The sequence below is a fragment of the Dysidea avara genome, chromosome 5 (genome assembly GCF_963678975.1).
Source record: "Dysidea avara chromosome 5, odDysAvar1.4, whole genome shotgun sequence".
NCBI lineage: Eukaryota > Metazoa > Porifera > Demospongiae > Dictyoceratida > Dysideidae > Dysidea > Dysidea avara.
The window spans coordinates 33,741,180-33,813,268 of NC_089276.1; the positions used below are offsets into that span (position 1 = coordinate 33,741,180).

The 72,089-nt window shown below is 38.5% G+C and overlaps 3 protein-coding genes and 2 long non-coding RNA genes across 7 annotated transcripts in view; 3 read left to right on the forward strand and 2 right to left on the reverse strand.

Moving 5' to 3' along the window:
• The first annotated feature begins 15,500 nt into the window (after nt 1-15,500).
• Nucleotides 15,501-17,315, forward strand: LOC136255828 (uncharacterized). Its single transcript, XM_066048723.1, has 2 exons — nt 15,501-16,644; nt 16,700-17,315. The coding sequence occupies exons 1-2, from the start codon at nt 15,742-15,744 to the stop codon at nt 16,982-16,984; spliced, it is 1,188 nt and encodes a 395-aa protein (XP_065904795.1). The 5' UTR covers nt 15,501-15,741; the 3' UTR covers nt 16,985-17,315.
• On the reverse strand, nt 15,545-20,620 carry LOC136255819 (uncharacterized). Its single transcript, XM_066048713.1, has 7 exons — nt 19,348-20,620; nt 19,219-19,266; nt 18,460-19,166; nt 17,966-18,196; nt 17,690-17,918; nt 17,473-17,526; nt 15,545-17,426 (listed from the first exon to the last, which is right to left on the reverse strand). The coding sequence occupies exons 1-7, from the start codon at nt 20,483-20,485 to the stop codon at nt 17,125-17,127; spliced, it is 2,709 nt and encodes a 902-aa protein (XP_065904785.1). The 5' UTR covers nt 20,486-20,620; the 3' UTR covers nt 15,545-17,124.
• Nucleotides 20,621-26,011: 5,391 nt separating this feature from the next.
• On the reverse strand, nt 26,012-45,313 carry LOC136255834 (uncharacterized). Of its 3 annotated transcripts, XR_010701124.1 has the most exons (12): nt 45,019-45,313; nt 30,731-30,936; nt 30,573-30,662; nt 29,139-29,218; nt 28,934-29,070; nt 28,739-28,875; nt 28,499-28,678; nt 27,659-28,448; nt 26,952-27,062; nt 26,646-26,789; nt 26,394-26,446; nt 26,012-26,347 (listed from the first exon to the last, which is right to left on the reverse strand). It is a non-coding gene; the product is annotated as an uncharacterized lncRNA (long non-coding RNA). The 3 variants fall into 3 exon arrangements; XR_010701121.1 differs by having other exon boundaries at nt 30,573-30,936; XR_010701122.1 differs by having other exon boundaries at nt 28,739-28,879; nt 30,573-30,936.
• Nucleotides 45,314-54,688: 9,375 nt separating this feature from the next.
• Nucleotides 54,689-55,146, forward strand: LOC136255835 (uncharacterized). Its single transcript, XR_010701125.1, has 2 exons — nt 54,689-54,970; nt 55,027-55,146. It is a non-coding gene; the product is annotated as an uncharacterized lncRNA (long non-coding RNA).
• Nucleotides 55,147-70,796: 15,650 nt separating this feature from the next.
• Nucleotides 70,797-72,089, forward strand: part of LOC136255827 (E3 SUMO-protein ligase ZBED1-like) — a 1,483-nt gene continuing 190 nt past the window's right edge. The window contains exon 1 of the mRNA XM_066048722.1: nt 70,797-72,089. This exon is cut by the window's right edge and continues 190 nt beyond it. Within this exon, the coding sequence (XP_065904794.1) occupies nt 70,803-72,089 (1,287 nt within the window). The 5' untranslated portion in view covers nt 70,797-70,802.

Here is a 72,089-nt window from a genome sequence, read left to right on the forward strand (position 1 = left end):
ACTGTGCGGATCACGTGAACCCCACACCACTACTGCGTTCATGGCTGGCTACTCTCATTTACATATCCTTGTATGCCTCTTTTAGACTTGATAAATCAACTCATCACCAAATTCAATAGTCAGTACTCAGAAGTGAGCAGCTCCTGTACATTCACGCACTACAATGAGACTGCCCTCTTAGATCTGCTGCTATTCTTCCATTCGAGCGTAACCTTTCCCATCATAATACCACCGATGTGGCATTCTTTCCACTATTTAAGTTTCTCGCTGCACAGGCTCCAGGAAAATATTTGAACAACAGATGTCACGTGCAAGGACTAATCATAAATAAAATTATAGGCGCTTTTGGGTGTAACAGTGAATGGCTTGACAGTTGTGGAGGACTCGAGGGTGGGACTGGTGATGCCAGTACTGGTACGTGGTGTTGTATGGCTTCTCGTATGGATGTATGTATTTCTGTGTATATAGCTTTGGTTGATTGTTTCAACCTGAGCTAGTTGGCCCCAAAAGTGGGGGGGCCAAAACATGCTTATGAAAATAGTGTGGGGCCATGGCCCCCCCGGTTCCGACTCCCTTGTATTAAGAAGACCTCTTAAAAGCAAATCAAGATAAGTTTTTCTTTTTACAATGAAACATTAGCTCTTGCCCAACTACAGTAAAAGAAGCCTGTTAATGGTGAGGCCAGTGATATAGTATGCTACTATATACTGTGTGATATCCATACATAAAAAAACAAACATCAACTTGATTGAAGCAGTACAGCGAAGAGCTGCAAGATTTGTGACTGGGAACTTTGGACTAACATCTTGTGTTACAGAAATGTCACAGGGTCACTTCCTTGGAGCAATGCCGTGAGATCTTGCATCTCACCATGTTATGATATTTTAGTCAGTATACCTACGTATAACCATCACTTTCCTACAATGACTAACTGGAGTACAGGAGGTCATTCATAAAGATTCCAACAACTGCAAGCTCACCTTGATGTTTATTTGCACTCCGTTATTCCTTCAACTCTTAAAATGTGGAACAGTTAGGTCACTTCAACTAAGTTTCTTGTTTCTCGGACCCGACTGACCCATAAATTTGTAAATGAAATGTTTTTGTTAAATTTTGAAGATCACGTGTTCGATCGCGTGAGTTTGTGGCATCAATGTATTGTTGGTCATCCATATCTGCTATGGCAAGTTATAATAACCGGAACTGGAACAGAACGGAATGACTAAACCAGGTGAAGAAGAAGAAACCAAAGCTGAACCTGACCCTAACCCTAAGGCCATACCTATTTGATCTTATGTTGCGCGGGCAAACTTATTTTAAATTTGGGTAGGTAGGTCAGTTTGAAAATGAAAATGATAAAAATTTTAAACACAAGCATACAAAATGTAAATAATGAATGTAGCTATAATAGTACATGCACAGTTAAAATCTAGGTTTCATACTCTTCTAGTAGCACCAGATATCTCCAAAAGAGCTTTCCCATCGTATTCTACAATTTTAGAGCATTGGACTATCTTCAATGGTCCCTTTTGGACTATATCACGAGGGTGCTGATGATGTGTTGTCTTTAATTAAGTACAAGTGATCCGTACACGTGATTTTCAAAATTATTTCATTTGAAGAAAAATGTAGTCGGTCGGGCCCGCGCAACATAAGATCAAATAGGTATGGCCTAACGCTAATGTGAAGTTTGCCTGTTAAGCATAATGATGTCTTTCACTGTCTGTATGAATTAAGGTAAGTTTTTGGTGAGTTCAAGGCGAGCTAGGGTTGGTACGACTTAACCGGGACGCTCGCTTCGCTTGCTCCAACCCTAGCTCACCTCGAACTCACCAAAAACTTACCTTCATACAACCAGTGTGCTTGATAGTGGAGTTATCAGAGTGTCCCCCGACCATTCTGTTCCATTCCTGGTTCCGGTTATCGTTATAACTTGCCATCTGCTTAGTCTGGCGGCGCCCGCCCCTTCGCATAGAGTAAGGGTCTGGTATGCTTAGTATAGTTGAGTTGTACCGGATTACCAAAAATTGGTGCAACCAATCAGAACGCTCCACATTTAATCAGCGCATTTTTGTGTATGTTACGTCAAAAGAATGAATCAAATGCCCTAACAGTACTGAAGAAACAAAAGGAGTTAGCTAATAAGAACAAAGAGAAGAAAGTGTTATATCAGGAAGGGCTTTTCGCCTTGTTTTTTTTTTTTTAAAAAAGAAAGAAGAACCAGCCCTAGTTGGCACTCCCATCCACCACACTCTACTCTATGCTAAGATGTTCTATAAAATGGGTTTAGCCTATTCCTACACCTACAGAGCTACTGAAACAGAACCTACAGGACACAGAATAGAAAAAAAGGAAATGGAGCTTAAACGGCCCCAAGACGCGGTGCTTTTCGCCTTGTTTGATATGCGAAAAACCCATGTTATGCTCTGATTTCCTAGGTAGGGAGACATGTGTATTTCAAGTTATAAAAGTAGACCAATCCACTTTCGCCTGTGTAAAGGCGAAGAAAGTTCAATATCTCTGCCACAGTTTTGGGTGAGGCACTTCCGTTAAGGCCATTTTCGTTATGTCATTACATTCAAATTAAATTCCTCCAGAACAACTCGGTGATACTAAGCATACCAGACCCTTACTCTGTGCGAAGGGGCGGGCGCCGCCAGACTACCATCTGCTAGTGTGGGGCGAGCTTGGTTAATACAAGAAGAGTTGTAAAAGAAGACTTTGGATGGACGTTTGATAATTTATATATATATATATATATAACCATAACTGATAGTTTGTCATCGAACCGAGGGGCCACTCACATTCAAAATCGCATACGAAATTTGAAATTTCTCAGATTTTTGTAAAAATTTCAAGGTTTGAGCTTGAAATTTCAAAATTTGAAATTAATTTGTGATATTTCAAAATTAATTTCTGAAATTTCAAATAAACTTAATACTACCTTTTGTGTTGCAATTATGTAAATCCAGGCAGTAAAAGATAACAGTGCATGCAGGTAAGTGACAAACAGCATTATAGTATGGGATCCCTGTGTTGGATATTCCAGTTGGTGTCGGAGCCCTTACTAGCTATATGTAGCGCTTTTTTTGTTTAGGCTGCACTTTTGTAAAATAATGTTATGTCTAGTGAACCAGAGTATACTGCATCAAAAACAGAACATTATTATTAAATAACTGAACTTGAAGTGACTATTTCACTTTGTTTTCGCCTTTGTTTCACCCTCTATATGCAAACAATATGAGAAAAGCCTCAGTAATCAATTCTCTCCCTACAGACAGGGCCACCCTGAGAGAAATTAAGGGACCCAGGACAAAGAGTTAAAGTGGGGCCCCAGAGGCAAGGAGGTTTCCATTCTGAATCACAACTTCACCCAAGCTGTACTGGAGTTGAAGACCAAAAAAAAAAAAAAAAAAAAAAAAGGTCACAGCAACAATGGCTGCCCTTTACCAAATGTATTTACTATAAAGTATACAAAGATCCTTATTCATAGAGCTTCACAGTTAAGCTACACTGCCTCATGAACACTGTGACTGCTCTATTAGAGTATCTCGATCTTGTATGCAATTTTTTATTGAAAGGCTGTGCCCTCCCCTGGATCCGCCACTGTATCTCTTTGCTGTAAAGCACAAAAACAAATTGTTGGTAGCTGAAGAACCGCCTGATAGAGTCTAGCGAAATGTGATATAAACGTTTGGCGCTACAGTACCTAGGGATAGTATATCTATGGTTCAACCCAACTGGACTTGACAGAGATGTAGCCGCAGTGAGTAACCAGGACAAGAAGTGTTCTGTAAGTTTATCATTAATATTTGTAATAACATGTTGTGATGAGGGACCAGTTGCATAATTGATTATAAACTCGGCGACCTCAAGGGGTAGAGAGAGTGGCAGTGCTTGATACCAGGATCAAAAGCTACAGTATCAATCGATCCAAGCCATCTATTTTAAGCGATCAAGCACTGAAACGGGCGATTAAACAGTTTGTAAGCCTTTAAGAACATTCATAAGGCTTTTTGGTTGATCTGATGAGTCACTGAACTAATAAAATTAATACAGTTTGTCAGTTCTCTACCACAGTTATAAAAGGGGGGGGGGGGGGGCTAACTGAAGGTACTAACCTCTTGGGTGGAGGTGTTTTCACACACCTCCCAGCATGTGAAGCATGCTCACTACCTATCTCTATTCCCGCACATTACCAACGTACCCAATTTCACACAAGGCAACACCACCTGAATCACTTTATCCTGCCACAAGCCACCCTTAACACTTATAAGTACAGTTTCTATCCTAGAACAATTAAAGATTGGAACAATTTACCAATTAATGTGATTGAATCAAGAGACATAGACAAATTTACTTACTTACTTAATCTTAATTATTGTAATTATTAGTTTAATAGGATGTATGCATGTGATTGTACCTTTTGGGGATTTTCACCCCCTGGGCCAACCAGTTGAGCTGACTGCCCAGTATTTAATCTTAAATCTAAATCATGCTGGAACTAGGGTGGTCTGGGGGCACACTCCCCCCCCCAGGAAAATTTTGAAAAATAGACGCTAAAATACTGACATTTCCACATAAAATGTATATTTCTGCCTGTAGATATTTTATATACCGTCTTCAGATTATAGGTATGGCTCTCTGCAGCATTTATTAATGGAAAGGTTCGTGTAGCTAGGTTCAGCACATGATGCACAGCAATTGCACAACAATAGGTGCATGTTAGAATAATAATGTTGAAACTGGAAAATTTTGAAATTTGAATGATACGAGATTGAATCTGAGAGCATTTTCAATGGAAATTGTGTAGCTGAATTAAGTATTGCCATTCATAACAACTACACAAGTAGATGAATCAAGCCTTTTAAACAGACCAAACACTTCATTGTATGTATAGGTACAGGTAGATTTGGAAAAATTCCATAACAGAGCCATCCACTGAATGTTCTATTAGAGTAGTTAGGTGACTGCTCTATTAGAGTATCTCAATCTTGTACAACTTCCATGCTGATCCTGGTCCTTGTTGCATAACCTTTAATATAAATCCACTGATAATACCTTGGAAAAATGTTTATAAGGAGTATTTAGGAGTATTTGTACTATTATAGTGATCATATAATTATACTAAGACACTAATACTCAGCATATTGATCAAGTAAAGCCTAAAAGTGAAGGGGGGGCATTAAGCCCCCCTCCCCTGGATCCGCCCCTGGACACTACTTCTCAGTTTCTGCCTCCTACTCAGTATTTATGCTTCAAAGATGTTGGTATTTGGTGTCTATCAGTATAACTGTTTTAGAAAATGGTCAGCCGAGTGTAGCCATGCCTTGTGCCACAGCTTTGCCAAGTCAATGAAGAGTTTACAAAATGTTGTACAGGAAACTCCACTCGAAAATGTATCTGCACAGTTCTGAATACTGAGCCTGGTAGACTGGTGATACAAGGTGCTTGACTTTAGTTGCATCGACAATAGTTTCAGCATAGATGCTATGTGACTAATAATAGTATCTATGGTTTGTGTGAGGACAAAATACATGTAAAAGTAGCTAAGTCCAGACAAGTAGTTTGCAACTACCATAAAGCAACACTCGATCAGTTAATGGATCACTTCACCCTGCTGATGTAGAAGACGTGAAAGTGGGTGTGTTATAAAGCTATGTAGCAAAAATAAAGTGCTGCTTGTTACAGAAACACAGCCCATGTTCTAGGAAAGTATTGCACCAATACCTGCCTCAGTTGGCATTGCAGTTAATTCACTGGTATAGCTAGCTACTAGGTTGGTGAAGCTATTGTTTTATTGACAATATTTCGGTGGTTTGTTCTTGTGTGTGTAGTGATAACTAATTAACTGGTGTGATTAACCTTAGTACTAAGAGACTTCTATTGGTGTCTCTTTGTGATAATTATAGAAACTTCTATTTTAATTGAACTTCAAAGCATTGCTAACGTACCATTCTAATGATGGTCACTACCCATGAATCTGTAATATTATTGAATTTTATTAGCTAATAGCACACAAAGAAGTTTGTTATCAACTGGGATAGCTACAAGAGGAGTGTCCATTGAACAGTGTCATGACCCAAACCAGGGACATAGGAAGATGTTTAACTTATGGGTTCCCTATTACTAATGATTTTCATCTCCAAAGAATTTCTAGTCACATTATAAATGGTTAATGGTGAATAGTTTCAGAATTATAACGCTCGACAGTAAAGAAATCAATAAGTAACACTTTCACACTTCAGATCAGAACCACTTTGGCTACATTTTGTATGTAGCCCAGCTAGCCAGGCTGCATATGAAATGTAGTCTGTGCTACATCTTGGCAGTAGTAATCACAGCTTAAATCACTCTAAATATGGAGAAAACGGAGCACTGTCTTAGCAAGCTGCAAATGGGAAATAACGTTAGATAACAGAAGGGATGGCTCTAGGTCGGTTTCTGATACTGGCAAAGTAAGTAAGAAAACATATCCCCGAAACAGAGCAGCCCTTATAATAGTGTAGTCACTACACAACTCCATACTCAAGCATACTCAAGTTAAAGTCCGAGCACCAAAAATTACCCTGGGAGTTTCTCCAGACACTGCACTCATATCGGCACAAGGCTATACCATAGCTACATCCCTACGATTATTGCCTATGTATTCAGTGACTTGATCTACTGCCTGTCACATAGGCGGTAGAGACGGGGCCATGGCCCCCCCCCACTTTTATGGGACACTGTGTGGCCCAAGAAGCCGGCGCGCCACACCGTGAGTGTATTAACAGGAAGAAAGGAAACGCAATTTTCACACCTATGTAGCTCTGTGATCCCTAATCTGATTGGAACCAAATTTGCTAGAGAAGTGCCAGCCAGTTAGGGGAGTCTACATACCAAATTTGAAGAAAATCGCTCCAGCCATTTCCGAGATACAAGCGAACAAAATTTTGTTTTAATTTCTTCGTTTTTTTCATCTTCATTATTATTATTGTTATTGTATAATGTACAAACCTCAATCACGAGTATAATGTACATGATTAGTTAACAAACTAAACGTTAATAAACTTAATTAGGCCACTCCAAATAAATTCTCTGTTTCCCGTCCTGGACTCAAGCATATTTGCATGCAGGAGGGCGGTCCATTTCCATTATTTCATTATAGTTTTTCAAGCCATTATTTGCCTGGCACAGCCAAAAGACCACATAAAAGCTTGTTCCTTCCTTTGTAAGTTGCAAAAATAATAAACGTGAAGTTTGTGTTGACTTGTTAGCACTGCTGACACGTAACTAAGCTGACACTGTTTCAAGATAGCTTTACTGAGCCTATCAGTATGTAAGAATAACCGGAAAATAATGGAAGAATACGGAATAATGGAATATTTAGAGCTGGTAGTAACCAGATGCAGGCGGTGGACGGGAAACAGAGAATTTATTTGGAGTGGCCTTACATGTAACTATAATAGTAAAGATTTAAAAGTATCGACATTATCAGTTTCCACGAGGTGATCAGGTAGGTGATTCCATAGTCTAATTGCTCTAGGGAAGAATGATTGCATGTAGGAATCAATTCTTGAGGGTAAATGTAGGTATTTCCTGCTACTACTACGGGTGGTGCTTGGAACTTTATGAAGGATATGATCATAAGGGATATCTACATACTGATTAATGATTTTGTGAAACATAACTAAGATTGAGTCATCTCTTCGCTTTTCTAATGATTTCCAATCAAGTTCATTTAACATTGTTGTAACACTAGAATGTCGAGAATAATCATTGAACATAAACCTAGCAGCCTTCCTTTGAATCATCTCTAATTGGTGAATGTTAGTCTGTAAGTGGGGTGACCAGATGACCGCGGCATATTCACAGATGGGGCGGATATATGTTTGATAGCATTTAGTTTTGATGGTTTGTGTACACTGACCAAAGTTCCTTCGAAAAAATGACAGGGCAGAATCAGCTCGGCCAATGATTCCTGATATATGTGTGGGCCAAGATAGGTTACCTGAGATTGTTAGACCAAGGTACTTTGCTGATTGTACTCTCTGTTTTTTATTGTCATTCAACTTATAGTGATACATGAGATGGGAAGACTTATTACACACACTTCGCAAAATCCGCCATAAAACACGAATGCGTGCTCGGATCAGGCTGAAATCTGGCACACGTAAAGGGCTCATTAAGGCGGATCTCAGTACCAACTTTGGTAGGAATCCGATGAATATTCATGGAGTTATGACCGATTATTTGCGTAAAACAAGGTCGAAGGTCTGTCACGCCTACAGGGTAAACCCCTTAGAAGAATCAGTTGAAAATTGATATGTAGATGGAGCAACCCTCGTAGGAGTGCCTTTTTGTGGTTTGAAAGGAATCGGGATAAAGACCATGGAGATATGACAAAATCCAACCTGTGTCAAAATTACGCGATCGATTTTTATGAATAAAAAAAGCTTAGTTTTCGTGTGTACCAGGAAAACCGCTTAGAGCAACGAGCTGAAAATCAGTATGTAGCTAGAATAATCATCATAGAAAGTCGCTGCAGTAGTACAGAAGAATTGGACTACAAACCACTGAGTTATGATTCGAAAGGCAACTACTTGTAGTAAATGTGAGATCGAGATACTCTAATAGAACAGTCACCCTAATAGAGCATTCAGTTGCGTTTATAATTTACTCAATTATATTACACTAGAATTGGTACCTGCCCTACGTGCAGGACTAAACATTTTAATGCCACAAACAGACACCAAGCATTAAACACCATGTAGCTATGTAGCATGCATTTTTTTTTTACTTTTAAAATATGAGGTTTATTTTGTCTGGTTTCGACAGGAATGTAGCTCAATTATTTAGTGAGATGTCCCTACCAGTGCCTTTAACATGTTGTAAAGAACAAACAAAAGCATTGGTACCTGCTTTACATGCAGGACAATTAATAATACATTGGGAACTGGGCCAAGCATAAAATGTTATAGTGTGTGTATAGCATGCATGTTAGTGCATGATCCTTATGCCTTCTTTTAACTATGTACAGTGAAATAATGAACATGCAGTGTTAATTAAATTACATGCAAGCTAAGGCAATACCTACATGACAGGAGGTGTACACATAGCACATTTTCAGTATGCTATGCACTAATGTTGTAGTGACACATGTTGCCATACAAACCCCACACAGGTGTTTAAACATTATCATTAATTGTCCTATCATTAAGGTAATGTATGATCCTTTAAGCAGATCTAGATCTAGAGTGAAAGGATGTAAACAGGATTAGTAATATAGTTCTGTGAGGTCAAGCAATTGCACACACAGTTCCTCAGTGTAAACTATGGTATCTGCATGATGCCAGTAGTAATATCACTTTTCAGATGCACAGTAGTATACCTGCCCGTGCAATCATGCAACGGCAATTACGTTGTTTCTTTTCTACAGCAGTATAATGTCATACAGCTACAGATTAAGTGTGAAAGAAGCTTTTACCTAGAGACAGGACAAACACGCTATGTTGGCAATTCACCTGCCCTACTACAAAAGTGCTATAAGAGTCCCTATGATGAGTCTGTGTGCCAGTGCTGAAAAACTGTGAGCATAAGAATATATGGATAAAAAAATTATATGGAACAGACTGGTAGAACAAAAAGGTGCATCAAAAATTCTCAAAAGTGAAAAAAAGCCTATAAAAACGTGTATTGATTTGCTACAACAATACTTGTTTTGCCAGATGACCTGTGGATCACACCATTATAACAACCAAGCATTAAACATCAGTGCCATTCATGCCCTGCAACATGAATGGTGATATCGTTTTTAATACCACTATCTTGCAAAGTATACCAAAATTACTCCAGAACTGCAGTAGCTAAACTACTATAGTAATACAACACACAGGTGTGAACAGTGTGGATGGTTCTAGTAGTACCTGTCGTATTATGTAGGCTATACATGGAGCATCATTTGATAATGTCTTGACCACAAAAAAGACATTACTTTATTGGTACCTGCCCTACAATGCAGAAGTTGCCATATTGTAACAATACTACATTCCCTAATGTTCCCTTTACTACACTACAACCTGTACCTATTGTCATCACCTCTATAACCTCCCTACATTTACAGCACTACTATACCGTATGATATTTTGAGCAAGCTATCTACTACTGACTGTTATTAACTATTGTCATCACCCGCTGTACAGCTACTACTAACTATTATCAACCAATGCAGTGGAGGACACCTGCATGATCTGGACACTTGGTAATGGTCCTAAAGTATCCCTTAACATGTAAACTGACCTGGAAAATCAGGAAACCTTGATAATCAGGACACATTTGGTCAGTCCCAAGGTGTCCTTACTATACAGGTTTCACTGTAGAGTGAGAGTAAAATAGCATGAAAAGAACATAACAGAAAACCTGTTACCAAAAAAACTGCCAAAACGTAGAAAAAAGAGTAGTAGCAAAAACGGTTGAAGAAAAAAAAAGTTGTAACCAAAAGGTTTGGAAAAGGGAAAAAGAATGATACAACTGGGAATTGAGCTCACACCCTCCCAGTTTCAAGCTTCACGCTGTACCGCTTGCACAAAATTTCGCTTGTGGTGACAGTGTTGTTAAATGTTGTTTAATGCTGTTTATAAAGGCATGCTTAAGTTGAATGGCAATAGGTGTTTACTTGCGGTTTGCATGCGGTAAGAATTCAGGAGAATTTTTGCTCTACACCCTTGCACTAAATGCGCTGTAAACGACGAACGACGGCAGCTAGCACAGCATAATTCATACACAAATACTGACTGTATTTATTCCGTCTATATTTAGGTGTTGGAACTAATAGTCCAAAAGTTCTACCTTGGCTCAAACAAAAACAGACCACAGTCCCCGATAGTGAATAACCTTAGAGTTTTTATAGGTTTGAGGTTCGTTTGGTCTCGTTACAGGGAGTTTTTAAAAATAGTTGTTCCAATACTGAATAAAGACAGCATTAGAATAGGTAGTATTGGAACACTATTTTTGCTGTGTAGAGCCTTCATTTAAACGCTAGGTTATTCCTGGATGATGAACGCTTTGTTTGGTACCAAAACTGCTTCGACACGTGCAGCGACTGGCGAGAAGAATGCGTGAACTCAAATGGAATGCAGACAAACAGACAGATAGCTTTTCAGCTATATATATATAGATTGCAAGTTATTCTGTAAGGAATTCAGCTACAAACAAGTCACCCTGTAGTCAGATCAGCTAGAAGAAGGTGCCTAATAGAGAGTTCAGCTACAAAGAAACCATTATGCAGAGAGTTCAGCTAGAAACAAGTCACCCTGTAGAGAGATCAGCTAGAAACAAGTCAACCTGTAGAGAGAAGAAGTTACATTGTAGAGAGTTCAGCTACAAAGAAACCACCATGTAGAGAGTTCAGCTGCAAACAAATCGCCCTGTAGAGAATTCAGCTACAAACAAATCGCCCTGTAGAAAGATCAGCTAGAATAAGTTACCTTGTAGAGAGTTCAGCTACAAACAATTCACCCTGTAGAGAGTTCAGCTACAAAAAAGTCATCTGGTAGAGAGATCAGTTAAAAGGATCACCTTGTAGAGAGTTCAGCTACAAAAAAATCACCCTGCAGATAGTTCAGCTACAAACAAGCCATCTTGTAGAGAGATCAGCTAGAAGCATCACTCTGTAGAGAGTTCAGCTACAGTTCAAGTCACCCACAGTTCAAGTCACCCAGTAGAGAGATAAGCTGCAAACAAGCTATCTATAGGAACTAATTGACATGTAATAAATGCGTGTTATTATATATATATAATTCAGTTGTACGTTTATTGATAAAATCTGAAGTAGTTAAAGTCTGCTTCATCTTGTTCTTCTTCCTGTGGTAAAGAAAAAAACAATGATAGGTTAAAAAGCCCTGCCGGCTTTGGGGTATATTAAATACAAAAAGAAGTGAAATCTAATCCAAAACAGCCAAGCTGTAAAAAAAGAGTGCGGCCCTCAGAAAGGCTATGGTGAAAAAAGATGTGAAATCCAAGGTGGCGGCCAAGAAATGGCTGTGATGGTAGGTTAATGGTAAAAATTTTAACAACGACAATTCAGGTGAATTTTGTGCCAAGACCAAGCGGCACCAAAATTCACCTGAATTGTTGTTATTAAAATTTTTACCATTAACCTACCATCACAGCCATTTCTTATCCGCCACCTTGGATTTCACATCTTTTTTCACCATAGCCTTTCTGAGGGCCGCACTCTTTTTTACAGCTTGGCTGTTTTGGATTAGATTATTATTATCATGAACGATCAGTAACTACAGTGTACTTTACAGTTTCATATTCACAGTAACTAGTGGGGCAAGTATGGAGGTTGTCTCACATAGCTAGCTAAGTATGCTAATTATATCACCTTCAAAATAAGTACTAATTGGCAAATAAATTTGTGGTACCCCCAGTGAAGTTTTGAGGGACCCGGCCAGTGAACATTAATTATAAATGTAACACTTTCTCACTTCAGATCAAAGGTACCGCCCGGAAATGTAGCCCAGCTATCCGGGCTGTATACGAAATGCTGAAATGTAGCCGGGCTACAACTGAGCAGTGATTACTAGCTAGACGTTGAGGCCGAAATCGATTGTGGGATCAATTAATACTCATGTGATTAGGATGCACGAATTGGATTTCGCCATGAAAACCACTCAGATGGAGAGCGTTTTGTTTTAACGTTGGACCATAGATAGTATGTTCTACATACCTATGGTTGGATCAAGGTGAGAACTAGTGCTATTATAGCTTACTCAGTGTTGTTTTTTGTGTTATCGCGTGTGTTATGTTGTTATTTCCATGTAGTAAAGCAAGGGGGTGTCACTTCAATAAGCACTGTACTACGATCTGCGACCACGGTCAAAGCCGGTCAAGATCGATTTTCGATTTTGACCGTTGACTTTTATCGAAATTTTGTCTTGGCCACTGACCTGTTTCCGTTTATTTTCGCTATATTTTTGTGCACTACTTACTCGCGATGCTATGACCATGCTGGGAAAACAGCTTGACCGTTGTTCTTCATGAAAAACCAGTCTTGTTCATTGACCTTTAGCTTTGACCGCGGTTGCAGATCGTAGTACAGTGTATATTGGAGTGACACCCCCTTGGTAAAGTAGCTAATATTTTGCAATGTGCCTTTACAGATGGCGTGTTCTTGTAAGTATGGGAATGTAAAAAAAAGTGGTAGTGGAATCAAACGATTGAATAGAAAAATGTTTGGGAGGTAGTTTTTCGCTTATTTGAATGAATGTCTAACCAACATTGCTGAATCTTTGAGCTGCTTGAATGAATAAGAATACAACAGGTGAATGTTTGCGTGGCTAGGCTGCTTATATCTTTGTCGTTTGGTGTGGGAACATGTAGATGGCTAGGTCAAATGGTACTCAGTCATCTTATTTTCATCTTGGGGATCTGAACTAGCATCCCAGACAGTTTGTGGGCAGTGGCAAATAAACTGTTTAGTCTCATGCACTGTTGCACACATTCCATGACCACTACTAGAATGTTGGCAGAGCCCATCACTGCTTTGTGTACTGTATGACAAAACAAACAACAAATATCTTAGTGTAATAAGAGGCTGAATTGATAAGTTTTTACGAAAGCTTAAGACTGAGGCTCTTTGTTGCCCTAGTACAGAGTTCTGGTTAAGAAATATAGTATATTGTAATTTGTGAATCGTCAAGAATGGTCTATGAAGTCCTTGCACAATGTTTCAGATACAAGATATCGCTGGTATATATGCTAGTATATTAAAAATTATAAATTTAAAAATACAGTAGGGATCCAAGCAATAAAAAGTAGTGAAACAAGAGATGAGTGATGGTAGCAATTACAACATAGCTCAGTGGGAAATCCCTACTTTGGCATGGTATAGCAATTATTTTGTGTTCAATGCCAAAGTAAGGATTTTCCCACCAAGCTATGCTGTAATAGCTACCATCATTCATCTCTTGTTTCACTACTTTTTATCGCTTGGATCCCTACTTTATTTTTAAATTTATAATTTTTTAATATACTAGTGTTTTTTTTTTGTTTGTTTGTTTGTTAAGGCATACAGATAGCTATAAACGTGTGACTGTTCTATTAGGGTGACTGCTGTGTTAGAGTATCTCGAGTCAGCCTAGTCCTGGGCGATACTGAAAATAATGCTATTTGATATATTAACAAGATTATATTCACGATATAATTAAATATTAAGTATAATTAAATTTGTCAAGCAGTGAGACTAGTAACATTACATAACACATTATTGCATCATATTATATGATAGAATGTGAAATGGTGCCAGACAACAGCTGGAATTTGCCCATAACCGAATTGCCTTTCCTTGTAGGTATATAGCAAGTGCAAGAAACACAACCACTAGCCAGATGTAATTAGGCGATATAGGTGATATTGGTAAATATATTGTCTAACAATATTATTGTGGCTCTATAATTTACCTTGATATGATATATCGTGTAGTTCAATATTGCGATATTGCCAATATATTGAAATATTGCCCAGCTCTAAGTCAGCCTGCAGAAATGTGCGCTTGCCCAAAAGGGTGTGTGGTTTCAATGGATTACTCAAGTCAGCCTTCCAACTTGAAGGTTTGTGGTCACTGAAATACAGCTATCATAAAAGGGGTGTGTCATCATGGTTTCAATTAATAGATCGATACTGTGTAGAATGAAGAATGGACGTAATCTTGTGTCCTATTGTGAAAGCTATCTATTACCAGTACCTCCATACAGTAGCATAGCGTAGTCTAAGCACCTTAAATAATCTTGTGGAGTCTATTATGCTTAAAGAAAGTGTTGATACGGAAAATTAACGCCTTGATATGGTTTTGCTAGATGAAGAAGACAAGTAGCCTGATTGAAGATAAAAGAAAAGACAAGACGCAGAGGGTACATACTTGTCGGAACCCCAAACGGCACATCCCACTGGTGACTTTCTTATTGTGGCGTAAAATGGTGGCCGTGCACTGCTTTGTTTGGCCTCTAGGCTTACGACTGTGGTCAGTCAGGCAGTCATTCTAAAATTCAAGTGTTGGCGATTTTTTAAAATTCTGCATCCAGTCACCTGTAAGTGTTTTGTTGTATTTAATACTGTTTTATGTATTATATGGACTAGTACTATTCCATAAAGGTGATTTTTGTCTCATAAGATATCTCTTAGTTGAGTTTTAAAGGCAGAAGTTTGGGTGGTGGGTGAAAATTCACCAGAATCCCTACTTAAACGGTGTAACTGTACCATTTTGATAATCTGCCTCAGTCTGCGATTGTCATGATTATTACATCATCCTTGGTGTGAAACAATTCCATGATGTGTCTGATTACATTCCTTGTGTTCACAGAAGGTACACAACAGTGACTGAATGGTTTATTTGTTCAAAAATTGTGCCATTTCTGGGACTTTTTTCAATGGAAAGATATCGAGAAAATATTGCTTATTTTAAAGGACAAAATTGCTTATAACTCCACCATCCTATGATGGATTTTTAAAAACTAAGTGTTTATGAGGTGCTGCAAGTACTAACAAGTGCAGTGGCTAATACCAAGAGTTAATAATAGTGTGTAGGGAGAGTATCCAACGCTCAATAGGCCTGTGTAAAATGAGGGCGTAGGACGGATGGCTTCTGGGCTAGACGTGTTAATGACACCAAAGCAAAATAGAATCCTTATGAGGTCGTAGACATGCACTATCGATACCAAACAATGACGTGAAGGCTGTATCTCGTGACCAAACTGAGTAATGGCGACGAATTCGAGGAAGAGAGGCCAAACCGCTGCGAAGGAAATTTCCGAAGTAGGGCAGCCAAAGAAGAAGAGACAAAGAAAAGTTATGACTAAGAAAACCAGAGAAACACTGCAAAGCTCTTTAAAATCTATTGACACTACTATTCTTGTTCAAGAAGCGGTCGCTCGAATCCGTGAAGAGTTCGACTCGGAAAGTAGTAGTCTTGTAAATGAATTGTGTGCCGAACAGCAGTTACTGCAGGAGTTAGTAGAGTTTCATCGTGATACGTTTGTGGCACTACACATTGAATGCAAGAAGGAGAAAAATTCTCAGCTTAAGTTTCAACTAAGATGGTTATCCCTTTGTAGCACGTTTCTGCTGGAAGAACAGTACTCATTAGCAGATATCAATCTCGAAGAGAGTACTCACCCAGTGTTGACTGAGCTCAGACAAAAATGGATACACTTTTGTAAGAAGCACTGTAGCTCCATTACAGCTAGTAAACCAATCATGATGTCCTTTTCATCATCTTTGTATAATTCACTTCTAGAGCATGTGGCATCATTTCAAACTAGGCAAACTGAGGGAACAAGTGGTGGCACTGTAGTTCCTACTGCTGAAGAAGACGGTGTTTACTACCGCTTTGGAGGAGGTGCTCTATGCGAAATGCTTCATCGTCGATACAAACAGATACGCACCGCAAGCAACAAAAACTTAATGTCCATTGAAATAAGTCTTTTACAAGCCATTAACACTAAGGACAAGTCAGATATACCTGAATATTTGCAATACCAGGACCGCGGTTATATGTATTTTCCACACAAGACTTTCATACCATTTCTACGAAAGCTGGACACAGATTTGAAGAAGCTTGTAAATGTGGAAAGCTTTCATAAACTTGGAAATGATTTGATCAAGGTGCGTCAATTGTTTGCTATACACTGCATATCATTTGTTTGTTTTTTTGTTATAGATCACTCATGATGGACTGAAAGAACCATCATACAAAGATACCTTTGTTGCTGTTTTAAAACAAAGATTACCTGACTGCATCCTAGATAGTGAGACTCAAACAGCCATGGACAATGTATTTGATGAATTAACAAGGAAGCTCTGTAATACAAGGATCCAAGAGTTCTTATCAGCAACTAAGCAAGAGTTTGCCACAAAGAAAGGAATGGCCTCAACAGTAGATGTAAACTTGCGTACTACTCTATTAAGTGATCATACCAAGTTATCTAGTAAAGTAGATAAATAGATGTATGAAAATACCATTGTTATTGTATTGAAATGATTATTGTGAAATGTGAAATAAAAAGATAACAATAAATGCTTTGAAAAAACAAATTAACATTGAACTGCATTGCTGGTAAAAAAAAGTAAGAACATGTAACAGGTTCATGTGGTACCATATTTCTTCTTTTGTAGTGGAATTTCCATGGAACATAATGTCTGATCTCGATAACCAGCCCCACTGTGATGTCCAGATGCACTCTGCTTCACCAAGTGTGCACATCTAGCAGTTGCATAATTGCAGGCATCCAACTTTCCACCAGCATTATGTTTGAACTGGCTAAACAAACTTTCTACAGCTGAGCCTGAAATTCTCAGTGGTGCAACAAAGTAGCCAGGGTATCGCTCAAGAAAATATTTACAGAAAGCTTTAAAGCCATATACATCAATACGCAGAAGATCCCATGCTGTATGCAAAAAAAATGATTAAATGACAATCATATGGTCACTTACTCTGCCAGGAAAGGAATGCCTTTTGTGTGTTTGATGTATGAGGGAAACTGGCATCTATCAGGTAAACAAGGTAATAGAGAAAGCATGTTAACAAGTAAATATATATACCAGGATTATTCTAGAAAGAATTTCCAAGGGTGGGGGAAATGGGTCTTTGATGGGATTGGGGGGAGGGGCAGGGGGGGTATAAATAGTTGTTTCGTAACTAAATGGATACCTTCTAGTAGAAGTGTAGAAATCCAGGAAGAGAAATACTCAAAGCCACTTGAAATGTTTTGCAACACTGGAGAATCCATCCCACATATCTTTTCATGGCAAAGAAATCCCTTTTCAAATAACAGATTACATGCCTCTAAATATTTATGGGCCTCAATCGTCATGGCCACATCAGAAGGTGGGGGGTCTTGGTGGATGTAAGAGTATAACTCCGTTAATACCTGTTCCTGCTGTATAACATACAATAAAAAACCATACATGCCAGAATTTAACAAACCTGCATAATTTTAGCTGGGGAAACATTCAACTTAGTCCATGCATCCCTCAATACATGCACCTCTTTTAGGCGAGGAACCATACGGGTTTGTTGTTGTCTAACCCGATTAACTTCTCGTTTGTACATGTCAACGATTGTACCCCAACCAAAGGAACTCTTCTCTTTTCCTTGTTGAAATTTTTTAGTTCCCCCACTCTTTGATGAAAAGAGTGCATTAATCATGTTCTTGAGCTGTATAAAAGGAAGTGAAACGTCAAAATTTGCAACTGTGAATAGGAATCTTACAGTCTTTCCAATTGCATGGACCTAGCAACCCATAAGTTGGCTTGTACAGTTGGTACCACATCAAATTTTGATAAAGTCCTAATGAACCTATATTTTGTGAGGCAATTTTAAGACGACAGATTGAAAATATGAGAAGATTACTTGAACTTTGTATTTGGGAAAGACTATAAGTCCCTCTTTATGTAGATCCTAATTTATACCAATATTACCTGGTGAGTTGGACAAACTATCCAAAATATTAGATCAGGTGGATTAAACGGGTTGATAAACCAGGGCTTAATCTCAAATTTGTCCAGGGTAGGCTCATCTAGCACAGAATATGCACCATTTGCTCCATGAGTAGACTTGATGGCTGTGAGATTTGCAGCACAGCCATCACACACTAGCATACTGGTTTTGAGCCCATGGCGTTGGAAGAATTTGATGGTCTCCATTACGCAGGCAAGAACAAACTTGCAGTCAACTGACTCAGCATGAGTAAAATATGGACCAACAATGTCATAGCTGCTCGTCAAATCGCGCCACAAAAACTGTAGAATATAAGCTGTCTGTGCTGCAGTTTGTGGCATCTGTAGGAGCTGATAAACATCTGTCAAAGATGACAAATCTGTACTGGTCATGGCTAATCCTGTCAAAGTTTGGCTCCTAGAGTTCCACATAAGTTGACAAGCTACTTTGACCTCGTCAAATACTAGTACACCATCTGACATTGGTGGATGTTTACCTAACTTCTCACAATCAGCCTTAAAAAGCACATACTGGGCAACCTGGTCTGTGATGCAGTTGCTCTTAGTTCCAGGATCATGCAAAAATGCTCCGGTATACGATTGGAGCAAAGATCTTGACGGCAGCTGTAGTACATCAAAACTTTTTAATGCTTCATATGCTGCTGGACTCCTTGTAAATATTGCCAAAGCTATACATAATTATAAAAAAAGTGATAAGTGTACATACAATTTAAAACATACCCATCCGGATTGTAACCATGCTCCACTGATTGCTTCGTTTCCCAGTAACTGCAAATAAACATACACAATTAATACATAAACTTTTAAAATCCAGTAACTATATAAATAGCATCAGGCCATGTTGTTTACCATTTCTTGCCTGATCTTGCTGGAACTGCTCAATATTTTGTCTTTTATCTGTTATCCAAATTTCTCTAAGTTTGCTACTAACACCATGAATTTCCCCTTCCTCAAAAATCTTCTGTAAATCATCACCAACCGTACCATCAATAACGTTCACTATATCACACATCTGTGTGTGTTGCTCATCAGCAAGGGTTATCTCTGTACTCTCATACTTTGCTAGCTTCCTCTTGTCAATGCCACGCTCCATTGAAGCATTCTGTTTCCTTTTTAGCTGACTTGCTGGAGACATATACGTCAGTCTAGCCCTTGAAGAAGCAGTTTGCCTTTTGACTTTTTTTGAAGGGCTCTCCTTTTTAGTACGCTGCAGTTGCCATTCAAGATTTGAACAAAGTCTCTTACAAGCTGAGCACTTAGCTTCAGCACTGCTCTTAGCCTCTAAAGAAGCATTCATTGGTAGCTCAAACCACATCTTGCAATTTACAGAATCAACATGGTAAAATGGAGCTTCCGTACGGCGAGCAGTCTTGCAGTGAAATCTTAGAACATCATAATAATGCTTCTGATAGTAGGAGTACTCTATCCCAGGGCAAAACTTGTAGGTTGGCGCTGTAATCCTTTCCAATAACTCATGAACCTCTGATTCAGTATGCAAAACCCCTTTCTCCAGATCTCGCATCAGTATATGTACCATATAGTTCCCTTCTTCCTGGACCGTTATTTGCACTCTGGACACGTAGCCAAATGGCGGATGGTAAGCTAGGCGACGTTGTGTAACGGTTAATATCTTCTTGTTGCTGTCGAGCGCATATCCAATAGAGAACTGCCACTCGGGAAACTTGAGTTCTTCGACAGCACACACTCCTTCTAATTGTAGCACGTTTGAGTCTTGAACTAGCGAATCTTCTTGTACTTCTTGATCCGCTTCACCTGCGTTTCTTCCGCTAAGGACGGTCTCAGTCGAAGGAATCGAGGGTCCCAGCAGTCTTCGTGGACACGCCGATAATTCTTCTCCACTAGGTCTTTCATTTCTCAAAGTACCAGAGACATTAGCACGCACCGGAGTAGCCATTGGAGCACATGGCACAACTATGGTTTGTGTTGTATCGATGAAATATCGGTTTCGTCTAGTCAGCTGAATCATAAATATTTTCACTTTAACACATTGTAAAAATACAAAAAAATACAAAAAAATCTGATGATATCCGGACTGCTCTACGCGCTCATTTTACACAGGCCTATTGAGCGTTGGATACTCTCCCTGTATTATTAACTCTTGCTAATACCAATAAACACTTTAAGCAATTGTATCAACGGGTCTTTCTCTGTGAAGGCTTGTGCTGATGTTTACTGAAATTATACTATTTACATAGTTCTCTACCTAAAAAAAAATACCATAAGCGTAGAAATTTTCGTGGTGTATAAATCTTCATGGTTTGCAGCTGATCCATAAAATTAATCCACATAAAGCTGATCCACGAAAATTAATCCATTTTGAAACTCACGTCTCAGCTGGAGTAGACCTATTAACCGTTGCCACCAATACACTTTCCTTATGCGCTATAATAGATATGCTAACTATGACACGTGCACCTGTTCACTAGTCTCGCGTGCATGGGTCGGGCGCGAGACCACCCGTTCACCACGCGAATAGCTATGTATTGATAGCCTTGTTCAAGTATCTAAGACCTGTTTCCTCTGATTCCAGCAGGCAAGATTCTTTTGTGGTGAGTCAATTCCACAAAATGGTTTGCTTAGTCCCATATAAGTAAGTTACGCCAGCATAAATGGAGTAGCTAGCCAAAGCTGTTAAGTTGTGAACCTTAAACGTACGAATTTTGCTCCCCACGGATCCTCGAGAAAATAAACTGGCTCATCAAGATTAAACCACAAAAATTATACCCACGAAATTTAATACACTTACGGTATATGAACTCTTTTGATTCTACCTACCCAGGCAGTAAATGCTTATAACTGAGCTTTGCAATAACATTTTGAACTTCTGTTTTCTGTTATAAATACCTTAATACATGGACCACAGTGTAACCTTACTTGTAAAACCCTCTGAATAAAGGTCACCTCCATAGAAAGCCACTAAATAGTTGCATGCATTTAGCATCTTGTTGATGGCAAAACAGCATACACATGGTGAAGTGCAACCACTCTGTACCAGTTAGTACAGTATGCTACCTGAGAAGTACAAGAAATACATCTTTGTCAGTGTTATACAAATATGCTTTCATGTACTATACTACCAAACAACTGGGACACATTTCATCTGTAACACAATGTCCGAGACACAGGCCACTAAAAATGTAGTTGTGCCACTCAAAAATATGATGTGCATGCAAAGCAAGGAGTTGTACTGTTGATTTATAGCTGCTTATATGATTATTCTTTCTGTTAATGCACAGCTCATTGACAGCTACCAAAATGGTGCATCAAAAAGAGATGAGCTATTTGTGGTGCAAATTTGCTGACTTTTAGCATAGTAGTATTGAAAACTACATGGACAAAAATGCTCACCTTGGTGTAACTAACATGTGCTGGGTCGTTTCTTGCAAAGAGAACATAACACTGTGGTGGCTATATTGCAAAAAATCTTAAAATTGGCATAAAACTCCACACAAACATATTTGTAGCAGGAAACTAACACCACCATCATATTCCTTGCTCCAAGATACCCTAGAAATCACCCAGTTGTTTGATAAATCACTCGTATGGCAGCGAATTGATTGTGCCACCTCTCCAATGGAAGATTCATGGGGAAAATTTTATGCAAAATTTACGGAATTCCGGAATTGCTACTATAGGCACAGCAGTCAAAGACAGTTTCAAGTTAGTGGGTGGGACAGATCGATATTCAAATGAGGGAGCATTTAACAGTGGCAATAATCAGCCCATTTCAAAGTCCTTTTGTGATAAAGATTGTCCTTAGAATCTTTTGTGATGATGTGTGCTTTCTTGCTGCAACTAGTTTTTGTCTCTTCAGCATTACGTTCTTCATTATTGTCATAAACAATAGCTGAGAGAATAGTAACATATTCTTCTGTTGACTTCCACATGTTTACATGTGCTGATAAATTGTGTCTGCATTATGCTGTTATGCTTTCTTTAAATGCTTATTTAACAAGAAATACATATAGTGTTGGATACTCTATCTTGGTAGAATCAAGCCCAAAAATGTACTCAATTCAGAGTGGCCAAAAATGCTTCCTACAAGTTGCTATGGATTTATTCTTGCTACTAACTAACTAACTGATGTCTTCAGACAAACACAACTCAATAATGTGCTAAGACTATTTGCTTGATTTTTTCACTGCTAGACATCACTTCACCCTGATGGGTGCCTTTGCAGTACATACAATGCAAGTGACTTACATTTCTCCTCCTTTTTATTCCATTTCTTTTTACCAACAACACAAAGTGTTGATTCACAGTAACAAGTGATGGTCCTATTTGCTGACCACCACATTATAACAGTAATTGTCCATATTTTCTGTACCTTCACCTGAAGATATACTAGTGCCTATATAGTTGTCCACAGGAGGTTGATCACATGTCATAGTATGCACTATGACATTGTTATAGCACAACCAAACATAGTGCTTAAAATTAGTATTGTTATTATGAAGTTCTTTGTCACATCATCAAGAAATGCTTTACATAAATGTGCTGAGGGTGATGGGTTGAACTTGGTGGGGGGTTGAACTTGGTGGGGGGTTGAACTTGGTGGGGGGTTGAACTTGGTGGGGGGTTGAACTTGGTGGGGGGTTGAACTTGGTGGGGGGTTGAACTTGGTGGGGGGTTGAACTTGGTGGGGGGTTGAACTTGGTGGGGGGTTGAACTTGGTGGGGGGTTGAACTTGGTGGGGGGGTTGAACTTGGTGGGGGGTTGAACTTGGTGGGGGGTTGAACTTGGTGGGGGGTTGAACTTTTCTTTGAGGTGACAACATGTTTAACGATGCTTTAGTAACCTCCTCTGATCCGCTGATGTAATGTAGTTGTATAAACTAAAACCCACAATCACTTTGTGAATGTACTACTATATAAGTAGTGAGTGAAACTTAACTAACAGTTTATCAATATGTTAACATGATGTTTTCAGAATTTTTGACAGGCTCCAATGAGCCTTGAATACACAATACAATGTTTAATTCAAACTAGTCCCACACTAGTGAGTGTTTTGTGTGATCAAATGCAGTAAGGCAAGCTATAATGTTCATTTCCAAGTGACTCAGATTATAAACATTTTACGGAATAATATTAGTCCATCTAACATCAAATGTAGCATTAAAAACAAGAAAATGCTTACTGGCGGCTGGATATAGAATTTTTTTAAAATCGTCAAAAATCGAAATTTCGTCTCATTCACTCACTCACTCACTCACTGACCACAGTTGCAAGCCTAGAGCCCAAACAAAGCAGCGCACAGTCACCATTTTACGCCACAACAACAAACTCACTGGTGGGATGTGCTTCTTTGGGGTTCCGACGAGTATGCGCCCTGTGCGCCTTGTCTTTCCTTTTATCTTCAATCAGGTTGCTTGTCATCTTCTTCATCCAATGAAACCATATCGAGGCATTAATTTTCCATATCAACACTTTCTTTAAGTAGCGTAATAGATGCCACAAAATTATTTAAGGTGCTTAGACTACACTACTGTACAGAGGTACCGGTACTCCATGATAGGTCATAAGATCACACCCATTCTTTATTCTACTATTATCAATCTATCGATCGAGACCACAATGACCACGACCTTTTACGCTAGCTGTGTTTGTGACCACAAACCTTCAAGTTGGTAGGCTGATTCGAGATACTCTAGTCTAATAATCGATCGAATCCACGATGACCACACTCCTTTTTGGCTGTATGCTTTAACAAAAAACTAAACAAACTAGTATATTAAAATTTAAAAATTTAAAAATGAAGTAGGGATCCAAGCGATAAAAAGTAGTGAAACAAGAGATGAAGCAATGGTAGCTATTACAGCATAGCTCAGTGTTAAATACCTACTTTGGCATGGTATAACAATTATTTTGTGTTCAATGCCAAAGTAGGGATTTAACATTGAGCTATGCTGTAATAGCTACCATTGCTTCATCTCTTGTTTCACTACTTTTTATCGCTTGGAACCCTACTTCATTTTTAAATTTATAATTTTTAATATACTATTAAAGTTACTTAGTAGCTATAATGCTATACAGTGGAACCTGTGTTACGGTCACCTGGATTAAGCGGTCACCTTTGCATAACGGCCACGGTCACGAGGTCCCAAATATTTTCCCATACAAATGTATGTATTGTGGTCTGCATTAAGCGGTCACCTGTCTAACGCGTATAACGGCCAACCAAGAATTCACCTATGAATCACTGTATACATAACTTCATCCTTCGTATAGGGGTCGCTTCCTTTTATGGTGGCTTGTTAAGCCAATAGACTGACACCACAGCACCGTTTCAATTAATGCACAATTATCACACTTCCTGCCTTTCAATGAATGCTATACAAACTATCAGGCTTCATTACTTAAACGTATTCAATAGCTATAACCAACATTCATAACAAGCTCACCTTACCAGACTAGTAAAATTATAATATTCTATTGCAGTTGGCGCGAGCCTCATAATAATAATTACTCATTTATAACGGTCATAGCCACTAAAATGCTGCAGACCACCTTATGCAGGTTTTCTCTATAACAGCCACCTGTATATAAAGGCCAGATATATCTGGTCCCAAGGTGACCATTATAGACAGGTTCCACTGTACTAACATTGTAGTTGTGTTCACAGGATATGTGTGTGACTTGTCTGATGGTATTACATGTGCGAAATGTTCAGGTGCAAAATTAATTTATGGAACAATTCTCTTTTTTGATGCAGTATGTGCTGGTCCACTGCAAAAGAAAACAAACGGGGAATTAGGATTATGGAATTTAAAAAGTAGGGAACAAGGGAGGCCACCAGCCTTCACCTAAAGATATACTAGTAATCCCTAATTCAGTGTAGTTGTCCACAGGAGGTTGATCACATGTCATAGCACATACTATGACATTGTTATAGCACAACCAAATGTGATGCTTAAAATCAGTATTGTTAAGCCCTACACCTGGTGCCATCTTGTGCAACAAGCTGCTTGTACATTCCTTCACCAACTACCTCACAATAAACATTACAGGAACTTTGCTTGAGTTGGATACCTGTAAGTAGAGCACTAGGAGTAAAGTTACGGGTAACTAGTATTAATTATCTCTCTTGTGTTTAATAGGCAATGTGGTGTACATACTGCAGGCCTTAAATTAACGTGAAATTAACGTGCGGTCAACGAACAAAATCTGCACAAATAGCACAATGTCTGCACATAAATAGTTTTGGGTGGACACACATGTCCTTGCAAAACCAATAGTGGTACCATACAGTAAAAGCTGATGTGCACATGTTTGTTTGTAGTGCTAACAATAACTGTCACTTGGTTGCTAGGAGATACTACATTTTCCCAACCCAAGGATTTACCAATGACACCTCCCCTTTGTGTACTGCTATCACCAGCAGCTGTAATGACCACAGCCTGGTGATATATTGCAGGTATGTGGTTGTATTTAATCTCAAAACCTTCAATGGAAACTCCCTATTCCAATTCCAGCAGTGCATATAAAGTGCTCCTCTAGCTCATGTCTGTACAATTTGACTCTATGTCTGTACATTTGTGAATATGTAAGGACATTTGTCTTCGGCACCTTAAAAATTAGATGAAGGCCTGATACTGTATGTAACAGGCAGTAAAGCATAGAGTAATTGTACACAATGAGTTTGTTATATTAGGTCAACAGAGTCTCTGATACTACATCTTGGGAAAAGAAATAAAATTTTGACTCATCATAAGTAAACAGCTTTAGGAGTACAGCACAGTTTATCTTGTACCTTCATCTAATACTCTCCATTTTTCACCATAAGATTTATACTGATCATCTCTTGGGTCACTGTCACTTTCCAGGCAGTCCTACATGGCATGACCACACCAATCATGTGGTACCGCTCCCACTAACCTGTGTGTTACAAGTACGATATCTTTGCTGTTCTCCTACACAATATCTTCCACCTTTGGATGGCCAATTGTAAGAGGAAACGAGTTCAATTACCAAGTGTTAAAACACAAAAGTTTGTTAAACATCCACATATACACTGCACACACACACACACACACACACACACACACACACACACACACACACACACACACACACACACACACACACACACACACACACACACACACACACACACACACACACACACACTTGGGTGAGTCACAGAATCTTTCTGAATATGTCACACCCACACCACACTTCTTACTGCAGTTGCTCCATTCAGTCCAACGCCCCCCACTGTCCATCCACCACAGTACGATTGACATTTGGTAAACACTGTCGATCCATACACACCTGTGTATGAGGTGATAAAACACTCGTGAATTACATGAACATATTTACATGAAACATATCTTTAATTGCTTCCAGTTAAATCATTAAAAGTTTAATACAAAGAATGCGTATCATAAATTCACAGTAGTGATTTACTATTATAGTGGTGGAGGAAACACTTACTCCTGTTGTGCTGTTTGTTGGTGACACACAATGCATGCCGTCTGCCACTCCAATTTGATTGGTGATACACCCACTGCCTGGCTGTTTGCACCACAACATCTCACACAGATCCTATAATAGTGGGATATGCTTGACAGTACGAACAGGTGAGCGCAAGCAGCTGGTACAATGATAAAAAATTGATGGTGAGAGATTCAATTCCTACAGACCTGTTGACTCAAACATGTACTAATCCCATAATAGAAATTTTATTTACTATTGGGAGTAGCAAATAACTGCATGTTGTGCATACACAATTGTTGTGAGTACATGTAGTATAGCACAAGTATAGGATCTGTAGCTTATTCACATGATGAGTCACTAGCAAGTGACTGATAAAATCATGACATAAGATAATCGTTATCATCGACACTGAGATAACTTGAGCCACAACTATGGGCTATAAAGTGTCAAATCACAAGCTGTAATAATACTGTAATTATTTCTGGCCACAAGATTGTATAGGACACATGTAAATGTGGTGTGTGATGTGCATGCATGAATGTGAGTCAAGTGTACTGTATTATGTGACAGCAGATCAGATAACAGCAGGTAATTCTGTACATCAATGATACAATACAGCTATCAGTTGCCTTGGCTTAACAACAATAGTGATCATATATTCATAACAAAATTTATGTATGTAAGTCAAATACAAGCCCACTCACTGTAGTATTTGCTCTAGCTTCGTATGGCTACATGATGGTCACTATGCTGCAGCAATCTGTCAGTGTACAACAGCTGGGGTGGGTTCTGCTTCGCTTTCTTATACCTGTGCACAAGGAAATAGAGCAAAAAGCTACATACATTTGAATTAGTCCAACTTCCATCAGACAAATGCCATCCAATCCCTCTGACTCTGTTAATACAGAGGTCAGAACTTTGCCCCACTAATTTCCTACATTCGTACACCATGAAGCATTCCCAGTGGTCCTCCCCTGCAACTCCTACAGATCATCTTGGTTGAATCAATCTTTAAGATTGGAGATTGACCCAAAGGAAGAAATGCAGATGGAAAGAATGTCTGACTACCGCCAGAGAATGTCCATGGAATTATTGGCATACACTTTCAGAAACCAACTATAGTAAAGTAGATATATAAATCAATGATTGACACCTAGCAGATGGGATAGTTTCCATTGGTACTGGCTGGTGAAACACAGGAGAGTTTTGTGCTGCCACAGCCCAGTCAACCCTTGACTTTTAAACTTAAAGCAAGAACAATTTAAGAAAAAAGTAAAAAGAATTGCACCTGTACAGCTGACAATCTCCATAGTACAATAGCTGTTTCTTCATCCACTCCTCTGTGTGCTGTTCTAGGATTCTATCCTGGAGTGCTGTCAAACTGTTTCCTAGTGTACCATCCCTCAAGGCCACAATAACAGCCACATCACAGGTATATTTCTTGGTGATGATGGCTGGGAACTGTACCATCTTGGCCATTGCTAACTGACTACTCTGGAATGTTAAGCAACATTGACCACTATCATGTTAATAAGGCAATTTACCTCTCATCCCAGCTCAAGAATGTCTTCTTGCAGCCATTACAAGAAAGCTGTGTGAATACGTAAGTTTTGTTTGGAGAAAAAAATGCAACTTCCACAACAACACTTGCATATTGTGTAGAAGTGGAGAATTCCCAATTGCTCCAAATAAACAAATTGACCGACATATAGTCTCCATGTATTCTGTACTAACAAAGATGAAGGGTGTGAGTGGCAGGTGAAGTGAATGATATTGGTAATCACCTTGACAGCAGTGATGGATGCCATTTTGAAGAAGTGAATAGTGTCCATGTAGTGACTAAACTGTTATGGTATGTGACCGTTCTATTAGAGTATCTTGCAAATATTAGTATACCAGGATTTGCACATCAATATCACTCCTACCTACAACCTTACTATAACCATTAACCAGTCTATACGAACAGCTGTATTACTTACCAAAGCACCAATTAATAATTTAAGGAATTTGTTCAACTGAAATCATTACAGGACAAGGATAAGCCATATACAGTTCATGTATGTGCTATGCATTACTTCTTCATGTCTTTCTTTGGTAGAGGGGCTTGGCATGAAACCTGTAACATTAATTACATTTTGCTGCTTGTACACAACACAAACACACTGACACCATATTGATACTTACCTCAGACAGTGCATGACGCTTCCGCTAGCGATACTGCTGCTTTCTGCAATAGTGTGGTGGTGCATAATTGTAGAATTACACTGTTAAAAATAGGGAGTATCAATACTCACTTATAAGTATAACTTTCTTTACATGAAAATGATACCTGAAATGAATAACAAATCAAATCATTCTACTCTACATGATTAAGATTCATGCACAGTCACACACACACTACAACAATGAACTCCTGCAGCAGCCCCCAGCTTCTTTTGTGAGTCACGCCCACTTATCAGGATTGTGTTTCCATGTTTGTAGTGGAACCACACCTATTAATCAGTAAGGTGTGCTATAGTAATCTGAAGGTATGCACAAAGCTTTGTGTACGCTTACGTGTATCCACGTTCACTCTAATGGATTGTCAGGTGACTGTATACATGTGTTAGAATCAGTACTAGTGTTGTACCAATTCTCACTCTTTAGACAAAACCGATATCTGATATATTCTTACCCTATTTTTTACTAATAGTTAACTAATACCAAGAGTAAACAATGGAAGAGAGAGTATCCAACTGCCATATACTGCATCAAAAATGAGCACCTCAAGTAGAGAAGCCATCCCGTAGTGCTATCAAAGTAAGTGTTGAATGAAGTAATAAACACCTTCTAGCTAAGACTGTTTGACTTCAAATCATGCCTGGGCACTACAAACAGACTGACTTAGCAGGTGTTTATTACTTCATTCAACACTGTCTTTGAAAGCACTACAGGATGGCTTCTCTACTTGATGTGCTCATTTTTGATGCAGTATATGGCAGTTGGATACTCTCTCTTCCATTATTTACTCTTGCTAATACCCAATTGTAGGCCTCTACAAGTTACACTTGTGCATACTCCACTAAAAGTACAGCTAGAAAAGCCAATGCTGTGAGGTTGTACACTTACCTCAACTCAAAGTTGCTGATCAGACAAGTGGGCTAGGGTCACTGTTTATTATTGTGGTTAGCACAAAACATAAAGAAATTAAGTGCATGTCAGAGCCTTTGACACCAACCCTCCAGTGGTACTGCAGCTGCTAAAGCTGAATATACTAATAATCTGCTGGCTACAGCCCATTACAACTGATTCTCGATTATGTTAAAAACAGCTAATTATCAGTTTCTACCTATTACCAATCCAATAATCAGAACAACTCTAGTCAATCGTTGTAAGCCATGCCCACTTATCAGGAATGTGCTTTGTTTACATACACAACTAAATGCTTCAGCGGGCACTGCTATACTTTTGTCCACCACAAAAGTGTTTTAACTGCTAATAAATCCATTTACCCTCTACCACAAAAGTTTTGCCCATCAAAATGTCCCCTTATATGATATACGAGAACATTAAGGAGGAAACTGTACCAAGCAATTGTCATTTCCTATATAATATGAACAGTTATATTTCATTGAGTACCTTTTTCCTCCTCTCATACACACAATAATCTTCGTCAGTAGACATTCTTTAATTTTGTCCATTTCTTCGCAACACTAGCACTCAATCCCACTAGGCATGGGTATACATTTCGCACAATAGCACCAATCTGTCATCCCCAAGTGCTTAGTAAAGCTTGCCTGTTCTCTTATCTTAGTTTCTGACTCGTTACTATCATCTTCACTGTCACTATAGCCCATAGTGTGTACTGGTAAGGCTTAATTTCATTAATGTTATTGCTGCTCTCAGCCATTTCAATACATCAATTAATGCTTCCTGGATCCAGTGACATAAAACCACAGGTTATCATGGAGTCTGGAATGCACAACTTTCCTCTGCAATTTCTCTATAAGGAAACGTAGCACAGCTATAAAAATTGGTACGCATATTTAACTTCTCATATACAATAAATTGTTACAATAAAAATAATTTTTAAAAAATGACTACAGTTCCCCTTAAAATTAATAAGAATACAACATGTGAATGTTTATGTGGCTAGGGCACTTATATCTTTGTTGTTTGGTGGGGGCACATTTAGAAGACTAGGTTAAATGGTACTCAGTCATCTTATTTCATTTTGTGGATCTGAACTAGCATCCCAGACAGTTTGTGGGCAGTGGCAAATAAACTGTTTAGTTTTGTGCACTGTTGCACACATTCCATGACCACTACTAGAATGTTGGCAGAGCCCATCATTGCTTCGTGCACTGTATGGCAAAACAAACAACAAATATCTTAGTGTAATGAGAGGTTGAATAGATCAATTTTTACGGAAGCTTAAGACTGCCATGGACTTAAGGCTCTTTGTTATTATTATTATTATTATTAGCATAATGGATACACGTACAAGAGTACAATAAAATGTTATTAGGCTGTAAGCCTTTGTTCATATCCATGGCCTGTGCTGTCCCAGTACTTGTCAAGCTTTGCCTTGAAGGATGCAACAGTGTTTGTGGACACTATTTCCTTAGGTACAGTAGATTGTTCCAATGATTGATAACTCGTTGAGTAAAGAAATTAGATCGGACATTCAATCTGAAGTGTGGTTTAAACAACTTCATGTGATGGCCTCTAGTGTTGGTACTAACAGCTGGTGTAAAAAATTCATTAGGGTTGACGTTATAAAAACCATTCAGAATTTTAAAGACTTCAATAAGGTCGCCACATTGTCGACAACGAAACAAGGTGTACATACCCAAGGACTTTAATCTCTGACCATAAGACAAGTTTCCAATGCCTCTAATCAACCTTGTAGCTCGCATCTGCACTTTCTCTAAAACGTCAATATCCTTAGCAAGATAAGGACTCCAAATAGCTGAACAATATTCCAGAAGAGGCCTTACATATGTTTTATACAAAAAGGTGAACAAATCCTTTGAGATATTAACAAACGATCTTCTAATCATGGAGAGAACCTTCATGGCAGAAGCTGCAGCCTTACAACAGTGCAAAGATAGCTTCAAGTTACTAGATATCCATACTCCAAGGTCCTTTTCATGATTAACTTCAGGCAGCTGAACAAATTCTCCAGAATCATTATCCCACAGTACATATTCACTAGCAATTGATGAATGACCTACGCGCATAACTTTACATTTCAGCAAGTTCAGTTTCTGTAACCATATTTGGCACCAATCCTGTATACTGTTAAGGACAGCCTGTAGTTGTTGGAGTATTCAAATGATTTAATGATGGCATAAACTTTAGAATCATCTGCGAAGAAGCTCAAATTGGTATGGACAATGTTGGGAATATCATTAATATACAATGTAAATAGTAATGGCCCTGTTGCCATAATACAGAGTCCTGGTTAAGAAATATGGTATGTTTTAATTTGTGAATCATCAAGAATGGTCTATGAAGTCCTTGCACAATGTTTCAGATACAAGATATTGCTGGTATATATATCTAATCCAAAACAGCCAAGCTGTAAAAAAAGTGTGCGGCCCTCAAAAAGGCTATGGTGAAAAAAGATGTGAAATCCAAGGTGGCGGCCAAGAAATGGCTGTGATGGTAGGTTAATGGTAAAAATTTTAACAACAACAATTCAGGAGAATTTTGGTGCCGCTTGGTCAATTGGCACAAAATTCACCTGAATTGTCGTTATTAAAATTTTTACCATTAACCTACCATCACAGCCATTTCTTGGCCGCCACCTTGGATTTCACATCTTTTTTCACCATAGCCTTTTTGAGGGCTGCACACTTTTTTTACAGCTTGGCTGTTTTGGATTAGATTTCACTTCTTTTTGTATTTGTATACCCCGGGACTTTTTAAACCTATCTTTTTTTCTTTACCACAGGAAGAAGAAAAGATGAAGCAGATGTACCTTAAATATTTTATCAGTAAATGTACAAATTATATATATAATACATATATTTATTACAGAACTGTCCATGGTGGTTTCTTTGTAACTGAACACTCTTCAAGGTAACTTCTTCTAGCTGTTCTCTCTACAGGGTCATTTATTTGTAGCTGGATTCTGTACAGGTGATTTTTTTGCTGCTGAGCTCTTTACAGAATGGTTTCTTTGTAGCTGAACTCTCTACAAGGTAACTTCTTCTAACTGATCTCTCTACAGGGAGATTTGTTTGTAGCTGAACTCTCTACAGGTGATTTGTTTGCAGCTGAACTATCTAGATGATGGTTTCTTTGTAGCTGAACTCTCTACAAGGTAATTTCTTCTAGCTGAACTCTCTACATGGTGGTTTCTTTGTAGCTGAATTCTCTACAAGATAACTTCTTCTAGCTGATCTTTCTACAGGGCAATTTGTTTGTGGCAGAATTTTCTACAGGGTGATTTCTTTGCAGCTGAACAGTCTACATGGTGGTTTCTTTTTACTGTAGTTGAACTCTCTACAAGGTAATTTCTTCTAGCTGATCTCTCTACAGGGTGATTTGTTTGTAGCTGAATTCTATACAGGTGATTTGTTTGCAGCTGAGCTCTTTACAAAATGGTTTCTTTGTAGCTGAACTCTCTAAAAGGTAACTTCTTCTAACTGAACTCTCTACAAGGAGATTTGTTTGCAGCTGAACTCTCTTCATGATGGTTTCTTTGTAGCTGAACTCTCTACAAGGTAACTTCTTCTAGCTGAACTCCCTACATGGTGGTTTCTTTGTAGCTGAACTCTCTACAAGGTGACTTCTTCTAGCTGATCTTTCTACAGGGTGATTTGTTTGCAGCTGAACTCTCTATATGGTGGTTTCTTTGTACCTGAACTCTCTACAAGGTGACTTCTTCTAGCTGATCTCTCTACAGGGTGATTTGTTTGTAGCTGAACTCACTTCATGATGGTTTCTTTGTAGTTGAACTCTCTACAAGGTAACTTCTTCTAACTGAACTCTCTACAGGGAGATTTGTCTGCAGCTGAACTCTCTTCATGATGGTTTCTTTGTAGCTGAACTCTCTACAAGGTAACTTCTTCTAGCTGAACTCCCTACATGGTGTTTTCTTTGTAGCTGAACTCTCTACAGGTGATTTGTTTGCAGCTGAACTCTCCACATGATGGTTTCTTTAAATTTGTAACTGAACCCTCTACAAGGTAACTTCTTCTAGCTGATCTCTCTACAGGGTGATTTGTTTGTAGCTGAACTATCTACAAGATAATTTCTTCTAGCCGATCTCTCTACAGGGTGATTTGTTTGTAGCTGAATTCTGTACAGGTGATTTGTTTGCAGCTGAGCTCTTTACAGAATGTTTTCTTTGTAGCTGAACTCTCTACAAGGTAACTTCTTCTAACTAAACTCTCTACAGGGAGATTTGTTTGCAGCTGAACTCTCTTCATGATGGTTTCTTTGTAGCTGAACTCTCTACAAGGTAACTTCTTCTAGCTGAACTCCCTACATGGTGGTTTCTTTGTAGCTGAACTCTCTACAAGGTGACGTCTTCTAGCTGATCTTTCTACAGGGTGATTTGTTTGTAGCTGATTTTTCTACAGGGTGATTTGTTTGCAGCTGAACTCTCTATATGGTGGTTTCTTTGTAGCTGAACTCTCTACAAGGTGACTTCTTCTAGCTGATCTCTCTAAAGGGTGATTTGTTTGTAGCTGAACTCTCTTCATGATGGTTTCTTTGTAGCTGAACTCTCTACAAGGTAACTTCTTCTAACTGAACTCTCTACAGGGAGATTTGTTTGCAGCTGAACTCTCTTCATGATGGTTTTTTTGTAGCTGAACTCTCTACAAAGTAACTTCTTCTAGCTGAACTCCCTACATGGTGGTTTCTTTGTAGCTGAACTCTCTACAGGTGATTTGTTTGCAGCTGAACTCTCCACATGATGGTTTCTTTAAATTTGTAACTGAACTCTCTACAGGGAGATTTGTTTGCAGCTGAACTCTCTACAAAGTAACTTCTTCTAGCTGAACTCCCTACAAGGTAACTTCTTCTAGCTGAACTCTCTACAGGTGATTTGTTTGCAGCTGAACTCTCCACATGATGGTTTCTTTAAATTTGTAACTAAACTCTCTACAGGGAGATTTGTTTGCAGCTGAACTCTCTACAAAGTAACTTCTTCTAGCTGAACTCCCTACAAGGTAACTTCTTCTAGCTGATCTCTCTACAGGGTGATTTGTTTGTAGCTGAACTATCTACAAGGTGACGTCTTCTAGCTGATCTTTCTACAGGGTGATTTGTTTGTAGCTGATTTTTCTACAGGGTGATTTGTTTGCAGCTGAACTCTCTATATGGTGATTTCTTTGTAGCTGAACTCTCTACAAGGTGACTTCTTCTAGCTGATCTCTCTAAAGGGTGATTTGTTTGTAGCTGAACTCTCTTCATGATGGTTTCTTTGTAGCTGAACTCTCTACAAGGTAACTTCTTCTAGCTGAACTCCCTACATGGTGGTTTCTTTGTAGCTGAACTCTCTACAGGTGATTTGTTTGCAGCTGAACTCTCCACATGATGGTTTCTTTAAATTTGTAACTGAACTCTCTACAAGGTAACTTCTTCTAGCTGATCTCTCTACAGGGTGATTTGTTTGTAGCTGAACTATCTGCAAGATAATTTCTTCTAGCTGATCTCTCTACAGGGTGATTTGTTTGTAGCTGAATTCTGTACAGGTGGTTTGTTTGCAGCTGAGCTCTTTACAGAATGTTTTCTTAGTAGCTGAACTCTCTACAAGGTAACTTCTTCTAACTAAACTCTCTACAGGGAGATTTGTTTGCAGCTGAACTCTCTTCGTGATGGTTTCTTTGTAGCTGAACTCTCTACAAGGTAACTTCTTCTAGCTGAACTCCCTACATGGTGGTTTCTTTGTAGCTGAACTCTCTACAAGGTGACTTCTTCTAGCTGATCTTTCTACAGGGTGATTTGTTTGCAGCTGAACTCTCTTCATGATGGTTTCTTTGTAGCTGAACTCTCTACAAGGTAACTTCTTCTAGCTGAACTCCCTACATGGTGGTTTCTTTGTAGCTGAACTCTCTACAAGGTGACGTCTTCTAGCTGATCTTTCTACAGGGTGATTTGTTTGCAGCTGAACTCTCTATATGGTGGTTTCTTTGTAGCTGAACTCTCTACAAGGTGACTTCTTCTAGCTGATCTCTCTACAGGGTGATTTGTTTGTAGCAGAACTCACTTCATGATGGTTTCTTTGTAGCTGAACTCTCTACAAGGTAACTTCTTCTAGCTGATCTTTCTACAGGGTGATTTGTTTGCAGCTGAACTCTCTATATGGTGGTTTCTTTGTAGCTGAACTGTCTACAAGGTGACTTCTTCTAGCTGATCTCTCTACAGGGTGATTTGTTTGTAGCTGAACTCACTTCATGATGGTTTCTTTGTAGCTGAACTCTCTACAAGGTAACTTCTTCTAACTGAACTCTCTACAGGGAGATTTGTCTGCAGCTGAACTCTCTTCATGATGGTTTCTTTGTCGCTGAACTCTCTACAAGATAACTTCTTCTAGCTGAACTCCCTACATGGTGTTTTCTTAGTAGCTGAACTCTCTACAGGTGATTTGTTTGCAGCTGAACTCTCTTCATGATGGTTTCTTTGTAGCTGAACTCTCTACAAGGTAACTTCTTCTAGCTGAACTCCCTACATGGTGGTTTCTTTGTAGCTGAACTCTCTACAAGGTGACTTCTTCTAGCTGATCTTTCTACAGGGTGATTTGTTTGCAGCTGAACTCTCTATATGGTGGTTTCTTTGTAGCTGAACTCTCTACAAGGTGACTTCTTCTAGCTGATCTCTCTACAGGGTGATTTGTTTGTAGCAGAACTCACTTCATGATGGTTTCTCTGTAGCTGAACTCTCTACAAGGTAACTTCTTCTAACTGAACTCACTACAGGGAGATTTGTCTGCAGCTGAACTCTCTTCATGATGGTTTCTTTGTAGCTGAACTCTCTACAAGGTAACTTCTTCTAGCTGAACTCCCTACATGGTGGTTTCTTTGTAGCTGAACTCTCTGCAGGTGATTTGTTTGCAGCTGAACTCTCTTCATGATGGTTTCTTTGTAGCTGAACTCTCTACAAGGTAACTTCTTCTAGCTGAACTCCCTACATGGTGGTTTCTTTGTAGCTGAACTCTCTACAAGGTAACTTCTTCTAGCTAATCTTTCTACAGGGTGCTTTCTACAGGGTGATTTGTTTGCAGCTGAACTCTCTATATGGTGGTTTCTTTGTAGCTGAACTCTCTACAAGGTGACTTCTTCTAGCTGATCTCTCTACAGGGTGATTTGTTTGTAGCTGAACTCACTTCATGATGGTTTCTTTGTAGCTGAACTCTCTACAAGGTAACTTCTTCTAACTGAACTCTCTACAGTGAGATTTGTCTGCAGCTGAACTCTCTTCATGATGGTTTCTTTGTAGCTGAACTCTCTACAAGGTAACTTCTTCTAGCTGAACTCCCTACATGGTGGTTTCTTTGTAGCTGAACTCTCTACAGGTGATTTGTTTGCAGCTGAACTCTCCACATGATGGTTTCTTTAAATTTGTAACTGAACTCTCTACAAGGTAACTTCTTCTAGCTGATCTCTCTACAGGGTGATTTGTTTGTAGCTGAACAATCTACAAGATAATTTCTTCTAGCCGATCTCTCTACAGGATGATTTGTTTGTAGCTGAATTCTGTACAGGTGATTTGTTTGCAGCTGAGCTCTTTACAGAATGTTTTCTTTGTAGCTGAACTCTCTACAAGGTAACTTCTTCTAACTAAACTCTCTACAGGGAGATTTGTTTGCAGCTGAACTCTCTTCATGATGGTTTCTTTGTAACTGAACTCTCTACAAGGTAACTTCTTCTAGCTGAACTCCCTACATGGTGGTTTCTTTGTAGCTGAACTCTCTACAAGGTGACGTCTTCTAGCTGATCTTTCTACAGGGTGATTTGTTTGTAGCTGATTTTTCTACAGGGTGATTTGTTTGCAGCTGAACTCTCTATATGGTGGTTTCTTTGTAGCTGAACTCTCTACAAGGTGACTTCTTCTAGCTGATCTCTCTACAGGGTGATTTGTTTGTAGCTGAACTCTCTTCATGGTGGTTTTTTTTGTAGCTGAACTCTCTACAAGGTAACTTCTTCTAACTGAACTCTCTACAGGGAGATTTGTTTGCAGCTGAACTCTCTTCATGATGGTTTTTTTGTAGCTGAACTATCTACAAGGTAACTTCTTCTAGCTGAACTCCCTACATGGTGGTTTCTTTGTAGCTGAACTCTCTACAGGTGATTTGTTTGCAGCTGAACTCTCCACATGATGGTTTCTTTAAATTTGTAACTGAACTCTCTACAAGGTAACTTCTTCTAGCTGATCTCTCTACAGGGTGATTTGTTTGTAGCTGAACTATCTACAAGATAATTTCTTCTAGCTGATCTCTCTACAGGGTGATTTGTTTGTAGCTGAATTCTGTACAGGTGATTTGTTTGCAGCTGAGCTCTTTACAGAATGTTTTCTTTGTAGCTGAACTCTCTACAAGGTAACTTCTTCTAACTAAACTCTCTACAAGGAGATTTGTTTGCAGCTGAACTCTCTTCATGATGGTTTCTTTGTAGCTGAACTCTCTACAAGGTAACTTCTTCTAGCTGAACTCCCTACATGGTGGTTTCTTTGTAGCTGAACTCTCTACAAGGTGACGTCTTCTAGCTGATCTTTCTACAGGGTGATTTGTTTGTAGTTGATTTTTCTACAGGGTGATTTGTTTGCAGCTGAACTCTCTATATGGTGGTTTCTTTGTAGCTGAACTCTCTACAAGGTGACTTCTTCTAGCTGATCTCTCTACAGGGTGATTTGTTTGTAGCTGAACTCTCTTCATGATTGTTTTTTTTGTAGCTGAACTCTCTACAAGGTAACTTCTTCTAGCTGAACTCCCTACATGGTGGTTTCTTTGTAGCTGAACTCTCTACAGGTGATTTGTTTGCAGCTGAACTCTCCACATGATGGTTTCTTTAAATTTGTAACTGAACTCTCTACAAGGTAACTTCTTCTAGCTGATCTCTCTACAGGGTGACTTGTTTGTAGTGGAATTCTGTACAGGTGATTTTTTTTGCAGCTGAGCTCTTTACAGAATGGTTTCTTTGTAGCTGAACTCTTTACAAGGTAGCTGATGTCTCTACATGGTCACTAGTTTGTAAACGAATTCTCTACATGGTGGTTTCTTTGTAACTGAACTCTCTACAAGGAAACTTCTCCTAGCTGATCTCTCTACAGGGAGATTTCTTTGTAGCTGAACTCTCTACAGGTGATTCATTTGCAGCTGAACTCTCTACATGATGGTTTCTTTGTAGCTGAACTCTCTACAAGTTAACTTCTTCTAGCTGATCTCTTTACAGGGTGATTTGTTTGTAGCTGAACTCTCTACATTGTGGTTTCTTTGTAGCTGAACTCTACAAGGTGATTTCTTCTAGCTGAATTATCTCTTTCTATAGTTGCATGAATTCCCTACAAGGTAACTTCTTCTTGCTGATCTCTCTACAGGGTGAATTGTTTGTGGCTGATCTCTCTACAGGGTGACTTGTTTGTAGCTGATCTCTATACAGGTTACTTGTTTCTAGCTGATCTCTTGAATTCTCTTCGAGTGACTGCTCTATTAGGATGACTGCTCTATTAGGATGACTGCTCTATTAGGATGACTGCTCTATTAGGATGACTGCTCTATTAGAGTATCTCGATCTCGCACTTGCTACACCAAGTTGGATTTCGTGTTATAACTCCATGGCTTTAAGTCTGATTCTTCTACACCATTGAAGAGCCTTTCTAAGATGAGAACTCCATCTGTACAGCGATTTTCAAAGCATTACCCCAAGCGGTTTACCTGGTAGGCGTGGCAAGCTGTCGTTTTTTTATTAGCTAATCTCGATTGCGTAATCGTTACACACTGTTGGTTTTTTCGTTGTATCTTCCTGGTTTTTAGCTCGATTTCTTTCAAACCACAAAAGGTTTGAGGTTCAATAGTTAACCTGTTCACCCACCGATTTTCAGCTTCTTCCCATACGCGGTTTACCCTGTAGGCGTGACAACATATTGGTGTTATTTTTCGTGAATAATCGCTCATAACTCTTTCCCTGTTTATCGTATTCCAGCCAAAGTTGGTACAGAGATGCGCCTTTATACCCCCCTTCTGTGTGCCAAATTTCAAGGCGATCGGATATGGCGTTCGCGTTTTATAGCAGTTTTTGTAAGTGTGCGAAAAGAAGAAGAAAAATAAGAAGAAAAAAAAACGAAGAAACTAAGCCACTTTTTGAAGTCGCATATTTCGGGAACGCTTGAAGCGATTTCGCTCAAATTTGGAATGTGGAGTGCTGAAGGTGGAGGGAGTGTCCACAGCAAAAATCGTCTTGTTTCATCAAGGCAGCACAGAGCTACGGAGGTGCGAAAATGACGTTTTCTTTCTTCCTGTCAATATACTCACAGGTGTTACGCGCCGGCTTCTTGGGCCGCACGACACACTACCGTGTGTCTTGATAATCTGCCTCAGTCTGCTCACATCAGTGATTGTCATGATTATTACATCATCCTTGGTGTGAAACAATACCATGATGTGTCTGATTACATTCCTTGTGTTCACAGAAGGTGCACAACAGTAACCGAACAGTTTATTTACTTGCCTGGGCAGGTAGAATGAAAAGAGTTCATATATTTTTTAGGGTGAAAACTATGTGAATAGTATAATTTCAGTAAACATCAGCACAAGCCTTCACAGTGAAAGACCAGTTGATACAATTGCTTAAAGTGTTTATTGGTATTAACCACTGCACTTGTTAGTACTTAGTATTTGACTATTATAAACCGTAGGTGATGTGCTACTGCAATCAAAGACAATTTCAAGTTAGTGGGTGGGAGAGATCGAGGTTCAAATGAGGGAGCATTTAACAGTGACAATAATCACCCCATTTAATAGTACTTTTGTGATAAAGATTGTCCTCAGAATCCTTTGTGATGGTGTGTGCTTTCTTGCTACAACTAGTTTTTGTCTCTTCAGCATTACGTTCTTCATTATTGTCATAAACAATAGCTGAGAGAATAGTAACATATTCTTCTTTTGACTTCCACATGTTTACATGTGCTGATAAATTGTGTCTGCATTATGCTGTTATGCTTTCTTTAAATGCTTATTTAACAAGATGTTATGTGTTGATAACCACTTGAAGTACATAAACACGTTTTGGTGATGATTATTGTGTAGTATTATAATGCAGTGTGTTTTGAAGGAGCAATACATATAGTGTTGGATACTTTATATTATAATCTCTTGGTAAAATCAAGCCCAAAAGTGTCAGAGTGGCCAAAAATGTTTCCTACAAGTTGCTATGGATTAAAATATATTTATTCGTACTGCTAACTAACTAACTGATTCCTTCAGACAAACATAACTCAATAATGGCTAAGACTATTTGCTTGATTTTTTCACTGTTAGACATCACTTCACCCTGATGGATACCTTTGTAGTACATACAATGCAAACGACTTACATATGTCCTCCTTTTTAATCCATTTCTTTTACCAACAACACAAAATGTTGATTCACATTAACAAGTGATGGTCCTATTGCTGATCACTACATCACAACAGTAATTGTCCATATTTTCTGTACCTTCACCTGAAGATATACTAGTGCCTATATAGTTGTCCACAAGAGGTTGATCACATGTCATAGTATGTACTATGACATTGTTATAGCACAACCAAACATAGTGCTTAAAATTTGTACTGTTTTTATGAAGTTGTTTGTCACATCGTCAAGAAATACTTTACATAAATGTGCTGAGGGTGATGGGTTGAACTTGAGAGAGGGGGGGAGTTGAGACCAAGACCTGTTCCTTGAGCCACTGATGTAACGGAGTTGCAAAAACTAAAACCCACAATCACTTTGTGAATGTACTACTATATAAGTAGTCATTGACTAACTAGCAGTTTAAAATGAGGGCTATGCTTTCCATTCAGAATTTTTGGCAGGCTCCAATAATGAGCCTTGAATACACAATACAATGTTTAATTCAAACTAGTCCCACACTAGTGTTTTGTGTGATCAAATGCAGTCATTTTATGAAAGAAAGGGGTCAACCTTAAACTAATTGCAACATAATTGATTTCAACAGTTTCTGACATAGAAAAATGTGCTCTATAACATATCAAAAGTCTCGGAAAATTCCATAAGGGGAAAGTGACCTTTTGCATGACCTTTTTAGCCATTTTTAGCAAAAAATAGGATTTGTGCTTCTAGTTCAGACATTATCCAAACTATTTACATTTGGTGTATCAAGTGATTGCTCTCACTATAACTGGTACTTGTATGGTATGCATAGCTTAATTTGTTCTAAAGTTATCAACATTTGCCGGACAAAACTGACATCATTTAGTCCCGCCCACGCACTTGATTAAATGTTGGGTTAAGCTATTTATTGCTGGTCTAATGCTAGTTTTCCCATGGCAAGGGACATTTTTATAACAGAGGGTCATAATGAAAACTAGAAGGTGCATGTGTTACCATGGAAACCACAAAATAGCATAACTTTATGTACAATTTGGTTGTTTTCATTCTCTATTGTCATGAAGATGGAATTTAATTCTTCACAATTCCAAACCTGACATTGTACTATTAAGTTAGGTACATACACAATGACATTCAGTATAATAATATTATACCATGGCCATGCTAGTTAGGTACATACACAATGACATTCAGTATAATAATATTATACCATGGCCATGCTAGTGGAAAGTATATTCTCTTGTGTATATAAATGGTAAGTTTCGCTTTCATTCAGTGTTGGTATCTGTATCATCTTCTTCATGGATTAAAGTATCTGAGTTGGTGCAGCCTGCAGTTGCCACAAACAGAAGAGCATTTCACATTGTATTTCTTGCAAGTACATCTCATGCTGCTGCAGTCAGTGTGGTAGTTACATCTAATCATTTTCAACAGCTCATCTGGAGCAGGTGGTAAATCAGTAGTTAGTACAGGCATCAGTTTTCCATTTCACCTCCATGCAGTTGGCTGCATTTCACTGGCATCACCTTTCCACTCAGCAGCTGAAGTAGGTGGCAAAGTTTGTGGAAGAACAAACGTAGTACTTTTAGGTACCTTTTCACAGAAACTTTTGTAGAAGAGAAAGTTTAATCCTACCTTTGGATTTCCACTGTATAAATCCACTACAGCGCTTGCTCTCCTGTAGTCATGATGTCATTTGGTGTAGATGTTGCTACACTGAACAATGGCCTAAGTGTTTACTGGAATTTACCTTTCCCTATGTCATATAGCAGTGATGTTGTGTCACATCCAAGTATCGCATGCAGGAAGAGAATGTTGTTGCATATTTCAAAGCCAAGTGTCTCTTTGACAGCAGTTATGTTCCACACCCTGGGTTTCATAGTGGCTTTCTTCAGCTCTGGTTTGAACAATATGTTGTGTGATTCCAAGCAGGCATGATAGCACAACAATACAAGAATATCGGTGTCATCACCAACTAGCACAGTGTCTGCCATTCTGGCTATTTATACTGCTTTTTGTATTATCATCACATCAGCATCTCCTGAAGCATGGTATGCTTTACAATTTCTTTCCAAGCATATTAATGAACTGCTTCTTGTCAGTGCTGTTCGATAAAAAAAGTTTCCTCCGTCATGTTCAGCTTCGTATCTTTGGTGAATGACACATCCACTCCAGAGCATCCTTTGGCCCTCCTCAGATGTACCATATCTTTTGTTGATGACTTCCCACGTGTCATTTACCCTCTACCACAAAAGTTTTCCCCATCAAAACTTCCCCTTATATGGTATACGAGAACATTAAGGAGAAAAATGCACCAAGCAATTTTTATTTCCTATATAGTACAAGTACATGAAAAAAAATTGGAATTTTCAACTAGAGTAGGGACCATAGCACATCGATAAAATGTACTGAAACAAGTTGGAGTAGTCCATGATATTAAATCACCGAAAACACTAAGAAGTGTTATATCCCTACCGTGCTCAAGATGCCATAACGAAAATCACAGTAGGGATATAACACTTCTTATTGTTTTACGGTGATTTAATATCATGGACTACTCCAACTTGTTTCAGTACTTTTTATCGATGTGCTATGGTCTCTATTCTAGACGAAAATTCCAAATTTTTTCATATACTTGTTTGTTAACTTTTTTTGTAAATAATTTATTATGACTGGTGAACCCACGCATACTGCATCTGAAATGGCGCTGCGCGCCCCAGCAATATCAATTATCGTCTGAAAAATGAAGTATCCATTACGCTTCGTTGTCAGCTATGTTCAACCCATTACACAGCATTTCGAATCAAGAACTGTTTGAAAAGCACCTCTGCAATCCACGCATATGAAAAGAAAGAAATCATGCCGTGCGCCCCAATTATACTATTGTCTGAAAAGTGAAGTATCCATTACGCTTCCCTGTAGGCTATGTTCAACCCGTTACACAGCAGTACGAATCAAGAACTGTTTGAAAAGCACCTCTGCAATCAAAATAGCCACTACGAAAAATACGGACTATTTCTGTTATGAAGGGAAGCCATCACGTCCTACTGCCAAATCGACACCTTTCGCTGTCAGCAAAGATGAATGGTACACAAAGGAGGACACTGGTACGTAAGTCCATGAAGAATGTATTGTACATACTGCGGTATGCCAAAAGGTACCTGTCGGGCAGAAGCGACGTCGAACACTGAAAAAATCAAGCTCGTAGCCTTAGCCGTTATCGAGTTATGCTTATCTGAAGGCATCAGTCAGTTACTTACTCAGTCAGTAGAAAATTCCATCGAATAAGATTTTTTTTAAATTCCATAGCAACTTGTTGAAAGCATTTCGGGTAGATCTGAAAGCTTGTTTGGGCTTAGTTTTACCTAACCAATACCGCCTCATCGTCATCAGGGAAAATTGAGGCTGTTTTTTGGGTGATATTATTTCGTGGCCATGCCTACTCCCTTTTGGTCCCTACTATACAGTTACTATCATACTGTATGATGCTTTGAACAGTTATATTTCATTGAATACCTTTTTCTTCCTCTCATACACACAATAATCTTCGTCATTAGAAGTTCTTTAATTGTCATCCATTTTACGACAACACTAGCACTCAATCCCACTAGGCATGGGCATACATTTCGTGCAACAGCACCAATCTGTCGTCCCCAAGTGCTCAATAAAGCTTGCCTGATCTCTTATCTTAGTTTCTGACTCGCTACTATCATCTTCACTGTCACTATAGTCTGTAGCGTGTACTGGTTCAAACTGGTAAGGCTTAATTTCATTGCCTCTGCCAACATTACTGCTGCTTTCAGCCATTTCGATACATCAATTAATGCTTCCTGGATCCAGTGACGTAAAACCACAAGTTATCATGGCATCTGAAATGCACAACTTTCCTCTGCAATATCTCTATAAGGAAATGTAGCACAGCTATAAAAAGTTTTATGCATATTTAACTTCTCATATAATTATACAACCAAGTAATAAAGATAATACAAAATGTGGTTAAAATTATGTCATTAATAATGAATGAATAAATAAATGAATAATGTTTGAGAAAACTACGAGGCCTAGAGACATGAACTAAGCGGGGATGGATTCGCCTGTGAATGAAGGCACAACCGTATAATAAGTATGCCTGTTAGTGCTGATGACTTGACCATACGTGTAATTCCATATAACGTCCAGCACCACACCCTTGCTTAATTACAGATTGCACGAAGGAGAAGATTAGCGAAATGTCATTGAAATGACTGCAGGAGAACCAGAGGCTACTTTACACGTATTACAGTAAGTTTTTATGTCTGTAACGTCTCAAGTCTCCATGTCAGCTGCCAGTGGATTCATTCACATAAAATATGTAAAATTAAACAATACAAGAAAACATTAAAACACATACCATGCTCTTTACACAATAAAGTTACATATAAAATACAAGTAAACAATCTTGTCTTGTGCAGCTGGCATGGCGAACTTCCTTTGTGTTGGTGTCAGGCAATTCAATACATGCTTAATCTTTTTTGCCTTCACCTGGCTTAGCTGGTAGGCTCTGGCTGGCTTCCTTTATCTGGTTCATCTGGCTTGCATATTACTATAGTGTTGTGTAGCTATCTCCTGCCAGTTGTGTATGCATAACTATAGTGTGTCACCCATCACTGTGCCATTGCTACATCACTGATGAACCTTATTTAGCTCTAGTTGATGTTGATACTGTGCTGTATTTTGGCCAATAATTTTTATCTGTTGATGTTGCCTATAATGTATTGCTGCATACAATACTGCAATAATGTATAGTTCTCTCCTGTACGTTTTGTATACATATACTGTGTACACATCACTGTGCCATTACCACACCAATGATGTACTGGCACTTAGCTACTGGTGGCCTTTAGTTACTATGCCACTATTGTGTTGTATCTGTCACTACTGTGACATATTGAGTTGATTTGGGGATCGTGCCTTCACCACCTAATAGCCTCACCAAGGGGCTGTCACGTTGGTGTATGTACTTGGTTGTATGTGACGCGGTCCTAGATAAATTGTTACAAAATAAAAATAATTTTAAAAAAATGACTACAGCTCCCCTTTAAATTAATAAGAATACAACATGTGAATGTTTACATGGTTAGGGCACTTATATCTTTGTTGTTTGGTGGGGGCACATTTAGATGACTAGGTACTTAGTCAACTTATTTTCATCTTATGGATCTGAACTAACATTCCAGACAGTTTGTGGGCAGTGGCAAATAAACTGTTTAGTCTCATGCACTGTTACACACATTCCATGACTACTACTAGAATGTTGGCAGAGCCCATCATTGCTTTGTGTACTGTATGGCAAAACAAACAACAAATATCTTAGTGTAATGAGAGGTTGAATCGATCAGGTTTTATGAAGGTTTAAGACTGCCATGGACTTAAGGGTCTTTGTTGCCACAGTACAGAGTTCTGGTAAAGAAATATGGTACACTGTGGATTTGTCAATTGTCAAAAGAATTTTTCTTGTACAATGTTTCAGATATAAGATATTGCTGGTATATATATAATCTGCCTCAGTCTGCTCACATCAGTGATTGTCATGATTATTACATCATCCTTGGTGTGAAACAATACCATGATGTGTCTGATTACATTCCTTGTGTTCACAGAAGGTGCACAACAGTAACCGAACAGTTTATTTACTGCCTGGGCAGGTAGAATGAAAAGAGTTCATATATTTTTTTAGGTAGAGAACTATGTGAATAGTATAATTTCAGTAAACATCAGCACAAGCCTTCACAGAGAAAGACCCGTTGATACAATTGCTTAAAGTGTTTATTGGTATTAACCACTGCACTTGTTAGTACTTAGTATTTGACTATTATAAACCATAGGTGTTGTGCTACTGCAATCAAAGACAGTTTCAAGTTAGTGGGTGGGACAGATCAAGATTCGAATGAGGGAGTGTTTAACAGTGGCAATAATCAGCCCATTTCAAAGTCCTTTTGTGATAAAAATTACTCTCAGAATATTTTGTGATGGTGTGTGCTTGCTTACTACAACTAGTTTTTGTCTCTTCAGCATTACGTTCTTCATTATTGTCATAAACAATAGCTGAGAGAATAGTAACATATTCTCCTGTTGACTTCCACATGTTTACATGTGCTGAAAATAAATTGTGTCTGCATTATGCTGTTATGCTTTCTTTAAATACTTATTTAACAAGATGTTATGTGTTGATAACCACTTGAAGTATGTTAACACGTTTTGGTGATGATTATTGTGTAGTATTATAATGCAGTGTTTTTTTGAAGGAGCAATACATATAGTGTTGGATACTCTATATTATAATCTCTTGGTAGAATCAAGCCCAAAAGTGTCAGAGTGGCCAAAAATGCTTCCTAAAAGTTGCTATGGATTAAAATAAAATTTATTGTTGGTGCTAACTAACTAACTGATTCCTTCAGACGAACAATGGCTAAGACTATTTGCTTGATTTTTTCACTGTTAGACATCATTTCACCCTGATGGGTGCCTTTGCAGTACATACAATGCAAGCGACTTACATTTGTCCTCCTTTTTAATCCATTTCTTTTACCAGCAACACAAAGTGTTGATTTACATTAACAAGTGATGGTCCTATTGCTGACCACCACATTATAACAGTAATTGTCCATATTTTCTGTACCTTCACCTGAAGATATACTAGTGCCTATATAGTTCTCCACAAGAGGTTGATCACATGTCATAGCATGTGCTACAGTGGAACCCCTCTTAATGGACACCCTTGAATGGCAGACAGCGTCTTTATAACAGACAATTAACAAAGTCCCAAATGCAACTTCCAACGAGCACGGATTGACGGATTACGGATTAATGGGATCACGTGATGAACATATTCCACTGCTCATTGGAGATGTTTGTAAGCATTGTTTCAGTATTATAATCAATGATTAATATAATATTTATTTTACTAATGATGACAAAATGCTGTACACATCACTTCATCACTAAAATGCTCACACCCCATTCCTGGATTTAGCTAGCTACGTGATCTCTGTAACAATTGAAGGTAAAGCTGCCGACATCACATTATTACATTTGTAGATTAGGTCTACTACCTTTTGATCCAACTGAAGTATTAAAGCCTAAGCCAGCCAGTATTATTCTGTTTGTCATTTAGTCAGGAAGGTGAGACTAATTACAGCCAGCCCATACTGCAGCTGTAATTCTGTTATCATTCTATAATTTACCTTCTTTTCTCATGGGAGGAAAATGTTCCCTGGCCATCAGACCACTCACTGAATTGACCTGCTTTCCTGTTCAGAATCTTTGCTACAATAAAGAAGATCGTCAGTAGTTAATCGACTCACCAAGTTAGCTTACTCAGAAGTTGATAAAATCCATAGTCTCCTCAAACACCTGTCTATCCATGGCTAACAATGTACACAGATAGTGGACTATATTATTAGATGTACCATATATGTATGACCATAAACAGCTGTAACTAGATCTGTGAATCTGGAATGGTGCACGGGCATTTTAGTGATGAAGTGAAGTGTGCAATGTTTTGTCATCGTCAGTTTATATCAAGTATACTACAACACTGACACAATACTTATAAACATCTCCAATGAGCAGTGGAATATGTTCATCTTATAATCCGTCGATCTGTAATCCGTCGATCTGTAATCCGTCGATCTGTAATCCGTCGATCTGTAATCCGTCGATCCGTGATCCTCCAAATACAACAACCCACTTCCAATACCTGTGTGTATTAATGCCCCCTCAATAGCAGACACCTCTCTATTCCATAAACCGGACACTGCACCATCACAAGCACTACAGTACAACACCTCACTAATTGTGGACACAAGTAACAAAGATTCATTGCCAGTTACACCAATCAGTCGAACTACATCAATTAGCTGATGCAGAAAGTGCGAGACAAAGCGTTGAAGTTAAGAGAAACCATATGAATGTTTATATAGTGTAGTAGAGGCCACACACCATAGGTAACCCATGCCCAATAACATCACTTCTGTTGCTATTAAACTGATCATATCTGGTTCACATGGTATATACCATAAAGCCATTTTGTCCCACCACTTGGACTAGTCTCATGCATTAAAATTGAAATTTAGAAAACCCCTTAAATAAGGACACCTCCATATAAAGGACATATTTCAGTTCCCTAATGGTGTACATCTTAAAGGGGTTCCACTGTATGACATTGTTATAGCACAACCAAACATAGTACTTACAATTAGTATTGTTCTTATAAAGTTCTTTCTCACATCCAGAGGAAATTCAATGTACTGAGGTTGATGGGTTGAACTTGGGGGGGGGGGGGATGGGTTGAAGTTTTCTTTGAGATCAGAACATGTTTAATGATGCTTTAGTAACCTCCTCTGATCCACTGATGTAAATGTAGTTGTAAAACTAAAACCCACAATCACTTTGTGAATGTACTACTATATAAGTAGTCAGTAAAACTGGATTAACAGTTTTGGAAAGGTAGTATCATCTCGCATATTCAGAATTTTTGGCAGGCTCCAATGAGCCTTGAATACACAATACAATGTTTAATTCAAACTAGTCCCACACTAGCGAGTGTTTTGTGTGATCAAATGCAGTAAGGCAAGCTATAATCAAACAGTACAGTAGTACTGTTTAAGTAGGGTTCCCCCCCAAAAATGACACGAGCTGCCTAAAATGCTGCCTTTAAAAATCACCTTTATGGAGTAATAGTAACATGAAATACAGCATTAAAAACAAGAAAACACTTACTGGTGACCAGATATAGAATTTAAAGACATCTCCAAAACTTGAAACGTTGTCTCTCTCACTGACCACAGTTGCAAGCCTAGAGCCCAAGCAAAGCAGCGCATGGTCACCATTTTATGCCAAAACAACAAACTCACCAGTGGGATGTGCCTTTTGGGGTTCCGACGAGTGTACACCCTGTGCACCTTGTCTTTACTTTTATCTTCAATCAGGTTGGTTGTCTTCTTCAAGCATCGAAACCATACTGAGGCATTAATTTCCGTATCAACTTTTCTGTAGACACCACAAAATTATTTCAGAAAGCACTTATGCTGCTGAAAGAGCGGGGCACTTATAATTTCAAGTGTTCCATGTGAAACATTCAAGGGGGTAGGACAACACCACATGCACTACGAAGCGCTATCAAAATTAAACATAGTAATACTATCTGTTGAAAGTAATAAATCACACAACAATGGTTGTACTGTAATCATCGATGATTACTGTTACTATTAATGTGAAAGTCACGATCACCACGCATCGTCATCACTGTATGTCTAATTACTCCATAACGGCAGCATTTTTATAATTGTGATTCACACCATTGTAAACAGCAAACTGAGTAGAATTGAAATATGTATCGCACCACAATGTGCCCCTTCCTTTACTTTTTATACAGAGGCTATTTGACTAACGTGAAATATTTTTAGCACTTGTGCAATATTCATATTCATTACACGTGCATGCATCATGCACGTGTCATGACCTACCCCCCTCTGTGAAACATTAAGGCTGCTGAGTTGTCACTTCAACTTTTGCCAATGCCTGGACTAAAATCGACAAAAAATTTGTTACTTAATAGACACACTGATAGTAGACGGTTTGTTCCTCTGAATACACTGACTCAGCCACTCAGTGCTGGACAGTGAGATTAGCAAGTGATTGGATAGTACTTGAGTGGAAATTGTATTACTTCATCCTGTTAGCGGAGTCTAAGCTCCAGACAACTGAAAGGGCCTGTTTGATTGAACAACTTCCGGCCCTGGTGAATAGAATGCAGACCATCGTACTGAGGTAGGTCACAGCCGGATCTGAGTTCCACTGCTACTACGATCAAAGGTAAGCTATGCACACTACTACGGGCCTATGTGCTTCCAATTTTGGCACAGTACGCACTTAATAAGCTGTACAGGAACTTAATAGTTAGCTCACAAGTTACACTGTAACTAGCTGTGCTACAACAAAAAACTAAACAAACTAGTGTTTTTTTTTAATTGTTAATTTAAGAGATCTGTGCAATAAAAAGTAGTGAAACAAGAGATGAATGATGGTATTACAGCATAGCCCGATGGAAAAGTCCCTACTTTGGCACATTAGCTATAATTTTGCAAGGTAGGGACTTTTCCACCAAGCTATGCTGTAACACCATCATTCATCTCTTGCTAATGTGCCAAAGTATGGACTTTCCCATCAAGCTATGCTGTAATACTATCATTCATCTCTTGTTTCACTACTTTTTATTGCAAAGATCCCTACTTCATTTTTATATTAACAATTTTTAAAAATACTAGTGTTCATTTCCAAATGACTCAGATTATAAAGTGATAGCTTTGTATTTGACATTAGAGATTGAATCTAGGCTTTAACTATTTAGTGAAAGCCTTATAAGTGATTTGTAAACACTAGGGCCTGTGTCTCGGACATTGTGTTACAGATGAAATGTGTCCCAGTTGTTTGCTAGTATAGTACATGAAAGCATATTTGTATAACACTGACAAAGATGTATTTCTTGTACTTCTCAGTTAGTTGCTGTGTATCATCAATCCTGATGAGGTTGGGCATGCTTTTAACACCACTAAAAGCAGATCATGTAATTATTAAAGTTACTTAGTAGCTATAATGTTATACTAACATTGTAGTTGTGTTCACAGGATATGTGTGTGACTTGTCTGATGGTATTACGAAATGTTCAGGTGCAAAATTAAATTATGGAACAATTCTCTTTTTTGATGCAGTATGTGCTGGTCCACTGCAAAAGAAAACAAACAGGGAATTAGGATCATAGAATTTAAAAAGTTGGGAAACAAGAGAGGTCACCTTCACCTGAAAATATACTATATAGTGGAAAGTTAATCCAGTGTAGTTGTCCACAGGAGGTTGATCACATGTCATAGCATAACCAAACGTGATGCTTAACATCAGTATTGTTATTATGAAGTTCTATGTCACATCCACAAGAAATGCTTTACATCAATGTGTTGAGGACGATGGGTTAAACTGGGAGGGGGGGCGAAGGTGGGAAAAGCCCACTTGAATATACAGTACATTATACATGCACTTAAGTAATGGTTAGATAAGGTATGATAGGTATTTGAATTTGTGTTTGTACTTCACAATGGTGTGATTTTCATGTGAAGAAAAACAAATACCATTACGAAGAAATCGGTTTTCCCAATTGATGACACGTGGTGGTGATCAATTCGCCACTAATGGTTCCTTCATTGATCCAACAACCATAAACAATTGTCCATGGTGTCCCTATGGAGAGATAAAAGGATCTATATTTTTAGTAGCACTAAGGACCTTACAAAATTACCAATTCATGTGGGTTGGTCCTACCCACCCTCCCCTCCTTTGAGGTTGTAAAAACTAAAACCCACAATAACTTTGTAAATGTACTATTATATAAGTAGTGACATATAACATTACTTTATGTGTTTAGCAGTTCCTAGAAAAAGATTATGCATTGGATCAATGAGAATTTTTGGCAGGCTCCAATGAGCTTTGAATACACAATACAATGTTTAATTCAAACTAATCCCACACTAGTGAGTGTTTTGTGTGATCAAATGCAATAAGGCAAGCTATTGATTGGCTTAGCTCAGATTATAAAATGGTAGCTTTGTATTTGACACTTGAGATATTAAGGCCTGTGTTCCTGTGACATATCTTAAGTATCTAATGCAGCTATCAATGTTTTGTCCCACTACCATAAACATGAGCAGAGGTTGGGGGTTAGGTGGAAATTGAAGGAGGGGGGGGATCGACCGTTAGCCTTGCCCCAGACGGTGGGGACATTCGACCAAAGCCAATATATGTGATCGGATCTGCGAAAACCTGACATAATGGCGCAAGCCTAAAATTTCAGTATAGGTTATTGATTGCAATGGGTAAAATATTTATTTGCGTAAATGAAGAAAAAATTCGTAAAATTTTTAAGCGCTTTGTTCTTTGTGAAGAAAGAGTGTAATGATAAAAACATGGACATCATCTTATTCGCCTACTCAAGGGGAGTTCGAAAATTATTGTTTTGTAGCAGTAGCCTAAAGGATACGTAAGTTATGGGTGTTTGTTTACGTCATATCGAAGCAGTTGTATGCAATCGATTTTTCTTCACTGATTTCATCTCTGTATGTAGTGAAGAAAGGTGGTAGGAGAAAAAGCCTACCACGTAATGGACTCCCCTATTCATGGCAAACACAATGGTACAAGTTGCAACTCTGTACTGCATTGCATTTGTAAGTTACAGTCATTTTTGTAAGTACCTGTATTATATTTTCCCAATACTAGCTGTAGAAATTGATCTTTCTGTTGCTGCTACTTTGTAGGGCTGTAATTCCGAAAGTTGTTGGCGTACAAGGCTGAAAATTGGCCAGAGCATTCACTTGGCTAAGTAGATTATAAATATGCAATAAAAAGGATTTGAAAAATGTGCCATTAAGTCGGATTTTCGCTGATCCGGTCACATATAGTTGAGCTTTAACACGCTCCCTACCATTCCCAGGGTCTTTCACTGCATGGGGGATCAGTGGGGATTCAACATGGAAAATGGTGCCAGGTAGTGGAGATTAGAACTTTTAATTGTTCTAATCTCCACCTATCCTCCACCTTTGTCCATGTTCATAGTAGTGGGGCAAACATTTGATACGTAAGTGCATAACACCTCAGTGAACCATGTTGTGTGCTATACCATCAGTTATCAAGTAACACTTCAAGAGTAATAATATTATGTTACCAAATGAGATTTAGTATTTAACATAGTACTGTTGTATTTCTCAATGTCTGTGTCATTATTTAAAAACTAAAACCCACAATCAATGTATACATGTAATGGTATATATAAGAAGAGCTATTCAAAAATTTTTTTTCCCACATTCATAATATTGTAAGGCTACCAATGAGCCTACTATTCTTAATCTTAATACAATGTTAGTTAGCAAGTGGATAGCTACTCAGTTATCTGAACCTCTATGTTCTCAGGCAATGGTTAAAATGTTCAGATAAGTGAATTGTTTGTATAACTGAAGCCCATACATAGATATTTGTTGACATCCTCTAATAGAGCAGTCATTTATTGAAATTTGACACTTAGGAAATACATTTTGGTGATACAACCACCTCAACTGTCATCCACTTTGCCAGCAATGCTTTTTGATTAGAACTACTCATGCTTCAGTTTCAGTCAGTGATCAATGCTAATAGGATTGTTGTCAACCTGTGTAATATCTAGTGATGTGTACTGTGTTCTTTGTGTTTACTGTGTGTGGTGTAATAATAGGTGACTAAGTTGATTGGACGTACTGGCTCCCAGGGACAATGTACTCAAGTCAGAGTGGAGTTTCTTGATAATTCAAATCGTTCCATTATCCACAACGTGAAATAACCAGTCTGTGAGGGTGATGTGTTGTGTTTACTGGAGTCTGAAAGAGAAGCTAGAAGATTATGCTAGCAGGTAAGTAGTGCCCTGAGTCCTGTTGGTGCTACCTTAATGTCATCTTATTGTTCTAGGAGGAAAGATCCAACACATTGCTACAATAAAGGACACAAGTTTTCATACAAAATATACAGTATTTGTGTAATTTTGTTATAAATATGTTAAACTTGTCAGAATGAAAAGAAATAATGAGATGTTACATGTATATCTTTTGTTTTGTCTTGCACTACCAATACACTCACAAGTGGTCTGTTCCCGGGGAACATTGGTTATGTGAACTTCAGCTTGAAAGGCTGTATAATAGTCTATAGAGTTTTGTTGTACAGTGTATCCAGGTATCTAAATTATACTGTTCTTAGACTTGATTTCTAACATCCAGTTTTATGGTTCAATTATCTGATGTCTTGCTGGTTTACCTCCATCTTGGCTCTATATACCTTCTTATTGATTCCTAGAAAATCTACACACCTTGTTAATCCAGTTACAACAATTGATCTAAATGTGACACAAAAATTGATAAGAACATCTGCATAGGAAAACGACACAGTTATTGAGATGACAATGGTATTTCCCTGCTATGGCAACACAGCACTTGTCAAATTATATGAGACTTACATGTAGTGTAAGTGAGATCACTGCTGGTAAGCATTGCATCATACCACCATCCATCAGTACATGCATGCTTGTGTACAATAAAGTTTAAACTTTAAATACAAGTATACTATGGTCTGTATAGTGACTTCATCTACTATTTCTAAATTATGCATAGCTAGCTGTATAGTATTCTAATTAGGCACTTGCCATTTAGCATTAATTTGATCATGCATAAGGTACTTACCACAGATATAGAGTTATTTAAAATTAATGTTATAGTAATGATATATAGATCTACTCTATCAGTCACTTTAGATTCATAGTTCTGAATTCACCGTGTAGATAGACCAGTCAGTAGTTGTGCTTTTTATAACACTAGTACTGTCAAATAAGATGACAGCAATCCACAACAGGTGTCTCCAAAATAATACTGTTTTACCAATTTGTTGTTCCCTGTCAAACCAAAAATCTATATCAAAAACACCTTTGCAGGTGCATCCAAGAAACTACAAGTACCTGTAACCCAATGTAATTCAGTTGTACAGAAAGATCTCATGAAAGTAAGCTAACTATAATAATATTATAATGATTATTGAAAAAGATTTGGCTGTAAAACAGAATTAGCTGGCTGGAGTCACGCACTTTGCTCTTTTTATTGATTAAGAGAAGCATCTAGTGGCCACCACAAAATAGAATCTGATGTAAGTCATCAGCTATAAAGTCTTAAAAACTACACCACTTCAACATTCCAAACCATGATTTTATTTTGTTCTGATCACATACTATTATAGTGAATTTTAATGGTGAGAAACTCAGAGAAGGCACATTCTAGCTATTCTATATAAAACACATCATAAAAGTGAAGTGGCCAAACACAAGAATGGATGTTGATATACAACTAATTGCAACTAACAAACTTTTACAATAAGGTGAAATTGTAGCTTTGCACACTTATAATATTAAATTAATGGTCAATTAACAAAGATTACACTGCTTGAAGTTTCTTATTTTACTAGAGTGATATATCCCCAGTATATGGAACAGTTAATTGTTTGTTATTTTAGTAGTTTTTCAGTAAACCCACATTCACTGATGTTTTACTGAGAGTTTAAAACTTAGTAAAATAATTATGTTCCATATACTTAAAGTTACTGACATTTCACTATCAGTATAACTACAGTAAAGCAGCTTAGCAAATTAGTAAACTAAGAACCTTCAAGCAGTGTTATTGCTGAAACACACACACACACATGCAAACACACACTCACACACTCACATATACATATATACGTTACTACGTAAGTGGTTAGTTCCAAAGTGGTACAAGATCTGTGCCTTGCTCTTGTAACACATGTTGTAAAGAGTTACACTTCTCAGGGGCGGATCTAGGATTTTTTGAAAGGGGGGGCTAAGCTGGACAGGGACATAGGTAACTAGCCAGACATTAGAAGATACCAAACCTTCTCACAATTAGGAACCCGCCGATTATGCTCATAATTTTACCTATTATGCTATGCTGCACTGCTCAAAAATTTACCTATTATGCTTAAATTTATGTTCAATACTTACCTATTATGCTCAAATTGTGCCCAATTATTTATGTCTTAGTTCTCATGCTCTGCTAATAATTTCCAGTTTATGGATAAATAATAAGTGGCTGAAGCACAAACTTACTTGTAAAAATGCATATTACAGAAAAGATCGATATACTCTAATAGAACAGTCAGCTATTTGATTGTTCTATTAGAGTTACTGACTGTTCTATTAGACTATATCGATCTTTCTGTAATAGCTACTTTGATAAGCAAGAATTCATACTATTGCACAAATATTCTACCTATTATGCTAGCATTATGCTCAATGCTTTCAGGCACCTATTATGCTCAAAATTACACTGTGAAAAAGGTGGGATATAAGATGGTATTTCCAGTGGCTTATTGAATACAAATAAGCCTTAATATAAATCCTGTCTTATACTCATCTTATACTTTAGTATAATGCATACTATACTATTGCATGAATGGTTTCAGTTTATTTATCACAATACTTGAAATAGCTTATATCTGATAAAATACCCACACTATACCATCACATATATGGTTTCAGTATGTTTAACACATTAACTAAAACCTTACATGAGATTGTTAGTATAATACAGGTTATATCAAGCTTTTTTGTATTCAATAAGCCACTGGAAATACCATCTTATATCCCTCTTTTTTCACAGTGTTATGCCAGCATAATCGGCGGGTCCCTACTCACAATGCCCTAGTTGTAAGATTCATATAGTATCCATGGTAAAGTTAGTTATTTGGAATAGTGACTACATTTATAGTGTGCAAAGCACACTAGCATGTGAAGCATGCCAACCTAGGGGGTTTGGGGGCATGCCCCCCCAGGAAATTTTGAAAATTAGGCCCTCTAAAGGTGAATCTGAGAGTATTTTTAGCAGTTTTTCAGTGTAAAATAATGGATCTTCAGTTTATTACATATTCTTACTTTTCCATTAAATCAAGACTGATTGCAATATGTACGAAATATAACTATCATGCATGCATAATAACAGGGGCGTAGATAGAAATTTTAAATAATTGAGGCAGACCTTGCAATGCTTTATGCTTGCCACGCACTCTATTGTGTAAGCACAATCAGCATATGTAGCATGCTCCAGCTAGGGGGTCTGGGACATGCTCCCAGGAAAAATTTGAAAATTACGAGTTACAAGTCTAAATCTGGAGGCAATTTTAATCCTACTATAATTATGGTAATTGCAAAGAATGCACATTACCTTGGGAAGGTTGAGAAACTTGAGGTGAGAGCAATTTAATTGCAAAACTATTATGTTAAAAGTTTGCTTGACTGTTCTAATTGTTAGGGTGAGTGCTCTATTAGAGTTAGTCTCGCGTAGCCAGACCCACTCTTCGCGCGGCGCTTATCGATTGATAATTATAAGCGCCTAGCTGCGAGAGGGTCTGGTATAGTTCGAATAGCAAAGTTGTTCTGACACCCTGAGCTTTTTCAGGGTGATAATGAAACACCTGGCTAACTTTCATCACGCCACGTCATATTGTGGGTTGCTAGCAAATTCCTTTCTCTACTGACAGTAAGCCACTAATCCGCAATATGACGTGGCGTGATGAAAGTTAACCATGTGTTTCATTATTACCCTGAAAAAGCTCAGGGTGTCAGAACAACTTTGCCATTCGAACTATACCAGACCCTCTCGCAGCTAGGCGCTTATAATTATCAATCGATAAGCGCCGCGCGAAGAGTGGGTCTGGCTACGAGAGACTATATTAGAGTATGTCTATCTTACTTGACCTGTTTCTGAAAACCTCAGTATAGCTAACCCCCTAGAGTTTCCCCTGAGTGGACACCTACAAATTGAACTAAATAGCATATAAACTTTGTAAATGCAAGCTTTCAATTCATCTAAGAGGTCCAATGTAGCTCTGAGTTCAGTGACTTCAGTCACCAATATTTGGTGAGGCAACTGCCTCACCTGCCTACATTGTAACTATGCCTCTGGATAATCTTTTCATTTGTAGCTACCAAGCATTTAGATATAACTAACTATATACCATAATGCATCAACTCCTCTTAGCCATGCTCTAATCAGCTAAATCTGTGAGGCAGAAACATGTATAGCTAAGTAGTAGTGGTGTTGAATGTCACAATTATTAGTATGCATGCTCCTTAGCCTAGTGACACTTTGTATTGTATTGTATTAATGCTTTACAGTGACCAGCACTGAAGGTCTGCAGCAACATGTGCTACAGCCTTAGGATTACCTAACCTAATTTCAAGGACTTAGACTTAGTGACTTATAGCTGAAAAGGTGTAACAGAAAAGGGGCCAAAGTAAGGAAAAAAATCCCTCCAACCCCAGGAATCGAACTGCAGGTCACCCAATGTCTAGTCGGGGCCACACTCAGTCTCCTCCAGGAGGGATGGATTTTCTTCCTTAATCCTAAAGTATTTATTGTATTAATGCTTTACAGTGACCAGCACTGAAGGTCTGCAGCAACATGTGCTACAGCCTTAGGATTACCTAACCTAATTTCAAGGACTTAGACTTAGTGACTTATAGCTGAAAAGGTGTAACAGAAAAGGGGCCAAAGTAAGGAAAAAAAACTTTGTTAGCCATAACACCAATAAAGTGTACTGAAAAGCAAAATGCAGTGAAGGGTACTAGTATAGCTATTAGCTAGTCCACTGGCAATCCTTAGCAAAGTGCAACTATATTGCATTTATGGGTTTTCTGAATTTGTTGTGATAGTCAACTTATTATATCTGCCGGGTTATGAAGACTGAACTATATAGGCTAGCTACAAATGCCAGCACCATAACCCACAGCATGGGGTCATATCAGAAGGTAGATTTTACATTCAAAGACAAAAGTGGGTGAATATGCTATAGCTGCCTTATGAGACTGCAAATTACCAAAAGACTACAGTTTGCTAAATGGCTGAGTTGGTAACTAGCTACATAATATACTGAAGCTGATAAATCTAACCAATTAAACCAACTAGCACTTTTTGAACCATGTAATTCATTTTAAAATAAAAACCACACTAATCACCTCTTATAGCCATAGTGGAAACACTGGTAATCATCTGAATAAAACAAAGCCCACAATTAAAACTTTTGTAACTGGAGATGCAACCCACAATCGAAACTTGTTTTTGAAGAACTCTTGAGGAAAAGAAAGCTATATTCTCCTGGAACAGAGTTGAACAATAGGTATAGTTACATAAACATTATTTGTGTTGGTGGTGATGCATAGTTCCTGAAATAAGTCTGCTTTTGATACACATAGAAGATTTAGGGTTTTATGGGCCAAGTACTAACTTAGAAAGGAAAGGGGGGCTACAGCCCCCTTAGCCCCCCCCCCCCCCCCCTAAATCCGCCCCTGCTTCTCATTTATGTTGCAGTACCTAGCTGTAAATAATAATCTTTCTGAAAATATTTTCTTAAGTGTGGTATTAAAATTCTGTCTGGCATTAAAATCTGTGACATTACAATTCTTCACACTTACATGTAGTCCAGCAGTACACAATCATAATGTCAACAGTTTGGGAGAGTTCTTCACAAGAGATGTTATAGTTTCAAAAGTTAAAACACAACCTATTTAGCTTCAATTTTGCCTGTTGTGCTCAACATTTGTGATCAGGACTACGAAAAGGTATTTGAACATTAACTACACCTTGTCACATAAGGCAAGTCATATCTACTACATTTGGTAAGTTGCATTATAAGAACATTAAAAGTTTAGCAGGATGTATGTCCACAGCATTGTGCATGAACATTTAAAATTGCAGGCAAATTTTATGTACCCACATGTCCTGTGCATATGGTTTAGCAGCTCCAGTGTTTATCCTCAGTTCTCACAAACAGCTTACAATACAAGTTGATATGATTCAATTAGCTAAAAAGTGACTTATTAACAAAATAATAAACTGATCAATTTTGTAAGTTTCAGTTGATTGCAACATGCAGGAGTGGATCTATAGGATTCCACAAGAGAGGGTGCTATATAACAGGGAGAGAAGAACCATCAAGTGGATTCAACAGTAGATACAACAGGAATGCTCTCATTTGCAAATTTTTAGCTTTCTGATATCAAATTTGGTAATAAACGTAGGCGTAAATCATTGTTTTCTAACAGTGGTAACTAGCTTTCATAAATTAAGGGCACATATAAATGATGCAGTATAGTTTTAGTTGAAGTTCAAGAGATCTAGTAGTTGGCATTTATTCTTTATAGTTTGAAGAATTTGATGATGGGTATTCTATTAGAGTAGCTGACTGTTCCATTATAGTATTTCGATGTTTAGCACCTTTTTTGTATCTCAACTCCTGATTTGATTCCCTCTTGTTGATTCTCTCCATGTTTTCATTACCCATGTATACTTTAGATGCAACTGCACCTGTACTGTAGCTTCTACTATATTTCTAGGTAGCATATATAATAACATTTTGGAGAGGGTGCTGCTAGGTTTGCAGCTAAAATTGAAATCGCTCTCACAATGATGGTAGGATGAGTAAATCCTGGTGTGTTGGACTTAGCTTTACAGATAACCTTAAGTAACCTATTACCAACAAATTACTCTCTATATTATACTGTATTAATCAACTATTCCCATGCAAAATACCTCGGTGTTTTATGAGACTCAAAACTAAACTTTAATAAACATACGTACTGTAGAAGTTATCTGTAAAAAAATCAAACAGTATTTTAGCACTTCTTAAATGCAATTTATATCATTGCAACTCTCAAGTATGAAGTCAAGCTTATATTCTGTATGTGTGACCTATCTTGGAAAATATGTCTTGACTGTTTGGGAGGTGCAACATCAATAAATTAGTAAGTGTCCAACGACGAGCAACTAGGTTTGTGGTTTCTAACTATGACTATATATACAAGTAGTGTAACTAGTATCCTTACCATATTAACTGGACTAGCCTATATAGAAGTAAGAAGAAAAGTTAATATGTGACCGGATTTGCGAAAAGGGGTCTTCCACACACATCCAATTCTATGAACTTGGAAGACAATAACTCAGTGTGCAAGTAATATATAAGCCTGACATTTTTTCCATCCATTATGCTATGTTGGTACTCACTGCTGACCAAATTTCAAGTTATTAGCATTTTCCAATCCAAAGTTATGGATTGTCAAAGTTGGTAAATTGGATGTGTGTGGAAGACCCCTTTTCGCAAATCCGGTCACATAATTATATTGATCATGTATTATAAGATTCTTCAAGGACTTGAAATGCTCAATTTACTATCTGAATTATCCACACTTACATCCATCACCAGAAACCATGTCAGATACTGTTTTCAAGGATCAACATTCATAAATTTAGTTTCTTTCTGGCCACCATTAGATTATGGAACAGCCTGCCTGATCAAATTATTAAATTAGAAACCATTGGAAGATTTTGTAACTCTGTTAATGATTATGTGATCAACAACTAACTTACTTAATTACTCCTTACAGTGGCGGATCCAGATGAGTTTTTGTGGTTTTGACAGAGACCCCGCCCCTTTGAATTTACTGTCAGTGGCAGTCTAACTATAGCTTGACAATTTGTCAGAGCAAACAACTATATACAATTCTATTTCAGTAACAAGCATACAAATTGTACTTAACCAACACTATTTATTAAACCCTCAGCAACTCTTGAATTTTCATCTCCAACAGCATTAAAACGATTCAGATACTCTAATAGAGTAGTCACATAACTACTCTAATAGAGCAATCAAAGCTACAGCTTAGTCACAATTTTTGCCCTATAGTTAGTTTCAGTGCTTCTAAATCTCTATTTTTTTTGGAGAAATGTCCTCAAATACCTTATTTTTCAGTTATAGCTACCAACTTTCAGAAACTCCCTTTTAAAAATCCTAGATCCGCCACTGCACACACGCATATATATAGGCATCTGTAAGTGATAGTTATCCAACTGGTATAGGAACCATGAATCCACTGATACAATTGAAATGACTTACAATTAAACCATTTAGAACTTATGACTACAAAATATGCATAGCATGGATTCATTCTGCATGCCCAAGTGATAAAGTAGTGACATTCTATATCTTTAAACACTGCATACCAAAGCTATATAGCAGTATGAGGTCATGCTCAGGTTTGTGTTTATTAAACGTTAGAATGTCTCTGAAAAACTCCATGCACTAACGAAGTTCCTTAACATAATGGATATTTACATGCATGTTCTATTTAGAGTATACGTGACTGCTCTATTAGAGTATATACCTGACTGCTCTATTAGAGTATATACCTGACTGCTCTATTAGAGTATATACATGACTGCTCTATTAGAGTATATACCTGACTGCTTTATTAGAGTATATCGATCTTTTACAAGTTTTAAAGAGGGCTCATTCATCACCTCTGTAAATCCTTCCCTGAGAGATGAATGCAAGCTTTATCAATGGTTGTGCTGTGCCATGCACTATTGCTCACTCTTTTGTCCTGCCACACTAAATGGTGTGTTAGGCTCTTGCTGTAAACTCAGAAGTCTAAATTTTACAGGGGGTTCCTGAACCTCTGGGAACCCCCCCTCTCTACGCTCCTTGCTCTTTCATTGTCTAATGCACCTATCAATGTTATCCCCCACCTACCCCCTCCTAAAATTTCGAGCGGTCAAATGCCCCACTAGTGGGGTAGAGTTTCAGATCAAATCAGGTCAAAATCCCCCACTAATCCCCTAGTAAGCCCGGGAGGGGGGTAGTGGGGCTTAACATTGATAGGTGCATAACGTCATAGATACTTAGATACTACTATGCTTAAAATGCAACTACACTGAACTTAGCTATACATGAGCTAGTCCCTGGATCATCGTCAACATGTACGATATCACAAGAGGACACACTTGACCAGTTGCACTCAATACCGGGTTCTGTCTCAATATAGTCGGACGCCGCGTAAAAGGGGCGGGCGGCGCCAGACAATTTCTAGCACGTGTGCGACAAAACATGCACGTGCATCTACACGTGTTTAACTGCGAGGTGACAGTGTGTTACAGAACGGCGGGTGGAGTGATAGCTGACAATCATATGTTAATAAGATACCAGACAAATCGGCTGCTATACTGATACCGAAAGAGAACAAGAAAGTGATCTGTAAGTGGTAACTATAACAAGTGGTACACCACGTGATGTTGTTGTTTTTTTTGCCGTATTTTTGCATGTTTTGAGACCCTCTATAAGGCCACTCCAAGAGTTTTCCATTTCATTGATGTCGAAACTGCCTGTGGGCGGTTCATTATAGCTGTGCCACTAATTTGAAAATCCATGCACACAACAGTGAACAGTTATTAGAGCTAAACTAAGACCATGAAATAGGGTGGGTGTGGTAATAAACCAAGGGGGTGTCACATCGGTACACGCTGCAGGTATATCTGTGACTGCAGTCAAAGTCTTGACCGGGGAAAATTTCACTTTGACCCTTGACTTGATTTAAATGTTTGAGGTCTACACAGATTCTGACTTGTCCAGAAAGCTTCGGGACAACAACCATGCCAGAACACCATGGTGAAGGTTCACATAACACCCATTGATTCCATACGTTTCAATTCATCACACACTTTGCTACGTAATGGCAGCGGTACATTTCTAGCTGTATGAAGAGCAATTGGCTTGGAGTCATCCTTCAGTGATACTTCGTACCCATTCCCTAAAGTTCCAAGTCCATGAAATAACTGAGGGTAGAGCTTCTAAACATTTGTAGAGCTGAGGTCAACAGAGTTTAGCATGGAAATCAGGTTCAGAGAAGTGATGGCAGGCAGTCCCAATAGATTCTGCTTGAGGTCTTTCACTACGAATATAGTTTGCTTGCAGGAAATATGCTTGTAGACTAAATTGGCTGTGAACTGTCCTGTTACTTTCAGATGTGATATTGCTGGGCCATAAAGATTTCTGGTAGACTTCTTTAACTGTACAGTCTATAATTGCCTTAAAGTAGTCTCGCTGATAGCTGAAACCTCTGCTCCAGTATCGATTTTGAAAGTAACGGTCACGTCATTTGCCTTTAATTCAGTCAGCCACTGTGTCTTTTGCTTTGAGTCCACTGTACCAAGAAAGTTGTCATCAACGACCTCATCATTGTCACTGACAGTTATCGTGTCGGTACCCTGAACTGAATCTGCAGCGGTCTTCTTTGATAGACACATACTGCTGTAATGACCCCTCTTACGGCATTTGTAACATGTGGCATCTTTTGTAGGGCATTTCTCTCAAGGATGCTGAGCCTTTCCACAGCATGTGCATTTCTTGTAGGTTACTGTAGAATTCAAGGGTAGATCATGTTTCTTAACTGATTTATGCTTGTATCTAATCCCCTCAAGATCACTGGCAGATTTGTCTGTTTTTCCCTTCAGAATGTCACTCTGCTGTCGGACTGCTTCCTTTTGCCTTATACGTTTCTTGGCCATATCAAGGGTTAGCTCAGGATCCATTTGCAACTGCTGAGAAAGAGCCTGGTCTCTGATGCCTACTACCAGTCTGTCGTGAATCAAGTCTCTTTCAGATTTCCAAAATTGCAAGTGTTGGCTAGATGATACATGGCAGTAATATACTGCTTGGAACTTTTGTCATCTCACTTGTTAAACTTTGCTCTTTCGAAAATGATGTTTTGTCTAACTTTGAAGTGTTCATCGAACTTAGCCAGGACGTCGTCGTACTTTTTCAGCTCCTCCTCCGTTATGTTTTGTGGACGATAAAACGTCATCACCTTCCTCGCCTAAACAGTACAGAAGCGTACTTATTTGGCATTGTTCTGCTGCGGCTGAGAGACCAGATGCATCACGAAAATGTTCCAATCTCTTTTTCTATCTTGGCCAATCGTCGGGATCGTTGAAGTTAAACTGCTTTGAAGGATCGATATTGAGTGTAGCCATCATTCTTTTGCTGCTCGCTTCTGACACCATGTATAGTTCAGGTTTATTAGACAATCAGAATCATAATACAATCAAACGTATATGACATCACGAGACCTCAAGTGAGTACGTGTGAGCATACAGAGCCTAAATACAATAATCATGTATGTATCTAGTATAGTGTTCAGTCCATTACACTACACACCACCCCAATATGATGACATCTCAGTTAAAATAATGCTAGGGAAGGCATTCTGTATTCTTTTTGGTCAGGGGCATAGGAAGCATGGGTGCCATGGGTACTTGGGCACCCATAAATATTTCCAGTGGTGTAACACACCTATCAATATTATTTCCCACCTCCCCCTTCCCGGGCGTAATAGGGGAAATGATGAGGATTAGATTTTTTGAAAATTCAAATTCTCCACCCATGGGGGAACGACTAGTGGTCAAATCTCCATATAGTATGGCTACAGTACACTTTAGGAAACAGGTTAGTTCTTATGTAGCTTGCAAGTTAAACAAATACCTAGAATTTTGAACAGTCAAATGCCCCACTACTAGGGCAGAATTTCAGACCAAATCGGGCCAAAATCTCCCACTAATCCCCTAGTCAGGACCACTCAGAGAAATTAAGGGACCCAGGGCAAAGAGTTAAAGTGGGGGCCCAGGGCAAAGAGTTAAAGTGGGGCCCCAGGGGCAAGGAGGTTTCCATTCTGAATCACAACTTCACCCAAGCTGTAAGTTGAATGAAGACCAAAAAAAAGAAGTCATTACATGCTGACAATAACAATAGCTCATAGGCGGTGGAGACGCCCCCCCCCCCCCCCCCCCCACTTTTATGGAACACTGTTTGCAAGAAAAGATCAAGATACTCTAATAGAACAGTCAAGATCTAGATACTCTAATAGAGCAGTCACAGTATTCAGAGAAGCAGTGTAGCAAGCTACTTAGCTACATATGTGTAGTTATAAATAAGGAGATATAGTTGGTGGAGGGAAGCTATTGTCAGCAAGTAGTTACCTTTTTTTGGGTCTTCAGCTTACAGCTGGCCTGGCCCCCTCACTCTTTGGGCTGCTCCACTGCCCCTGCAATAGCTACCCCTCACCAACCATATCTCCTTTTTTTTTTTAATAAGTTTACTACAATGCTCCTCTGAAGAATATTGTGACTGCTCTATTAGAGTATTTTGATCTCACTGCTCTAATAGAGTATATTGATCTTTTAAACAGGTATTCAAGGGGCCCTTCATGAGGCCTCCTGGCAGGGCCGCCAACAGGGTTAGGGGAATTTTTTCCCTGGGCCCCAGCCTGAAAGGGGCGCCAGGAGGCCCCACGAAGGGCCCCTTGAATACCTGTTTAAAAGATCGATATACTCTAATAGATAGTAGATCAGTCAGATCTAGATACTCTAATAGATAACAGATCAGTCAGATCTAGATACTCTAGTAGTGCAGTCACAGTATTCTTCGTAGGAGCAGTGTAGCAAGCGTATAAATAAGGAGATGGTTGGTGAGGGGTAGCTATTGTCATTGTCAGCAGGTAATGACCCTTTTTTTGTTGTCTTCAACCTACAGCTTGGTTGAAGTTGTGAGTCAGAATGGAAACCTCCTTGTCCCTGGGGCCCCACTTTAACTCTGTGCCCTGGGACCCTTAATTTCTCTGGGCGGCCCTGCCTCCTGGGAGCAAAATACCCCAATTCTCCCCCCACGTAGGCGGCCTTGCCCCTAGTAATTAGTGGAGCAAGTATGGAGGTTGTCTCACATAGCTAGCTAGATATAGCAACGATGCTAACTGGTAAATTAATTTGTGGTACGGTACTGAAGTTCTGATGGACCCAGTGAAAATTTATAAATGTAACATTCTCACACCTCAGATCAAAGGTACCGCCTGGAAATGTAGCCCAGCTAGTCCGGCTACATACGAAATGTAGCCGGGCTACAACTTGGCAGTGATTATTATAGCTAGATGTTGAGGCCTAAATCAATTGTGGGGTTGATTAATACTCACGAGATTAGGATGCACGACTTGGATTTCATCATGAAAACCACTCAGACGGACAGTGTTTTGTTGTCTTCGCCATCCTATGAGTTGAAAAACATTGGACTAAGGTGTGAACTAGTGCTATAGCTTACTCAGTGTTGTTTTTTTGTGTTAGTATATTATCGCGTGTGTTATGTTGTTATTTCCGTCTAGTAAAGTAGCTAATGTTTTACGATGTGCCATTACCGATGGCGTGTTCTTGTAAATACGGGAATGTAATTTTAGAACCAATGATTGACTAGAACAATGATTGGGAGTTGTTTGCTTTAGTGAATGCCAAGGGGGTGTCACTCAGGCTCTTGCTGTAGGTTTATCTGCAACCGCGGTCAAATTTTAAGTCAACGGTCCAGGCTACAAAATAGCTCTTACAGTAGGTCAATGGTCAAGACTATACGGAAGGTTAGAAACCCACAATCGAAATTATACATAGCTATTATCAAGTTTACGGAATTATATGAAACTCACAAGAAGTAAGGATCTCCAAGAAGATGTTTCAAAGCTCCAACAGGCATTTCACTGTAATTATAATGATTTTTCTTTCCCAGCTGTTGGTAGCATGTACCAAGAAAATATTATATTAGGTTACAAGCGCAGGTGCGTATTGGAAAACAGAAAATTAAAAGTGCTCAAGCCACAGGTCAAAAGCGATAAACACTGCAAGTCAAGGGTCAAGGTAAAATTTTCCCCGGTCAAGACTTTGACCCGCAGTCGCAGATCTACCTGCAGCATGTGTTGACGTGACACCCATATCAAAACATATCAAAACTCATGTCAAATTAATCCCTACATTACAATTTTCTGTAAAATATGCATAAAACCAATGTACAGCAGCCTATGGAGGTAAGCTAGTTTTAAGTTACATTATTCATCATAACTCTGGTTCTGAAGGTAGTTGCAAAATTGTTCGGCCGCCACTACACACGCATAACACTCCTCTATCCGATGATAACATAATTTAATTGAAGCTAAAGTATTTACAGGTTGCAAATTTACAACAAACGATGGTAAGTAGCAATTACGCAATACAAAATCCATTGGAGAGCAAATCACAATTTCACATTCTAATTAAATAGCATAATCACTCCGTTACTATGGCAATTACGAATTTTGTTCGGGCGGAATCGGATAGAGCAATTCATAAGGAGTTGAATGATATCAAGTTTTATGGTATTTGACCATGTCTAGTGCTTGCAATTATGGAAAATACAAAATGATGTAAAATGTATGGAGTTTGTATTGGAGAATTGAAAAGTAATCCATCCATCCTGAGACCTTTCAAAGAATCAGAGTTTAATCAGTCCATTTCATGATCAAAGGACAGAAAACAAACAAAGGACACTGGTAATGTACAATATTGCTGATAAAATGATTGCTGGCTGTAAATTTGATTTTGCCATTTTTGCCATTTTGACTTCACAAATCCCAATAGCATGTTTTGATATGACATATGTATGGGATTAGTCAAATCAAGCACTTTCAGGTGGTCAACATTGAAAGTTTTCAAAACACTGGGTTAAACCCTTAAAAATTAAGAATTATGCATTGAATAAATGTAATATCTGTTTAATATCTTTTTTGAAACCTCAGCTTGGTAAAACAGGCTGGTCATAAAATCTCATCATTCCTTGTCATTCGTTGTCCATTGCAAAATACATGTATTTTGAACTACATACAAAAACACTAATTTACATCCTTTAACTCAGGATATCTATAGCATACCATACAATAAAAGAAAGCCCTTGAATTTATCTATCCAATTCCGACTGTACAAATGGGAAAATGTTGCCATAGCAACAGTTATTTACTGCTGATGACATAATACGTGCTTCATACATTAACTTGTTGGAAAATTTAATTATCTTAGCAGGAAATCCCAGTTTACAAGTTGTTATCCTCAACCAACTTTGTTAAATTTGGTATCATTCTATGCAGCGAAGGATGCTTAATAAGACTCCGACCATACAAATTCTTAAACAGGTTAGTTTACAGAGATATGTTAAAAAATGTGTTTTTACGGGCATTCTGAACACGTAAATTTCGTGGTACAAGGCTCCTTTTTAGCTTCCCCTTCGTTACTACTAGTGCTGTACACTTACACCGGTTAATCGATTAATTGATTGGTTGTGATTAAAATACCAATAACCGGTTACGAAATTATAATAACCGATTATTGATTACTTTGTGTGGCGGGCGCAATAGATTGATTGTTTAGAAATGGCAGGACGCTGTGATGAATTGGTAACGCCAAAGAATAAAACGTCAAAAGTATGGGAACATTTTGGGTTTCCCAAAGGCGAAGCAGAAGGCAAGAAAGCTTACTGTAAGATTTGCAAAGTAGCAGTAGTTCACGCGGGAGGAACCACCAATTTGAAGAACCATTTACACACGTGGCACAGATTAATTCACGATGAACTCTACAAAGATTCCTCAAAAGAGTCCTCGTCATCGTCTCCCTCTACTATGGATAATTTCGTGAGCAAGCGCGTGTCGCCTTTGCCACCATCTTCGGATAAAGCCAAGAGGCTAACTCGTGCTGTTTGTGAGATGATAGCAAGGGATATTCGGCCCGTCAGCATTGTTAACGATGTTGGATTTTTGAATTTGCTAAAGGAAGCGGAGCCACGATATGTCGTTCCATGCCGACCAACTGTTACAAGAAGCCTGAGCGATTTGTACGTGAGTGAAAAGCGGCGCATCAGGAGTTGTGGCGAGTGCGGAGTTTCTTAGCTGTACAACTGATATGTGGTCGTCACGTAACGGAGATGGTTATATCGCCCTTACCTGCCATTTTATTAATCCTGATTTCAAAATGTGTTGTCATAATCTTCAGACTCATCATTTCCCTGGAACACACAACCACACTACAATTGCTCAAGCTCTGAATACTGCTGCCAAAGAGTGGTGCATTAGTTTTGATAAGCAGCTTGTGGCATTTACCACAGATAGTGGATCCAACATAGTTAAGGCTCTTGAAGATATGGATGTGCTCAGGCTTGCATGTGCAGGCCACACTTTAAACTTGGCTGTCCAGAAAGCATTGCAAATACCTCAAGTTTCCACACCATTAGCAAGATGTAGAAAGCTTGTTAGCCATTTTCACAAGTCACGTGTCGATAGTGATGAATTCAAAAAAAAACAGCTGATGTTTAGTGATATTCCAAAACACAAGCTTATTCACGATGTGGCAACTCGCTGGAATTCCACTTATGACATGATAGAACGAGTCTGTGAGCAGCAGCTGCCTATCAGCAGTGTATTACTGCAGCGTCGAGATAGTTTGATGCATTTGGAACTACTCCCAAATGAATGGCGTATTTTGGAAGATGTTGTCAAGTTACTAAGGCCTTTTAAAATTGCTACTCAGCACCTCTCTGGTGAAGAGTATCCCACCATCTCTACATTGGGACCCCTACTACATGAAATTCAAATCAAAATAGCTTTCCAAGATGATGATAGCGTGGCAATTAAAGCATTTAAGAAAGCTTTACAAGATGATATGGATTCTAGATACACAGATCCCAATATTAAGTTTTTAATGTACAAGTCCTCATTTCTGGATCCCAGGTTCAAAACCCTGACACATTTATCATCAACAGCTAAACAAGAAATTTTTGATTGGGTTTTGGAAGATATTCTAAACTTAAACAATGGTAATGAATCAAATGATGTTCAAATTGAGTGTGTTACTACCACAGAGTCTTCAGAGCCCTCCACTTCTTCCAATAGTGACTGCAATGGACCTACAAGAAAAAAGAAGAAAAAGAGTGCATTAATGGAGCTTATTGGAGACAAATTTCAATCTGAAAATGAGCAAACTACTGATACAACAACTTTTAAGGACATCGTGCATTCAGAACTACTTCGTTACAAAACTGAACCTTCAATATCAGTAGATCATCCTCCACTTCACTGGTGGTCTGTTCGTCGACACTTGTACCCAAATGTGAGTAAACTGGCACGCAAATATCTTTGTGTGGTGGCCACTTCAGTGCCATCAGAGCAATTGTTTAGCACAGCTGGTAATGTTGTGTCTGTTAAACGTGCTGCACTGCTGCCAGAAAATGTTGAGAAACTGATTTTTTTACATGACAATCTA

Bases quoted from the DNA above. Each gene is read 5' to 3' on its own strand.
- LOC136255828 (XM_066048723.1), top strand. From the start codon at position 15,742: ATGGCGACGAATTCGAGGAAGAGAGGCCAAACCGCTGCGAAGGAAATT. The intron at 16,645-16,699 runs GTGCGTCAATTG...TTTTTGTTATAG, and splicing joins TTGGAAATGATTTGATCAAG to ATCACTCATGATGGACTGAA.
- LOC136255819 (XM_066048713.1), bottom strand. From the start codon at position 20,485: ATGATTCAGCTGACTAGACGAAACCGATATTTCATCGATACAACACAA. The intron at 19,267-19,347 runs GTAAACAACATG...GTTTATTTGCAG, and splicing joins GCAAGATCAGGCAAGAAATG to TTACTGGGAAACGAAGCAAT. The intron at 19,167-19,218 runs GTATGTTTTAAA...AATTATGTATAG, and splicing joins CATGGTTACAATCCGGATGG to CTTTGGCAATATTTACAAGG.